This window comes from Phoenix dactylifera, chromosome 1, assembly GCF_009389715.1.
Source record: "Phoenix dactylifera cultivar Barhee BC4 chromosome 1, palm_55x_up_171113_PBpolish2nd_filt_p, whole genome shotgun sequence".
In the NCBI taxonomy this organism is placed as follows: domain Eukaryota; kingdom Viridiplantae; phylum Streptophyta; class Magnoliopsida; order Arecales; family Arecaceae; genus Phoenix; species Phoenix dactylifera.
In genome coordinates this window covers 14,505,493-14,575,943 of record NC_052392.1, presented here as the reverse complement: position 1 = coordinate 14,575,943, position 70,451 = coordinate 14,505,493, and the positions used below count along the sequence as shown (strand labels likewise).

At 43.1% G+C, this 70,451-nt stretch overlaps 5 protein-coding genes across 13 annotated transcripts in view; 1 reads left to right on the top strand and 4 right to left on the bottom strand.

Moving 5' to 3' along the window:
• Positions 1-1,395, top strand: part of LOC103712748 — a 3,914-nt gene extending 2,519 nt beyond the window's left edge. The window contains exons 4-5 of the mRNA XM_026806803.2: positions 1-240; positions 1,155-1,395. The exon at positions 1-240 is cut by the window's left edge and continues 81 nt beyond it. Of these exons, the coding sequence (XP_026662604.2) occupies positions 1-240; positions 1,155-1,187 (273 nt within the window). The 3' untranslated portion in view covers positions 1,188-1,395. The remainder of the gene's footprint in view (positions 241-1,154) is intronic.
• A 438-nt stretch (positions 1,396-1,833) lies between these two features.
• Positions 1,834-5,615, bottom strand: LOC103712772 (putative pentatricopeptide repeat-containing protein At1g68930). The gene has a single exon (XM_008799393.4). The coding sequence runs from the start codon at positions 5,384-5,386 to the stop codon at positions 3,074-3,076; it is 2,313 nt and encodes a 770-aa protein (XP_008797615.3). The 5' UTR covers positions 5,387-5,615; the 3' UTR covers positions 1,834-3,073.
• Positions 5,616-9,472: 3,857 nt separating this feature from the next.
• On the bottom strand, positions 9,473-15,214 carry LOC103712747 (transcription factor bHLH49-like). 4 transcript variants are annotated; one of them, XM_039127497.1, is made up of 8 exons: positions 15,105-15,214; positions 13,100-15,004; positions 12,775-12,984; positions 12,616-12,681; positions 12,467-12,535; positions 12,211-12,282; positions 11,814-12,008; positions 9,519-10,116 (listed from the first exon to the last, which is right to left on the bottom strand). In XM_039127497.1, exons 2-8 carry the CDS (start codon positions 13,850-13,852, stop codon positions 10,000-10,002), a joined length of 1,482 nt encoding a protein of 493 aa, XP_038983425.1. In that variant the 5' UTR covers positions 13,853-15,004; positions 15,105-15,214; the 3' UTR covers positions 9,519-9,999. The 4 variants fall into 4 exon arrangements, with proteins under 4 accessions (XP_038983430.1, XP_008797587.2, XP_038983425.1 ...); XM_039127502.1 differs by lacking the exon at positions 15,105-15,214 and having other exon boundaries at positions 9,473-10,116; positions 11,814-11,942; positions 13,100-15,071; XM_008799365.2 differs by lacking the exon at positions 15,105-15,214 and having other exon boundaries at positions 9,473-10,116; positions 11,814-11,924; positions 13,100-15,071.
• Positions 15,215-38,408: 23,194 nt separating this feature from the next.
• Positions 38,409-49,210, bottom strand: LOC103712745 (transcription initiation factor IIA subunit 2). 3 transcript variants are annotated; one of them, XM_026806802.2, is made up of 5 exons: positions 48,942-49,177; positions 45,201-45,870; positions 43,976-44,107; positions 43,840-43,890; positions 38,409-38,864 (listed from the first exon to the last, which is right to left on the bottom strand). In XM_026806802.2, the coding sequence occupies exons 2-5, from the start codon at positions 45,222-45,224 to the stop codon at positions 38,724-38,726; spliced, it is 348 nt and encodes a 115-aa protein (XP_026662603.1). In that variant the 5' UTR covers positions 45,225-45,870; positions 48,942-49,177; the 3' UTR covers positions 38,409-38,723. The 3 variants fall into 3 exon arrangements, with proteins under 3 accessions (XP_026662603.1, XP_008797584.1, XP_008797583.1); XM_008799362.4 differs by lacking the exons at positions 45,201-45,870; positions 48,942-49,177 and adding an exon at positions 49,189-49,210 and having other exon boundaries at positions 38,524-38,864; XM_008799361.4 differs by lacking the exon at positions 45,201-45,870 and having other exon boundaries at positions 38,524-38,864; positions 48,942-49,174.
• Positions 49,211-64,944: 15,734 nt separating this feature from the next.
• On the bottom strand, positions 64,945-70,034 carry LOC103712744 (E3 ubiquitin-protein ligase CIP8-like). 4 transcript variants are annotated; one of them, XR_005512210.1, is made up of 3 exons: positions 68,776-70,034; positions 67,298-67,425; positions 64,945-66,482 (listed from the first exon to the last, which is right to left on the bottom strand). XR_005512210.1 is itself a non-coding variant. In XM_017844190.3 (2 exons), the coding sequence occupies exons 1-2, from the start codon at positions 69,978-69,980 to the stop codon at positions 66,404-66,406; spliced, it is 1,284 nt and encodes a 427-aa protein (XP_017699679.3). In that variant the 5' UTR covers positions 69,981-70,033; the 3' UTR covers positions 64,945-66,403. The 4 variants fall into 4 exon arrangements, 3 of the variants coding, with proteins under 3 accessions (XP_017699679.3, XP_026662602.2, XP_026662601.2); XM_017844190.3 differs by lacking the exon at positions 67,298-67,425 and having other exon boundaries at positions 68,776-70,033; XM_026806801.2 differs by lacking the exon at positions 67,298-67,425 and having other exon boundaries at positions 64,945-66,467; positions 68,776-70,033.
• Between the last annotated feature and the right edge of the window lie 417 nt (positions 70,035-70,451).

The following is a 70,451-nucleotide window of genomic DNA, read 5'->3' as shown; positions in this document are numbered from 1 at the left end:
GGAAAGCTTCTTAAAAACAAGTTTATAACAGGGTTTCTTTTCAACCCTCGTGCTATTGCAAATTACAAGCGTGCAAAGGCCACAGGATTCCAAAAAAACTACAAAGGGGAAGGTGAAATCATGGGTGGACTGTTTATCATTGGCAGTGGTAAAACTGGCATTGCCTACCAGTTCATTGAAAGGAATTTTGGGGATTGGGCACCTACTGCTGAAGTCATCGATGTATGCAGCCGGTTGCAGGTATTTTTGTCACAAATGATATTTATTTTGTTGAAGTAAATTTACCAACTTGTAGTTAAAATACCACTTTAGAATTGTTTGGTAATTCATTACCTATAAAATCTTGTTGCTCCATAACAGATTTGCATGCTGATTTAATATGAATGTAATAAATATTGAATACTGTGATTAACATAAATCAGTTTGCAATTTAGATCATGCATCCATAGTGTTTGGAGGTGAGAACACTGCAAAAAATTAGTTTGATTTGGAAGATGTATAACTTGTGGTTTCTATTTGTTTGGTAAGTTCTAGGATTAGCACTGATCACTGAAAAAATGGAAAGCTACACCCCTTCCCTTTCTACGTTTCCCTCTAACGAGGGGTTTGCAAGATCATGAGTTCGTTTAAGGCATTGTATGCTAAGAAAATAAAAGAAGAGAAAAGTAAGTCAATGGAAGATAAGAAAAGAAACAAAAACAGGAATCTTATAATGTTTGGGAAAGCAAATTGCAGAATAAAGCTATAGAGAATGCGGATTGAATGTTGTTCTAAGTTATTCTTATCTACTACCCCTTTTGCTATTCTCTCTAAGTCAATAACTCACTGGAGAAGAAAAACTTTAGGTTAAACAGATAATTTTGGCGCCTAAATGTTACCTCTTTCTTTCTCTCAAATTTCCTTTTCTTTGCAAACAATGGATAAGAAAAATTTTGTCTTTCTTCTTCTCTCTCACTTACTTAGCAATGAAACAGAACCAGGTGGATTGAAGAAGGAAATTAATGGTTTCAGTAATTTACACTTTCAGCTCAATATTTTAACGTTCCTTACTCCATATGAGCTTCTTGCTTCAATAACTTATGAGAGCATATTTTGAGTTGCTTGTTTCATTTGCTTATAATTTGGAAATTTAACAGTGCTTTTACTTTGTGCAGAGGGAGCTGCCAAGTCAAGGCGAGTCGCTATAGAGAAACCCATGTAGGGTATGAACCGCTTGTCAAGATTTGGGCATTCATTTGAGGAATTGTTTGCCTTATGTCACTAGAACTCTTTTACAGAGGTCTATAGTTTCTTGAAGCTAGGAAAAATATATTGAATTCGCATTCTTTTATTATAAGATTGGGTTTGTACTATGTGGAACAACTTCAGTTGTTATAGATATATGGAGTTTTCCTATTGTTATTTGCTCTTTATTTTATTTTTCTTCTCTCTCGATAAATACAGAGCCATATAATGAGAGACAATGGATGCCAAAGTTTGCCGCCTCGGTACCAGACCCCGTACCGGTATCACACTAGTACTGTGTCGGTATGGTACGGTACAAAATTTTCCCAGCATACTGAGTCTCAGTACACCTCCTGTTTCAGATATCGGTATCAAATTGGTATGGCACGGTACGTCCCATACCACCCAATTTGGGTCAGTACGGCGAACCATAATGAAAACATTATTGGTTTAAGTCCTCATCCTAAATAAACATGTAAGCTTTAAAGATATATAAACCAAAATAGAGCACAATCAAACAAAATGGAATTAGATAGGTTTGAGACGACTCTCTATCTGCCATAAGCTGAATCTAAACTGAAAGGTAACCACGGAAAGTGGCCAAACAGATTAAAACCATTCAAGTTCAGCCAATACCTGTCATGCTTGAAGTTCAACTTTGTGTTGCAAAACATACATGTCCTAGCATAACCCAGGCAGCTATATTTGCTAGGCCATACCAATTTCAAGATCACTCTCTTTGCCACTGAATTGGCTGTAGAAGAGGCATCTGCACTATAAAGCAGAAGTAAAACATGGCTTGCATTTGCACATAATACAGAAAGCTTTTGTCAAATAACAGTAACAAACATATAGTTGCATTAAGAATCAAAAAGACTAATAAAATAATATGTAATTGAAGATCACATATAACTATTACACTGGCTGAGGTGTCATGCGAAAGCCCATGAAAAATGCAATACAACTAGACGCTACTGTTGCAACCCCCCCCCGCGAAAAAAAAGAAGAAGAAGAAGAAAAAGCAAAACAAACCAAAGTAGTTTTGCTGGACTCCCAAAATTGGCCTATTCCTTGGTTCACATGATAACCCTAGCAAGGTGCTGTTGTAAAATTCCCTGAAGTCGCCACAACTCTAATCATGTTTGCAGAATCATTATATCTGTCTCATTATCATCTTTACTACCAGAGCCATCGGAAGCCAACAAAATCTGGACTACCTTCAGATTATCTCCAATACTGTATATAGAGGTTTCTGAAATATTAGCCCCTTCGAACTCTTGTTCCATTTCTCAAATGGGATCACAAGAAACAGGTCCTATATTTTGGGTCCCAGGTATGGATTCTAGCTGACATATGCTTCAATCTGTGCCAGAAACTATCAATTCCCAATCCTATAAAATAAAAGAACACTTTATCCATGAAGTAATAGAAACTTTTTCATCAAAATTCTTCTGCATAATTCAAACAACCATTGCTATAAATATGTGCTGATGTTTGTTTTATATATTCCATATCATTTTGCAATGGTATGCTTCTGCTGTACTTATAGATTAAAATTTTCCTCTCTTCAAAAATGTTTATTTTGTCATCCAAATATTATGACAAGGTTAAATAAATCAGTTGCTTGAAGCAACTGATGAATGATTAGCTCAGTCATTTACTGATGAATGTGCCTAATCTTTTCATGTATAAATTGTTGGAAATTTACTTCCAACTTGAACAATACTGTCTGCACAGGTTTCTGAACTTTCTAGTTTGTTGCATGAATTGTATCTGACAATCTTGGAACAGATTGATAAATCCTCCTTGATGCGATTCTTTGGGTTTGTCTGGGTTGAAAATTATTTCATCACCAGAAATCTCCACAAGAGCACACTCCATTACTAAACTTGTGGAATCGAACAGCATCTCTCACAAGAATTTCACGGTCAACTATCTTAGAAATGAACTTGGTTGCATTGTGGCAATCTCCACAAACACGGAGGTTTTTAACTACTCTTATCGGCAATTCTTGAGGTATAAAAATCAAACCAAAAGCAATGGCAAGCTTCTCGCTATGATGGTTAAGCATATTCATCTTCTCAGCCTCCCCTACATCATGCAAAACAGAACTCATATCAGGTTTGTATCCTTCCTCAACCATCTTCAAATGGAGCTTCTCTAGCTCAGCGTATATTCTTTCCGAGTAGGGGTGGGACTGGTCGTCAGCTGAAAAAATGTGCACCTTATTCTTGTGCTTGATCCAACTGCAACCAGGCTCCTTCCTCACTCTTCTATCTCTCATTCCCCTCCTTAACCGAGCAACTTCATCCCATTTTCCTCTCGCCGCATACATATTTGATAGCAATACATAGCTTGCAGGGTTCTGTGGATCAAGTTCCAATAGATTTTCTGCTGCCCATTTCCCAAGTTCCATGTTGCCATGGACCCTGCATGAGCTCAGCAGTGTCGCCCACCCAATTGCATCAGGGAGACAAGGCATCTGCTTAATAAAATCCTCAGTCTCTTTCAACCTTCCTGCTCTGCTAAGTAGATCAATCATACAAGTGTAATGATCAGCTATGGGAGTTATTCTATGTTCTTCCACCATAGAATTGAAGTAGCTATATCCTTTCTCCACAAGCCCTGCTCGACTACAAGCAGATAAAACACCAATGAATGTAATGCCATCAGGCTTCACTCCCTCAATCAACATTTTTTCAAACAATTCTATCGTCTCTTTTGCCTTTCCAAACTGAGAATAGCCCGAAACTAATGCAGTCCATGAGACCTGGTCCCTAATCTGCATCTCCTTGAACAGCCGGTGCGAGTCTTCAGTGCTTCCACACTTTCCATATAAGGTAACAATCGCATTAGACACAGTAATAAATGAGATCAACCCTGAGACTAGTGCTCGACAGTGAAACTGCGCACCCTCTTCCAAGCTAGCTAGATTGGCGCAAGAGCTGATCACACTACCAAGGGTAAAATCATCTGGCTCGATACCATTCCTTTGCATTTCACAGAAAATCTTCATGGCTTGCTCACTACATCCATTCTGGCCATAACCCACAAGCATTGCAGTCCATGACACAATGTTTTTGAATGCCATTCTCCTAAAAACTACTTCTGCCAACCTTATGCTCCTGCACTTTGAATACATATCTACAAGAGCACTCCCTACAAAGACGTTGTTGTCATAATATGTCCTAATTATATAGGCATGAACCTGCTTCCCCTGTTCCAGAGCCGAAAGACCACCACACGCAGTCAGAACACTTCCAAAAGTATATTGATCAATACCTACACCCTGTGCTCTCATATCTCTGAAAAAACTAAGGGCTTCCAATTCCAGCCCATTCTGGGTTAGACCGGTGACCATTGTGGTCCATGAAATGGAGTCTCTTTCAGACATCTCTCCAAACAATTGCTTTGAGTCCTCAACCATGCCACACCGAAGCAACCCCGTGATCATGGTGTTATACACTACCAAATTCTTCTCCTCCATCCTCTCAAAAACATGTCTTGCTTCGCCAAGGAGCCCTACTTTAGAATACATGTCAACCAAAGGACTACCCACAAAGACATAGCGTTCAAATCCATACTTTATGATTTGACAATGGACTTGCCGACCCAAGTCAGCGGATGACCGAGCCGATGCAAGAATCAGCATTGTCGAAAACGTGATGCGGTTCGGTGCCGCTTGTCCCTCTCTTAACATAGCTCGGTAGGCCTCAAACGCTTTTTTTGCGGAGCCGTGGCCCGCGAATCCCGATACGAGGGAATTCCATGAGACGCAGTCCCTCTCGGGCATCGAGTCGAACATCTGCTCCATATCATAGAGGCATCCGGACTTGGAGTAGGCCGAGAGGACAGCATTCCAGGAGAAGAGGTTTGGGTGGGGGATTTGGTCGAACACGCGGCGGGCCTGGGCAGGGAGGGCGGCATTGGAGTAGGAGGTGATGAGGGTGTTATAGAGGAAGGTGTCTATGGGGTTTAGGGCTCTGAGGATGACGCAATGGAGCTTCTTGAGGTGGGATTGGTTGTTGGGTTGGGAGCAGAGCTTTAGGAGGGAGGCATAGTGGTTCGAAACAGAGGATGGCATCGCCGGAAGGGGAGGGGTAGAAGAACGGGTAAGGTCCTTGAAAAAAAGGAGCGGTTTTGATGTACGTGTAGGGGGCATATATGGAATTGTGATGTGGGGTTTGGTTCGGATTGAAAATACTTACCGACTTCTTTTTTTTTGAAAGGAAATACTTGCCGACTTCTGAATCTGAGTACTAGCACGATACAAACGAACACCTGTGCTTCAAGATTTCCCGAAGGATCTTATTTTATGGAAGTTCTTGATTCGCGCCAAGCTACGTGTTCACAAGAAGCCAATCATAATACGAGATGTATAGAAGTCATTATTATGGGCCGATACCCATGGATACTACACCTCGGAATTGGCCACAGCAGACATAGCGGACCAATAAATAGAAGCTCGACCAATAGAGGCGGACATGGAGAGTCCTTTAAATTTCAAACTCTCTCCCTCTAGCTGGTAACAGCTCGATCATGATTGTAAATAGTTTTTTTAATTATGCGATGTGCAACGATCTGTATGGATAAGATGCGTGGGCATGATCCTCAGATGAGACGCACAATCTATTACCAAAATAGCTAGCGCATGTTCTCGATGTACTCGGCAACTAGCGCTAGCTCTCGTCTATATAAACTACACTTGAGGAACCCTCTAGATAAGTTTTCTAAGTTCTCCAAATTCTCTAAGTACTCTTTCGATCCTATTATGATATTATTCTGCCACTTTCATAACACCTTCGTTGTTTTTGAAAGCTGTCTGAATTAGGCATCCAAGGGTCTCCATCGGTTCCTCTCTGGTAAGTGATTTTTTTTTTTTTTTTTTTTTTGGTGAAAACGGCAATTCATATAACTCTAAGTTGAGTACATCCAACCAAATCAAAAGAAAGTAAAGAGAACAACGTAGAGGGAGTATCCCCTAACGAAGTCCAAATGACCTCTCCGGAGTGCCGAGCGGCATAAGAGGCGACCCAGTCTGCTGCACTGTTCGCCTCCCGAAAAACATGTGAAGCCTGGAAGAAGCTCGACTCCTGAGCCAATCTCCGAATCTCACGGATGAGAGGATGATCATCTCCGTGTCTGTCCACTCCCCGAATCCACTCTATCACCACAGAGGAGTCTCCCTCAAGGCAGATGTGCTCAGCACGCAGTACCCGCCTCGCATAGGATATCCCCTCCCAGGCTGCCCGCAACTCCGCACCAACTACGGTAAATCCCGGCGCACGGCGGCCACCGGCTGCTATCAAACTGCCGAGGTGGTCCCTGATAACAAAGCCAACTCCTCCTGACACCCCGTCTACCGACCTACTACCATCAAAATTCACTTTGAGATAACCAAGGGGTGGGGGTACCCAAGAAACTAGGGCGAATCTGGGCGCTGTGATAGCAGAAGAAGTACCCCAGGTATCCCTGGCCATCTCAGAAGTGAAAGTGATAGCAGTGGTAGAGACCTCCCTAGCAAGACGCAGGGCCCTGTCCATCACCAGCCGCGGGGGTGACCGTCTACCCTCAAAAATGCCGGCATTCCTATCCAGCCAGATGGAGTGAGCCAAATATGCCCCCCGGATCCCGGCCTCAGCCGTGCTCGGCCGCCGCATAGCCACTCTCAGCCAATGGATCAAATCCTGTGTCGACTCGACTGAATGGGGTAGCACTGTGGGCGATCGGCTCCAAATGCCCCTAGCTCTGGGGCACTGCAAAAGAGCATGATCCATCGTCTCCTCTGTCTCCGTACACTCGTCACAATACTGAGTGATCCTCACCCCTCGCCGTGCCAGTACGCTCCTGGTCGGTAGGCAGCCCCACGCTACCTTCCAGATGAAGAGCGCCACGCGCGGGTGAATCCGCATCCTTCAGATCCATCCTCCCTCTATCTGTCGTGCTGGCTCCCGGCTCAATAATGTGTGAATATCCCTAGCTCGCACCCGCGATCGCCCTGTCGGCATCCAGACTAATCTATCCGCCCCTCCCTGGGCAAAAATAGGTAGGATCAGGATCCTCTCCGCCAACTGCTCCCCGAAAACCTCCCTAATCAGCTCCACCCTCCAGCGGTCCCCCTCCGGCTCCATCAAGTCACTGACCCTGAGACCGGCTACCCTCGATGTATCCGCTGTAATCGGAAGTCTACTCATAGGCTGCTCCGTCACCCACCGGTCCTCCAACACATCAACAGATCGACCATCACCAATGGCCCATCTAATCGCCGGAAGCACCAAACCTGCTCTAGCACAAATCTCCCTCCAGATCGGTGAGTGGCGCCGCCCGGGCCGGGCACCCGGCACTGGATCGCCATACTTGGCCCTCATAAGTGAAGACCACATGCCATCAGGCTCCAACACCACTCTAGCAGCGTGTCGTGCAGCTAGAACCTCCCGCCTCGCCATCAGGATCCTCCAGATCCAACACCACTCTAGCAGTGTAAGTGATTTTCCTTTGTCTATATTGTTTTAGGTTGGATCCGGCGTCAAAATCACAGTTCGCGTCTAGCTTTCTCCATTCTTTTTTATCTTGGAGACATGCAACAACCCCTAAGCTGACCCCTCCGACCCGAACAACAAATAGGCCAACCTCTCCAGCGACCGCATCAACACGGCACCTGGGTCGGGCCAAATCTCAACAGGAACACTATCAAAATGGAGATTTATTAGCAAATGTCTAGCAAGGTAATCAAGTTGAGGGTTTTTGCTATGACAAGGGGAGTAACAACTTAGTCTTCTCTATGTCATCAAAATACAATCTTTTTACATCCTTTGAACAAGAATCTGGTATTATTGTACATTCTCCCTGGAACTCATGAATTGTTTGTCTGGCAGGGAGCCTCATGAAATATAACAATTATTGTCGTAGGTTTACTTCTAGTATATTGTCACATTATCTAGTGCTTCACATCATGTAATATACTCCTCAGGATTTCTAGATACTAAATCACCTAACAAGAGTGCCCCTCATTCAACATGAAACTCATGATGAGTGCCTAAATGATTAATTCTTGACAGTTGGACAAAGATCATGGCATGTCCTTGCTGTTGCACCCATAATGCAGCTTTGGAGCGTTCCATGCTCTCCTGTCAGTCAGCCCATGTTGGCTCAGCAGGCCACTGGTGGTTGGATAGACCTACCATCACCTACAACTTCAGACACCCGTTCTTCATTATTTTTAGATGAGGAGACCATGTTAGAGAGTTGTCTGCTGTGAATCACTAGCATAATACCGTCAGAAAAGGATTGAGGACATAACTAGGATGTAACAGCCCAATCTGAATAAGCTTTCATGCATGATCAAGTCTTCCTCTTGAACGCAACCATCCATTCCTTTTGGTTATGAAGCTAACCACCTCTTTATTGTTTACCTTAAATTGGACAAAGCGTAGCAGTTTCTATTAGGTTTGTATCTCCCACAACCTCAGTTGGATGTGGCCCAAAGGAAAGGCCTATATGAAGCAGTGGGGCATCTCGTGCTTGGAAAGTGTTGCTGGTTCGGTTTCACAGCACTGTTGAAGGCTTCACTAGCCAAGCTAAAGTAATGGCATATGCTGCAAGCTTCAGGCTGAGTTTATTGTTGAAGTAGAACGCCTTCCTTCAGGCTTTGGGACCACTGGTGTCCCAGGCAAACCGCCAGTAGATCTTTGTCGGATCACAGTTCCTCCACCAAAGCCTCTCACGACATCAGCTATATCTTTAACAGGGAGATGTTGCTCACTCCAATTTTGGAAGCAATCAGCCAAAGAACCACAAATTAAGCATCAGACAGGCCCCATTGCAGTATGATCAATTCCCTTTCACCGGTGAGGATTAGATCCGCATCTGATAAGACTTTAGACAAAGGATGCAGGTAAATAAAGATGCTCCTCTGAACAGTAAGTCACTTCCAATTGCTTCTCCTCTATGCTAGCCAAGCATTACATATTGCTTCTCTTAAACCAACCAAAGCTGGTTTTTGGAGAAAGAAAGAGGTAAGCAGAAGGAAATGACATAGAATGTTGCTCCATTGCACAAAGTTCCACGAAATCTATCAAGAAAGATCGTTCCTGAAAATCACCATATCAACAAGCTCTATATATTCCTCTGGCAAATTAGCCATGTCAAAAGAATCTTTAGTTCAGGAAAATTTGGACATAATTTTTTGAGAAGAAAAAGATTAGATATATGAACTAGAGCATTGTACATGGAAGTTTGACTTCAGATATAGGAAAGCCTGAGTGTTTACAAACACATTTACTGGCATGCAGACATTAAAAAAAAATTCATCAGTCGTATTCAAATATAAAAAAGACCCTGATATTCAGGGCCATTTCACCAGATCCGTTCAGGATTTTTGGGCTACATGCGCCAAGCTGTTGATTCCAACATCATCATACAATGGTTATAAGATTTCCAATAAAAAGAAATGAAGCTAGTACATGATATAACCAACTGCAGGGCATGCAGCCATTGCTATACAACAAGGAAACTTTAGGCAATGCTTTGGACTTGGATGCTTAAAGTGGAATCAGCTATTTTCCACTAGAGCTATCGGATGAGCATATGCATCCCCTTTTGCCTCTTAGGTACCATGTTGCAAGGGCATGAGCTTTGTATGAAAAAAGGGTAGCTTGAAATGTATTATATGTAATAACCAAAGCTCGACTTCTGAAAAACTTGGTGACAGAAAAACCCATGAAGCCAGATGAGGAGACTTTATCTTAGCTAAGGAACTCTGATAGAGTCATAGTTTCATATGGGGAAGCCATCACGAGGTTTACCATTCAACTCTTTTGTGCTGAGAGGAGGATTGGTACTATAACTCAATTGCATGACATTGTGGAGCTCATCATCCCACACGCTTGGTATCTGCAGAGATATTAAATAAAATTATGCAGTCTAGATTTGCATAATGTTATCTTGCTAGTGATATAAGAAAGTTTAAAAAAAGGTGAAACTAAGGGCATTATTTGGCATTGTAAATTTGAAATTAAGGTAAAAATATTCTTGACTCCTACATTTTGATGTTTAAAATCATTATCATGCCAGTTTTATTTTATTCTGATCTAAAGATAATATCAGTCTTCCTCTCGAGGAAAAGGTACCATAACTATTAAAATTTCAAATGTTTGAAAGAGTTTTATTTTAAACTTTATTCATATTTTTGACCTAGGGTTGTGAGGCAAAATTCCCACAAGGATATCAATCTATGGCAGTTGTATTCTTGATTGAGATAGTATGAGAACGAAACATCTGGCTTTAGAAAAAATCATCTTCAGTGTACTTGTACATTTACAATTATATGTGGCTATTTATGACTTGTATATAAACTGGATGATATACTAGCCTAAATTATTGCAAGGTGGCTATGCTTTCCAATATTCTCTTCCATGAACTGTAACTTTTTGCTGAATCATTTTAACAGAAAAAGCATTTGTGTACTCATAAATATTACAGTATGACTTGTAGATAACATGAATGATATACTAGCCTACATTATTGCAAAGTGGCTATGCTTTCCCATATTCTTTTCCATGAATTTTTGCTGAATCATTTTAACAGAAAAGGCATTTGTGTACTCATAAATATTACAGTTTGAAAAATGTGGTTAGATAGATGGGAAAAATATGGTTAAAAGACAGTAACAAAGGAATTTCTCCTTGAAAATTCTTTAAGATAGAAGAAAGCAAGTTAAAATATATATAACCTAACAAGGAAGACAATTGGAACTACATTAAGAAAAAGAAACTCCTACTTATCTAAAACAGAGGCACATATGAAAGTGCAAAATAGATTTCTCTAATTTCACTATATGCAAGTGATTACAATGGAACATATGCTCCCTTCGGTTGGAGTCCATGTTTAGGAGCTTGATGTGGGAATTAGATATAGTTTGAATTTATGCATGGGAGGAGAAAAATAGTCATCCTTGTACAGGTCAAGCACGGCAGGCAATCAAAAGAAATTGAAATTTCTTTCCTCCCCATTAAAGATTAATTTATAGTTGCGAATTTTTTTTAACTTGTTTAACATTTATATTAAGAATGGCAATCTAAAAGTGCTTTAATTATACTGCAGCTGGTGTCAGTTGAATCAACATAAAAAAAAATGCTGGTTAGTGGCCAGAGGTGGATATCATACAATAATTTAAAACCCTACTTCAAAAATTTAGTCCAGGGTCAAGAAAAAGGCTACTCTATACCTTTGTTAATTCATCCTCTGGGCAATTACATACTAACTGTAACAGCTCAGGTTAATAATAGTTTCAGTTCAGCTTATTGGTTCTTTGGTGAATGAAGAGAAGACAGAGAATTGGAAATATTCATTTGCTGAAGCCTCTCTTTCTAACTTAAGTTATTGGTGCTCTAAATAGGGAGAAACATCTTCTTGCTTCCCCCAATTTACCCAATTCCTCATGTTTCCATTGTGCAAAATGACTTCTGCATGCCTGTATGCATGGAATATTCTGATCCAAGCAAAATCAAAATCAATTTACTTTCAAGATGCATGAAATATGATGTGATATCATTTCCTCATGCATAAGGTGGATTGTCAAGTAGGAAAACCTGAGGTGTAGGCTCTTTGAATCCATTCATGACAGCCAATTGAGCATTCATCACTCTCCTAACTGCATCTGAAGGGCTTCCCATGCCAGAAATCCCAGCTTGAACCAAACCCTGTTGAGATGGATGCAACTGAGGATGAATCATGTCAGGCGAGAAACCAATCATAGACTGAGAACCACCACGGAATTGAAAAAGCTGTTACACGAAGCAGCAGATTATATCAACCAATTATACCACTATAAATTTTAAGAAAACAAGCATCAAAGAAGCCAGATTTATCTTTTTAACTCAATAAATATGCCATTTTTAACTGTCTTTTGAGCCTATGATCTGAAAAATACATCCTTTCAGATGATTGCTGATCGAACATTAGCAATAAAGGAGATATGATACATACATCTTTAGAAAGAAGCCCTTCTATGTTGAAGTCCACTCGTGGATTCACGGTTGCAAGTTTCATAGATAGAAACTGGGGGAAGAAAAGATATTCGATTAGTTACAATATTTACAAGTGAATTCATTCTAAATGATTAGAAATATATGATATTGAACAACATATGGATGCAAGGCTTTATGTTCACTTAGGTCAAAGAATAAGAGTCTTCCATGTCCAAAAACAAGACTAGAACTATATGGTTATAGAGCAAAAATACCTCAACTTGCCGCTGTAATGATTGAACATAGTTTATGATCTCATCCAGCATGACTGCCTTTCCTGTAACCTACAACATTCCATAACTAAATAAGAACATATAATTGAATTTTGCATATGAACGTCATAAAAACTATTCTTTAGACATACTTTACTGCAACCAGGCACAAGGTCTTGAAGATACTTCATCCTTTCGCTTATTTTTTCCCTTCTTACCTGCAAAAAATATCAGTTCATTCAAACCAAGTAAGCTTCTATATGGAAACAAGACACAAGAAAACTTCCGCAGCCGCATTACTGGAACCTTACTCTTTCTGCAAGACTATGGCTATTAGTTGCCTGGCCACGCCTCGCTCTCACGTGAATATAATCTTCCTTCAGATCTTCTGTGCTATCCTTGGCCAGCTTCCCAGTAGGCTTTGAGTTGCTCTGCTCAAGATTCTGTTTTGTTTCAGTATTATCCTTTGAGTTTTCCATTGACAATTGTGTGCCTCTTTGTACTTGGTCCAATTCCATATCCTACCATGGAAAAATCCACTCAGAAATCTTGTCTATAGTTCCATGCAGAATAGAAGGAAAAGAAAATAGTCACAACAAAACAAGCTCATCGGAAGAAAAAGTTGCTATCATCTACCTGATTGGATCTTTTTCTCTTCTTCGAACCAAGATCACTGGAAGAAGAATTCCCGGCTGCGTTGGCCAATTCAGGGGACTTCTCTTGATCAACTTCAGTAAAATTGGCCTCTCGGCACGCGTTGCTCAAGTCCCCAACCAGGGAGCTCCCCTTGTCTCTTCGGTTCTTCGATGGACTTCCGCTGCTGGATCCATGATCAGCTGGCACAGTGATATCCCTAGGAACTTCAGTCATGTTTAATTCACTCTTAAGGCCCTGAGTTCCAGCGACACCTCTTGAGGCATTAGAGTGCGCAGTCAAAGATTCAGATGAGCCAAAAGGGTTCATCATGCCACCAAAATTAGCACCACTGAAGCACGAAAACCTCGCAGCCCTCTCAACGAAAGCAGAATCAGAAGGAAAATGGGAGAGGCTTGGGGGTAGAACTCCAGGGACGGCTTGCAAGAACATGCCTTTAGAAGACACTGCAACTGGTTTTCCAATTGGTATGCTACTGGAGGCACCTCTGGTGGTCTGAGCATTACTAAAACCCAAGTTCTGTGGGTTGGCAGGGTGGCTCCAGACGCCAGGACCAAAGAAGTCCACCCCAGGAACTGAAGGACACGAGGAGGAAGTCATGGAAACACCTTGGCCCATGGCAATGGCAGGGTTGGCTGGAACAGCACCCATCGACGGTTTGCCGAATCGGCAGTCGGCAGAGACATCCCCACTCCTTTTCTCCATCCCAAACCTATCATTTGGATTCGTTTCCATCTCTCTCTCTCTCTCTCTCTCTCTCTCTGTCCCTTGACAAGAAAATCTTAAAGAGACAGCTACCGAAAATTGGATCTCTTCTTTTGATGTAGAAGAAGAAGAAGAAAAAGAAAATTCAAACTCGATCTGTTTTGCCAAATTTGATCTTGGTGATCCAGAACAATGTCAATCCAACTATAGAGACCCAAATAACTGATAAAGAGAGTTGGAACCAATAAGAAAGACGAGTACTCGACTGGAAACAAGTAATTTCTTAAATAGCAGGGGCGAAGGACTTCAAGATCAATAATTTTCCAATTAAGAAAGCGAGAGAAGAATAACAAGAGTCGGCTAATCTGTCGAGAATAATTCGAAGACAGCTGATAGAACAGAACATATGGATAAAAAGCGCAAGAGCATAGAACCTCTTCCAAAACCTAGTTCACTAAACCCACCAATCTCAGAAGAGAATCCTCAAAATGTCGCAGAGCCCCCAGCTCATATTAGAGGCCATTGTTCCAGATACCGGCAGCTTTATTGATCTCGAGAACAAAACTAAGCAAAAAATGAAAGCTTTTTTTATGATACAAACCCAGCAATAGTAATTCAAGATCCCATTTTACCAGCAAGACAAATCGCATAAACTTTGACAAATAACTTCAAAGATCATCAGTCAAAGCAGGGATCGATTTATGAATGCCAAAAAATTCCAATAACACGAGCGGGCAAACACCAGAAAACGCCAGGAATTGGACATAGAAGGCTTCGAAGGACAAGAAACACAGTTGCAAAGAAGGGTTGAAAAGACAAGGCAATCAGAGAATCCCCTCTGCTCTCAGCAACCTGAGAAGAAGCAAGAGTGCATCGGTTTCAGAGAAGAACAGAGCAGCTCAGTCCAAACCATTCAAAGCCAAAGCCTCACCCACTCCCTTTCTCTACGCCACACTCAAAGCTCTAAAGCCAAAACAAGACCACGCCCAAAGCACACAGTGAAAAGTGGGAAAAGGAAAGGCACCAACTTGAGATTCCTCCCCTCTTTAACTTCCCTGCCCTCCATTGAAGCTTTTTCCATCGAAACAATTGGAAAAAAAAAAAAAATGCGATCTTTCTCCTGTTTGCGCTAAGCTTTTTAAATGTCTTCTTCTGCCCGGAAGCCTCCTTACACGCCTATCTCTGAATGAAGAAAGAGGTATCTTAATAGATGAAAAAGAGATCTAGTGCTGTGCGTGTGTGAGAGAGAGAGGTGGGATAGGAAAGTTTGTATCATTTATACCTCAGCACTGCACAAGAGGAGAGGACCAATTGAATGATGAGCACCGCCCTAAAACTATATAGATTTGGTAAAAAAATCTATGGAAAAAAAAAATAAAGAACAGACTCCAGTGCCCAACCCCCTTTCCTCTTACCACCAATTTATATATTCCAAAAATTGATTCCATCACACTTTTTTACAGTTCATTAGATTCTTTAATCTATGTAACACTGTCTTTAACATTGTTTTTTATTATTTTACTTGACTTATCACAGCCTGGAGCTAGCAGTGGAGCTCTGATATTACCTAGTTCCAGCGCTCCATTTCATTTTATCTGAACTTTTCTAATGAGCTCAGTTACAGTAATTCGCGGAGGACTGTAACTATTTTACCCCTTTCCACTACCACTTGTGTCTACGTTACAGTTTGCAATAACGCTGTAATCTCGCTGCTGCAGCTTCATCAAATCAAATTGCTCATTGTCAAAACGTCCAGTCTAATGTTTGATTCTATATGTAGCAAATACCTAGAATGGCCGTTGTTGCTGGTGGTCCAAACCGAGAACGATTGACACGACGGTGTGAACGGGGTTCCGCCTGAGTTGTCTTGGTTGGTGCTGGTTGCGCTCCACCTTCCGCCAAGGAACCTGCAAACAAGCCTTGCACCACCACCAGGGTGGTGATGGCCCTCCGACGGTCAAGTCAGAGGAGATTGGAGGAGGAGAGATGATAATCACAAGTGGGAGAGAGTGCTCTGGGAGGTATTGCTTACCCCCCCCCCTTCTCCCCCCAGCCGCATATATGCCTGGCTGGGAGGTCTCTCAAGGGGGTTTGTCGTCGTGGGGCACGATAGAATGGCCACTGACATGGCCGTTACGGGGCGTCGTGGAGCAGCGCCGGGTACGGTCATGGCAGGGCGTAGTGGAGCTCCGCTTTGTACGGTCGATACAGGAGATCGTGGGCAGCATCGGGTACAGCCGTTGCAGGGAGTAGTGGAGCAGGAGGCCGCGGCGTGCCTCTGGAGAATAGCCTGTCGTTATCAAAAGATCTCCGATTCGGGGTCGGAATGCTGGATCATAGGGCAGCCGACCCGGGGTCGGGCTGCGGAGCCGAGGAGGTCCGACTCGGGGTCGGAGTGCTGGATCATAGGGCAGCCGACCCGGGGTCGGGCTGCGGAGCCGAGGAGGTCCGACTCGGGGTCAGAGTGCTGGATCATAGGGCAGCTGTAGCTTTCCTGGATACGCGTGCCGATCACGTGGGGCATGGCGGCTCAATTCCCCCATAACAGTAGCCCCCCACTTCCGAGCCTGGAACCAGAAGGGGAACAGGTGAAGGGAGTGATGTTTCGAGATTGCCGCCATCCTTCGGAGAGGCGCGCGCGCTTCAAGCTTCCCGCCTTCTTTATGGCGTATGGCGGTTGCTGCTGACCTGGCAACCTGAGGATTTCGGCGGACATCCTTCCTTAATGGTGTCGATTCGCCTTTGGGGTGCGAGCGACCCTTCGGCGGCCAGGCGTCTTCTGGCGTCATCGAGGTGTCACTTGCCCTTTCGCCTATTTAATCGGGGGCCCTCCCCCGTCCGTCTTCTTCTTTACGGACATTTTCGAGTTTCTCCTTTGCGCTACCGTTGTTGCCGCCGAAACGTTCGCTTGCTTTTCCTTTGACGCTCTCGGAGCCGTTCTTCCTCCTCTTCAAGTGAGTTTCCCACTCTTCTACTTTGAGCTCTTCATACTTTTTCTTTTTGTACTAGTGCACCCCAGTCGTTCCGGCCTTTCCCTCCTTCTTGACCCCGTCCTGACCGTAGATTGGCCATTAGGGATGGGCGAAGTGGGAGCAGATAGCATCAAATCAAAACTGGTCGCCGAGGGCTTAGACGGATTTGTGGCTCGGTACCACCTTCCCGAGGCCTGCAATGTCACGCTCCCAGGGCCTGAGGAGAGGATGTCTCATCCTCCCCGAGGGAAGATCGCCATCAATGAGGGCATCCTCCAAGCCGGGTTCCGCTTTCCCCCTTCAGACCTAGTCTTACAGGTGCTCCGGGGTTTAGGAATGGCACCGACGCAACTGGTGCCGAACTCGTGGCGTGCTCTGACGGTCTTCCAGGTTCTCTGTCGCTTGCATGCGATTCCCGCCACCTTGAACGTTTTCTGGGAGCTCTACGGCCTGAGCGGCCACCCCCAGGACAAAGGGTGGTGGTGCTTCGCAGCGCGGCGAGGGTGCGGCCTTGTCAAGGAGGGTCCTACCTCCATTCACCACTGGAAGGAGCGCTTCTTTTTCGTTGATGCAGACCCCTCCTGGGAAATCAGGGCAATCTGGGGGACGCCGGTGAAGTCCCCAATTGGCCTGTCGAAGTTGTCGAGGGAGGAATCCGAGGGCGTCGCCGCCTTGAAGGGGTTGGTCGCCGAGGGCCAGCTTCCCCCGGTGGGCCGCCTCATTTCTGAGGATACCTTGGTGAACGTCGGTTTGAGCTCGGTCCCCACCGACCGTGAGTCCGCCATCGTTTCTTTAGCTCTTTTCTTCTCTTTCGTTCCTTTTTCCTTTCGGTTTCTCAGTCCCTGACCATCCCGTCCTTCTTGCAGAGGTCGACGACGTCATGCGGTCGGTGAAGTCGAAGGCTGTTGGTAGGGCGTCCCTGCTGGAAGCAGTCCGGAGGAGGAAACGAGCTCTTCCGAGCGGGGCCCCACCGGCGAAGAAGTCCCGTAAGGAGATACCTCCGATGCCGACCGACGAGTCCGGGCCCACCGGTCAGGGAGATGTCGTGGGCACCGACCGGCAGCTGACGCTGTACCAGCCCTCCGGTGGTAAGGTTGCCGCTACTCCGGAGGTGCCACCTGAGCCTGCTCAAGACGGACGGGTCGGACGTGATCGGTCCCCGACCCGGCCTTCGACTCGGTCGGCTCCTGATGACTCGAGGAGGGACGCGCCGAGGCCCCGGCCGAGCGGGACCCTATCAATTCCTGGGGCGACCCCCGCCCCGAGCGCGATCAGTCGGACTCTTCCCCAGGCGATGGATAAGGGTAAGGCTGCAGAACCACCATCCGGCTCCGGGGAGAAATCGGGGTCTGCCTTCACTACCGATGGCGCCCGAAATCTCATCGAAACAGTGTTGCTGGAGAAGGACCGTCGGCGGGTCCGGGAGTTGGATGTCTCTGACGTTGGGGCCGCCAGCTGCGTCTGTCTCATGTCGGTGAGTGTTCTTCTGGCCGTCTTTCACCATTTATTGGCTCTGTTGTTCTCCGCCTGACTCCCTTATCTTTCCTATTTCTTAGCTCGCCCAGTACATGATCCGTCTGGAGGAGTGCTACAAGGAACAGGCGGGGCTTTTGGCGAAGGCCGAGGACCGGCTGAAAGCAATGGAAGAGGGAGGCCGGGCTGCGGCAGGCAGGACGACCGGGGACCTCGAGGCGAGGCTCCGGGAGGCCGAAGAGCGGGCACTCGGCTTCGCCGCCCTGGAGGAGCAACTGTCAGAGGCTCGGGAGCAACTCAAAGCTGCCTCGGGCCTCGAAAGCAGGGTCAAGAAGGCGGAGGAACGGGCTGAAAAGCAGTCCCGGAAGATCGCGGACTATCGAGAGCGGTGGGAGAAGGCCCAGCGGTCTGCCGACAACGCCTGCGACCGAATCCGCTCTTTTGAAGCCAAACTAGGCGAACTGGAGTCGGCCCTGGAGAAGTCATGCACGGACGTCCAAGAGCTCCGTTCGCGCCTGAAGGAAGCCGAGGCCGCTCGGGTTGCTACCGAGGCGAAGCATAAAGAGGCTCAGGCTGATCTGCTGAGGGTCTCCTCTGAGGCCGAAGGCCGGATTGTGGCGAAGGTCTTGGAGGCCAAGGCTCAGATTATGGAGCGAGCTGAGGCGGAGCTGGCCGAGAAGAGGGCGGAAATCGGGCGTCAGGCGGTAGAGGCTTATCGCCAGTCCGCCGAGTTCGCCCATGATATGTCGGAGGCAGTGCGGACCTATCGCCAGTCTGACGAGTTTGTCCATGACGCGTCGGACGCGGGGGCCGAAGCCTTCACCTTGGGCTTCGAGGAGGGCCTGGCAAGGGTGTCGGCTAAGTATCCCGAAGTTGACCTGAGCGAGATCTCCCTCCTGGACTCCTCTCCGGCGCCATCGCCTGCTGGTTCTCCTGCTGCTTCCCTACCTCCCGCGGACGAGCCCGGCGTTCCCGACCCGGGAGTTCCTCCAAGCTGACCTCTTGTACCTTCCATTGTCTTTTTTATTTTTGTATGTCGGCGTTTTGCCCAATTGTATGGGCCTCGGCCCTGAAAATTAATGCACGTTGAATATTTCTTCATCTCGCCCTCGTCCTCTTTTTTTTTTTAGCTCTTGGTTGCTTCTTGCTGACTTTTGATTCCCGAAGTTCTTCCGGCGCTAGGCCAGGCATCCGAGGGTTAAACCTCAGGAAACTCTTCCGGCGCTAAGCCAGGCATCCGAGGGTTAGGCCTCAGGAAATTCTTCCGGCGCTAAGCCAGGCATCCGAGGGTTAGGCCTCAGGAAATTCTTCCGGCGCTAAGCCAGGCATCCGAGGGTTAGGCCTCAGGAAACTCTTCCGGCGCTAAGCCAGGCATCCGAGGGTTAGGCCTCAGGAAACTCTTCCGGCGCTGAGCCAGGCATCCGAGGGTTAGGCCTCAGGAAACTCTTCCGGCGCTAGGCCAGGCATCCGAGGGTTAGGCCTCAGGAAACTCTTCCGGCGCTAGGCCAGGCATCCGAGGGTTAGGCCTCAGGAAACTCTTCCAGCGCTAAGCCAGGCATCCGAGGGTTAGGCCTCAGGAAATTCTTCCGGCGCTAAGCCAGGCATCCGAGGGTTAGGCCTCAGGAAACTCTTCCGGCGCTGAGCCAGGCATCCGAGGGTTAGGCCTCAGGCAACTCTTCCGGCGCTAGGCCAGGCATCCGAGGGTTAGTCCTCAGGGAATTCTTCCGGCGCTAGGCCAGGCATCCGAGGGTTAGTCCTCAGGGAATTCTTCCGGCGCTAAGCCAGGCATCCGAGGGTTAGGCCTCAGGAAATTCTTCCGCTCGCTGGTCGACCAAGGCTGGCGCAAGCCGAAGCGACCGGTCGGGGCTTCCGGCTAGTCTGCTCCCGGGATGATCATCGGGTTAGCCAGGCATCCGAGGCCCGAGCCTCGGGAGATTCCACTCGTTGGTCGGCCAAGGCTGGCGCAAGCCGAGGCGACCGGTCGGGGCTTCCGGCTAGTCTGCTCCCGGGATGATCATCGGGTTAGCCAGGCATCTGAGGGTTGTCAAGCCTCAGGGAAATTCCGCTCGTTGGTCGGCCAAGGCTGGCGCAAGCCGAGGCGACCGGTCGGGGCTTCCGGCTAGTCTGCTCCCGGGATGATCATCGGGTTAGCCAGGCATCTGAGGGTTGTCAAGCCTCAGGGAAATTCCGCTCGTTGGTCGGCCAAGGCTGGCGCAAGCCGAGGCGACCGGTCGGGGCTTCCGGCTAGTCTGCTCCCGGGATGATCATCGGGTTAGCCAGGCATCTGAGGGTTATCAAGCCTCAGGGAAATTCCACTCGTTGGTCGGCCTAGGCTGGCGCAAGCCGAGGCGACCGGTCGGGGCTTCCGGCTAGTCTGCTCCCGGGATGATCATCGGGTTAGCCAGGCATCTGAGGGTTGTCAAGCCTCAGGGAAATTCCACTCGTTGGTCGGCCTAGGCTGGCGCAAGCCGAGGCGACCGGTCGGGGCTTCCGGCTAGTCTGCTCCCGGGATGATCATCGGGTTAGCCAGGCATCCGAGGGCCGAGCCTCGGGAGATTCCACTCGTTGGTCGGCCTAGGCTGGCGCAAGCCGAGGCGACCGGTCGGGGCTTCCGGCTAGTCTGCTCCCGGGATGATCATCGGGTTAGCCAGGCATCTGAGGGTTGTCAAGCCTCAGGGAAATTCCACTCGTTGGTCGGCCTAGGCTGGCGCAAGCCGAGGCGACCGGTCGGGGCTTCCGGCTAGTCTGCTCCCGGGATGATCATCGGGTTAGCCAGGCATCCGAGGGCCGAGCCTCGGGAGATTCCACTCGTTGGTCGGCCTAGGCTGGCGCAAGCCGAGGCGACCGGTCGGGGCTTCCGGCTAGTCTGCTCCCGGGATGATCATCGGGTTAGCCAGGCATCCGAGGGCCGAGCCTCGGGAGATTCCACTCGTTGGTCGGCCTAGGCTGGCGCAAGCCGAGGCGACCGGTCGGGGCTTCCGGCTAGTCTGCTCCCGGGATGATCATCGGGTTAGCCAGGCATCCGAGGGCCGAGCCTCGGGAGATTCCACTCGTTGGTGGGCCTAGGCTGGCGCAAGCCGAGGCGACCGGTCGGGGCTTCCGGCTAGTCTGCTCCCGGGATGATCATCGGGTTAGCCAGGCATCCGAGGGCCGAGCCTCGGGAGATTCCACTCGTTGGTCGGCCTAGGCTGGCGCAAGCCGAGGCGACCGGTCGGGGCTTCCGGCTAGTCTGCTCCCGGGATGATCATCGGGTTAGCCAGGCATCCGAGGGCCGAGCCTCGGGAGATTCCACTCGTTGGTCGGCCTAGGCTGGCGCAAGCCGAGGCGACCGGTCGGGGCTTCCGGCTAGTCTGCTCCCGGGATGATCATCGGGTTAGCCAGGCATCCGAGGGCCGAGCCTCGGGAGATTCCACTCGTTGGTCGGCCTAGGCTGGCGCAAGCCGAGGCGACCGGTCGGGGCTTCCGGCTAGTCTGCTCCCGGGATGATCATCGGGTTAGCCAGGCATCCGAGGGCCGAGCCTCGGGAGATTCCACTCGTTGGTCGGCCTAGGCTGGCGCAAGCCGAGGCGACCGGTCGGGGCTTCCGGCTAGTCTGCTCCCGGGATGATCATCGGGTTAGCCAGGCATCCGAGGGCCGAGCCTCGGGACATTCCACTCGTTGGTCGGCCACTTGTCGCTCGCCGCCCATCGGGGTTTCTCTGTGCCCAGCCGCGACCGTGTTTCTCCTCTCCTCCAAGCGTTGCCTGGGGGGAACACGAGAAGGGTATTAAACGCTAATTAATGCGTTACCTGGGAAATCGGATCGCCAGTTGCTGCTGGTGAGGAGTGTTAGTTGAGCGGCCGCGATACGCGGGTTCTTCGAGGAGGATGCGGCCTGGGCGCGAGCGGAGACACGTGGACCTAGGGGTATACGTCACCCGGATCGTCCTGCACAAAGAATGCGATTTAAGGAGAATGACGCTTAGGAAATCGCGGGGAGATACGCCTCGGGAGCCGGAACGGCTCCGGATTCAGTGCGCCTGCATTTATTGGAGCCACCCGTATCGGAACTACCAGGGGGCCGCAGCTTGGCTATAAATACAGGTGCAGGTACGATGGAATTTGCTAAGCCGGAGCTGCAGGTTGCCATGGATCGCGGACCTCCTCCTTGGCATATGACTGAGAGACTCCTGTCGAAGGAAAGGGGAGGCGCTCCCCTTACAACTTCAGCCAACTAGCCGTTTCATCTGGGATCAACAAGGAGGGTCTCCCCGGCGGAACTCCGCTCTAGGCGTTTCATCCGGGATCACATCTCCCCTCCTTGAAGTTCAGCCTCCCGGTTGAGCTCTGCGCCGGACGCTCAATCCGGGACCGCGCCTCCATATACTCTTCCCCCTCGAATCCCTTCTCTTTCCTACCACTGGGGAAGATGGGAATATCCTTTGGAGGCGGCGTTCCCCTGGGGGCAGCGGGAGCTTCTTCTGCGGCGGCTCCTCCTCTTTTTGGTGAGGTGCTGGATGGCGCCTCCGGTTAGAAGCACCCACTTCTGGTGGGACTGCAGCCGCCCTGGGTTGAGGGTTTGGGTCCCCACCTCTTCTTTACTTTCTTTACTCCCTAATTCCCCTCTGGGAATTCCTTGTAATCACACGAGCACGCCACTGTAACCAGAAATTATTGAAATGAAAAGTATTGCACCTTTTTAAATTGTCTTTCTGGCCTTGTTGTTCTACTGGTAATACATCCGCAGGTTAGCGGAATTCCAGCCCCTTGGAATTTCTCGGCCATCTAGGGCTTCCAACTGGTAGGAGCCAGGTCGGTTTACCCAACGAACTTTATACGGGCCTTCCCAATTTGGCGCTAGCTTCCCACCTTCCGTAGGTTGAGATGCCTTAGCTCGCCTCAGCACCAGATCTCCAATTCTGAAAAGCTTCGGTCGGACTTTGGAGTTGTAATACCGGGCCACCCTCTGCTGATACATTGCCATCCGTACCTGAGCCATTTCCCTTGCCTCTTCCAAGAGATCCAAGTTCCCTCGGAGTTGCTCTGAATTGGCCTCGGGTCGGTGCGCGGCCACCCGAGGCGAGGGGAGTCCGAGCTCCACGGGGGCAACGGCTTCCGTGCCATAGGTTAGGCTGAAAGGCGTCTCTCCAGTAGGAGTCCGTTGTGTGGTCCGATACGCCCAAAGGACATTCTCGAGTTCCTCGACCCAAGCTTGCCCCGTCCGGCCGATCCGCGCTTTGATACCTTGGAGGATTGTCCGATTTGTGACCTCGGCCTCGCCGTTGGTTTGGGGATGCGACACGGATGTGAACCGATGCTCGATCCCGAATTCCTCGCAGAAGTCCCGGAAGTGCTTGTTATCAAACTGTCGACCGTTATCCGAGATGAGGACCCGAGGTACTCCAAATCGGACAATGATGTTCTTCTTCACGAACTTCCGGACTTGTGCCTCCGTGATGGTGGCCAGTGGCTCTGCCTCCACCCACTTGGTGAAGTAGTCGATGGCGACAATCAAAAATTTCCGCTGGGCCGAAGCGACGGGGAATGGTCCGAGGATATCCATTCCCCATTGTGCGAAGGGCCAGGGCGCGGTGATTGGCGCCAAGGGGACAGAGGGGACTCTCTGGACGTTGGCGTGGCGCTGGCAGGCGTCGCATTTCCGCACGTGGTCCTTCGAGTCCTCCATCAAGGTCGGCCAATAGTAGCCTTGCCTCATGATCTTATGCGCCAAGGACCTAGCCCCCAAGTGCGATCCGCAGATGCCTTCGTGGACTTCGCCGAGGGCGTAGGCCGCTTCCGCGGGGCGGAGGCACCTTAAGAGGGGGGCGGTAAACGAGGTCCGATACAGCCTCCCTTCATAAAGTACGTAGTGGGCGGACTTCTTTACAAGCCGCCGGGCCTGATCTTCGTCTTCAGGGAGGATTCCTTCGGCGAGGTAGGCGACGAGCGGGTCCATCCAAGACGGCTCCGGATCAATTGCCATCACCGCTCCAGCCCCGTCAATGCTCGGGGCATCCAGGGTCTCCAGGTAGATTGCCCTCGACAAGTTGTGCGCGTCTGCGTCCACTAGGCGGGACAACCTGTCGGCCCTGGCATTTTCGCTCCTCGGGACCTGCTGAATGTCAACACTGCCGAGGTCGGGAATGAGTGTTTGCACCTTCCGGAAGCCTCGCTTCAGGGCTGAGAGAGCCACCTCCTGGCTCAAATTCCGGACCTCCAGTGTTGCCTTGTTGAAGCGGGTGAGATAATCCCGCAGGCTCTCTCCCTCGTTCTGCCGGACATCGAAGAGGGAGTCGGAGACCAGTCTTCGCCGGCTACTGACGGCGAAATGGCTGATGAAGAGACGGGTGAACTGGTGGAAGGACTGGATGGAATTAGCCTCCAGGCCGGCGAACCACGCCCTTGCCGGGCCGCGGAGGGTCGCCGGGAAGGCCTTGCAGAGGAGAGGATCCGATGCTCCATGGAGGAGCATAAGAGTCCTGAAACTCTCCACGTGGTCCCGTGGGTCCGCCGCCCCGTCGTAGGGTTCGATCGCCGGCATTTTGAACCCCGGCGGGTTTAGGGTTCGCAGGATCCTTGAGGCAAGCGCCGGCTGGGAGGAGATTTCCAAGTCGGCGAAGGGATCTTTGGAGTGGCCCTTCAGGACCTGGAGCTGTCTGTGGAGATCGTCCACCCGCCGGTCCAGGGAGCGCGACCGGTGGGTGGGAGACAAGGAGCGGCGCGAGGGGGACCGACTGGAGTGCGGGCCCCTCGAGGACTGGGGTGTCTGAGAACGCGCCCGGGTCCGCCTCTCGTACCCCGCGCAGCTCCGATGAGAAGGTCCTGGCAGAATGGACCGCACTCGAGAATCCTCCCCGCGCCGGCGCTCCTCTCCATGGGAGAGGAAGGAGCGCGGGTTGTGAGGAAGAGGCGAGTGCTCGGGGAGCAGCGGCTCCTGAGCCCGCTGCGGCACCCGAGAGATCACACCCTGCAGATTCTGCACTGCCTCCGCGAGGGTGCGAACCTGCTGGGCTAGCTGGTCGAACTGAGCAGGTTCGACCGTCTGAATGGGAGGAGAAGCGGTGGAATGCTGCTGAGAGTGTGTTGGGGACGCAGCAGCCTCCCGGCCAGAGGCGCGAGAGGCTCCGCGACCGGAAGCATTGGAAGCTCCGCGACCACCTCGCCGTGCCATTACGACCGTTCTGAGATTCGGTGCCCTCCTTCTAGCGCCAACTGTTGCTGGTGGTCCAAACCGAGAACGATTGACACGACGGTGTGAACGGGGTTCCGCCTGAGTTGTCTTGGTTGGTGCTGGTTGCGCTCCACCTTCCGCCAAGGAACCTGCAAACAAGCCTTGCACCACCACCAGGGTGGTGATGGCCCTCCGACGGTCAAGTCAGAGGAGATTGGAGGAGGAGAGATGATAATCACAAGTGGGAGAGAGTGCTCTGGGAGGTATTGCTTACCCCCCCTTCTCCCCCCAGCCGCATATATGCCTGGCTGGGAGGTCTCTCAGGGGGGTTTGTCGTCGTGGGGCACGATAGAATGGCCACTGACATGGCCGTTACGGGGCGTCGTGGAGCAGCGCCGGGTACGGTCATGGCAGGGCGTAGTGGAGCTCCGCTTTGTACGGTCGATACAGGAGATCGTGGGCAGCATCGGGTACAGCCGTTGCAGGGAGTAGTGGAGCAGGAGGCCGCGGCGTGCCTCTGGAGAATAGCCTGTCGTTATCAAAAGATCTCCGATTCGGGGTCGGAATGCTGGATCATAGGGCAGCCGACCCGGGGTCGGGCTGCGGAGCCGAGGAGGTCCGACTCGGGGTCGGAGTGCTGGATCATAGGGCAGCCGACCCGGGGTCGGGCTGCGGAGCCGAGGAGGTCCGACTCGGGGTCGGAGTGCTGGATCATAGGGCAGCTGTAGCTTTCCTGGATACGCGTGCCGATCACGTGGGGCATGGCGGCTCAATTCCCCCATAACAGCCGTTATTTGCACAGGAGTTTGTTTATGGGTTCAAAATTGAGTTTTTTTTTTCATAAATATTCTTTTAAAAATTTAAATTAGCATAAATATCCTCTTGAAATTTATATTTATTTCTGTATCTTCATAAAATACTATTTTTGTACAAATATTCCTAATATAACGGCTCTTCTAAGTTCTAACACCATTAATAAAACTATATTTATTTTAATTAAAAATAAAATAAATATAAAAATTGTTTGTTTGTCCTTCATCGCGATCGCCTTATATTTTTTTTTTTGTACATCTATCCATTAAAAACATTTTAATTATTTTAATTCGAAACCGTTAATTTTTTAACAGTGTTAGATGACATAGGCACATATGCAAAAATAAGAATAAAAAAAATTAGAATAGCAAAACAAGTGATATATATATATATATATATATATATATATATATATATATATATATATGTAAATATCAATTTTGGAAGGATATTCGTGCAGAAAAATTTTCAAAATTTTAAGGCGATTTATAAGTAAGCCATAGTCTAATGGTGCTTTAGATTAGAATGTCTCGATTTTTAACGGTCATGATTGACTGGACTTAGAGACGTTCGAGTACTGTGCAAGTTTCTCCACAGTAACCTTTTTCTTTCTTTAATGGGTGGTTGGGTTGGACCAGATGTGGGAGATCTAAAAAGGATATCTCGGGAGATTTTGGCCGAATCGGTGCGAGATTCTAATGAGATATGGGGACCCGGCGTGAGTCCCCACACCGGAATCATCAGTGTGGAGTCCCATAGGAGGGGTCCAGTGATCAGACGGCTGCAGTTGCGTGATGCCTCAGATCCACCGACCGCCCTGCTCTGCTTTTTGGGAGTTCCGGTGGACCACCGAACCCCAGGAGGACATCGGCGATGGGGACGCCGTATCCGTTAATTTTGTATGGAAGGAGATTTGCCCTTCGCTAGGGAGAAAGTTACGGTGTAAGCTCATGGACTTGGACTGTACATGTGGACGATCGAACGGTTGGGAATCGACGTGGATGCCAGAAATTCTGATAACAGATTGCCATGAAGGTTATTAATCGTTAATGCCCCTGTTGTGGGAGGGAGGGGGCCTTGAATTTAGTCCCACATCGGCTAGAGCGGAAAGGTTCCGTGCCTTATAATGAGGAGGGCGAAGCCTTTTTCTCACGACGGCCCTTTTGTGGGACAAAACCGTGAGGGCAATCCCCCCGTCAGCGCTGGACGCGCGGGCCGGAAACGTCTCCCTCTGTCAGCGCTGGACGCGCGGACCGGAGCGCCCAAAGCGGACAATACCTCGTGGGGGACGCGGTCTCTTTCTGCTCGGCTCGGTTGGGACTAAGGCTGTTGCCGGGGTGAAAATCCCGCAACAGATGGCGCTAGAAGGAGGGCCAACCTCCTCTCTCCATTGACTACCCTCCAGGACTGTGGGGGCCCGTTGGGGTAAAACCTGGCCGGAACCTTCCCGCTGGGGGGGCTATGTTGTGGGGGGGGGAGGGGGCCTTGAATTTAGTCCCACATCGGCTAGAGCGGAAAGGTTCCGTGCCTTATAATGAGGAGGGCGAAGCCTTTTCCTCACGAGGGCCCTTTTGTGGGACAAAACCGTGAGGGCAATCCCCCCGTCAGCGCTGGACGCGCGGGCCGGAAACGTCTCCCTCCGTCAACGCTGGACGCGCGGACCGGAGCGCCCAAAGCGGACAATACCTCGTGGGGGACGCGGTCTCTTTCTGCTCGGCTCGGTTGGGACTAAGGCTGTTGCCGGGATGAAAATCCCGCAACAGATGGCGCTAGAAGGAGGGCCAGCCTCCTCTCTCCATTGACTACCCTCCAGAACTGTGGGGGCCCGTTGGGGTAAAACCTGGCCGGAACCTTCCCGCTGGGGGGGCTATGTTGTGGGGGGGGAGGGGGCCTTGAATTTAGTCCCACATCGGCTAGAGCGGAAAGGTTCCGTGCCTTATAATGAGGAGGGCGAAGCCTTTTCCTCACGAGGGCCCTTTTGTGGGACAAAACCGTGAGGGCAATCCCCCCGTCAGCGCTGGACGCGCGGGCCGGAAACGTCTCCCTCCGTCAGCGCTGGACGCGCGGACCGGAGCGCCCAAAGTGGACAATACCTCGTGGGGGACGCGGTCTCTTTCTGCTCGGCTCGGTTGGGACTAAGGCTGTTGCCGGGGTGAAAATCCCGCAACAGCCCCGATCATGAATCCTCCACAAACCGTTACTTGCGGTTGTTACAGGAATAACGGTCAAAAGTCATAACTTTTGAGCTTTATTTAAATCTATCCATATAAATAAATAAATAACAATTAATATTGAAAGGAATAACGGCATTCTTTGCTCACGTCATTGTTCCTGCAAAAAAAAAAAAAAAAAGTCTAGCCAGATACTTAAATTTTAAAAAATATTATATTATTTGGATGAATCATGAAAATGTAAAATAAAAAGCATTACTTATATTTAATGAGAGTCATGATAATAGAATAATAATTAGATAATCGTTGTTGCTTGTTTTTTTTTTTCCGCTATGGACCGTTGTTTTAAATATTTATACAAATTAAATAGATTTGATTAGAATTAACTAATATAGATCCAATGGCAGTTAAGGTTGACTTAAGTCAACGTTAAGACCCCACTAGAGCACAAAGAATCAGATTGATTTAATTGGATGCTCGTCAAGCAAATTCGATTGGAAGCTCTAGGGCTATGAAAGCTTGACACTAGATTGAGTTGGCTATGAATTTGATTGCTCTAACCAATAAATTAAAACCAATATGCTCCAACTAGGTCCTATTAGACTAATCCAATCATTATATATCGATTAGCTCGGGGTTAAGTTTAAGGTGAGGTACTATGCTCCTTACACGACGTTCTATTGATCGGTGAGATCTAGGCTGGTCTAATCCGACAAACATATACCTGGTTTAAAACGGTAAGATTAGAATGAATCTATGCGAACAAGTTAGGGTCAAGTAATGATTCGTTGCCACCAAAGATAATCAAATTTACGATTCATTGTGCCCTATTTATCAATTCTTGGTGGAGGGGTTCACATGGTCTCTCTTTATCATGAAAACTCCATAGAACCATAAATTGATTTGTCTAAATCAATAATTATGGTCTCTATATAGGATGTAACTCTCACATGTTATAAATGTGTCCCCAAATTACATGCGTTTTTCGCCATAGTTTTGCTCATGAAAATTTGTTTCAAATTATCTTCCATCCTACTCTGAGAAACCAAACACGTCCTATCTAAGATATATTACACAAAAAGCTAAGGGCTCGTTTGGTTCGCAGAAAAAGGAGGGGGGAAAGTGTGGTCAACGGGAAAGTAATGAAATGCCTCTTGTTTGGTTGGAGTTTTCAAAGGAGAGAGATGGGAAAGTTGTATTCCCATGGGAATATGATTCCCACATTTCATGGGAAAGTCTTTCCCATGAGAAACATGGGAAAGTTACTTTCCCATGAGGTGGGAATCACTTCTTTTTTATTTTTTCCCAAAAAGACCCTTCAGCATTAAAGAAGCATTAAAGAGGCATTAAAGACCTAATTTTTATTAAGGGCATAATAGGAATTATACATAACTTTCCTAGGAAAGTGGATGGTCAACCAAACATAAGCACTTTGGAAATTTGTCATTTTCCCATGGTTAACCAAACATGCCAAAAGTACTTTCCTAGGTATCCTCTTTCTAGGAATCTGATTCCCAGGAATCATATTCCTAAGAGGGAAAATACTTTCCGCGAACCAAACGAGCCCTAATTGCAGCAGTCAATAGCCAGCGAAAGTAGGCCGCTGTTTGTTTGTAACGCGTAATGCTACAAACTCCTCCGGACAAAACCAGGGTGCGACTCACCCACTTCATACAACCATACTTCATACCTACACTACTTGGGTTGGCAGCTAAAATTGCACATACCTACCAAGAGAATAGAGATACTCCTCTCTCTCACACACATTAATACATGCCATTATTAGACATCATAGGGACTTGAGCCATGCATAACTCCAAACATTAGAATATTGAGGTTCCCCTCACGCCCCCCTTTACTAAATGAACCTCAATTAGGCCATTCGTACCATAATAAAATAGAACATATGGGAGTAAAAAAAATAAAAAAATGATTTGCGTTAATTGAGTGGGTTTCACTAGGCACTTGCTTAGGATCTTTTTCTTCTCTCTCTCTCTCCCCCCCTGCTTTCCTTTGCGTCCGCAAAATTCCTTTACAACATCGAAAAATGCCCCCTGCTCCTCCAACTCTCCAAGGGGAGGGTGGGGTTCCAAATTCCGATGTAGAAGACAACGCGGCACGACGTACTTCTAAAGTTAAAAAAAGGAGGACAGATTCCTTGGCACCCATCTCAGCCAATTTGATTAATTCATGCCCCAATTGCATCCTTCCACGTGTCCCTGTGCTTGCTATCCCATGGGGCCTACATGTTCCAAAGACAGGCAATGGTCATGCCACATAGAATTTGGTAGCCAAAGTAACAATTACTAAAGAATGGTTATAAGGATGCATGTGCTTGGTTGGCATGGCACTCCTTTTGTGAAAGTAGGGACTAAACAAGCAACAACTCATCTAAAGCAACCAAGGTTGGAAGGTGGGGAATTGAGATAATTATCAAGCCTGCGTTTGTATACTTATTAGTTTTCCATTTAAAATTGCAACAACTGAGGTGGGGACCTCTTTGTCTCACACTCATTTGAAGCAGAAGCACCACTTCTGCAAGGTAGCATTTGTGCATTTTCAAAAATTTAACTGATTTTTTGTTGAAAATTTAGCTCCATAAACTCCTTCCTTTAGAATTTACTTCTTAACAAATTAAATCTTTGAGAGATTTACTTGTTTAATCTAAAAGTGGAGTTATCAATTGACGATGCATTTGGACCGGTAATGTAAGACAATTAAAATATATAAATAAATCTACCTCATTCTATCAACTTAAGTTTTTAGAAATAATAGTAATTTCAATATGGTATCAGAGCAGAGATTCTGAGTTCGAACCTTATCTCCACACTCTTTAACCTCATTATTAAAATTTCGCATGTTGGGTTCACCGAAAGTATAAGAAAATATAAAATATATAAATAAATCTATCTCATCCTATGATCAGCTTAAGCTTTTAGGACGTGGTTATTTCAACGGATAAATTAGAGTATGACTAGTAATTTGATCAGGTTTGGATTTGATCTAGCTGGAAGGTTCGGAACTACTACTACGAGTTGTTTGTGGGTCTCAGAGCTGAGCTCGAATCTTCGATCGAATTGGATTGGCCTCTCTAGATCCCAACAATAAATAATTGATCAGAAAATTAACCCAGCTGCCATCATAGAAACTTTTCTCTTTTTGATCCCTGGTGCGTGCACTGAAGGGAAGTTTGACTTTGGACCTATATTAACAGTACCCATTATATTTCTCTATAAGTAAATTCCTAGTAAAATCATCGATGGTTCTAATAGAATTAAACTTGACCTGATTGGACACAATTGCAATCCTATTAGCCCAACAAGCTTAGCTTCAAAATATAAGATCTAGCCTCTTCGAGTCAAACTACTTCTTTTTTTTTTCCCTTATTTTTCCAAAAATAGAACTAGGATTAAATCTTCACTCAGTAGCAGACCGGCAAGATTTTTGATCCAAGGCCGGGTTAAGTTACGGTATAGCTCGTTAAGCGACCAGGCGACCAGCCATATATTGCAAACTAACGGTGGACCATTTTTTTTGTTTTTTTGGATCTACCAAAAGAAAAGACCAAGGACATCTATTGGATCCACATATGTGGTCCTCCAAACAACGTTGAACCATTCTTAATGCAGTCTTTATAAAGCATTATTTAGTTGCATATAGTAGGATCAGATATAAATCGGATACTAATATATTCATATTTATATTTCTTTTGACGAATACGGATATAAATATTAGTGAGATGCAAAATTTCATATTTATATTTATTTTGAACGAATATAGATACAAATTAGATATTAAAAGTACAAATATAAATACAGATATAAGTCAGATAATTAAAATTTATAACCATACAACTAAAGATAAAACTAAATAAAAAATAAATCAAACTAATAACAAATTAGTACCATCATTTATTTTTTATAAAATTTCATAATTACTATATAAAATTAAATAGAATTATAAATATAACCGGACATTTGAATATGGATCAGATAGTTATCTATTCATATCTATATCCGTATCCAAATAGATTCAGATATGAAAATGGATCTAGATAGATATTTGGAAACATAATTTTTACATGCATGAATTAAATCTCTCTTTCTATCCTCGATCCTACAAAGAACATATACTAGGGACGCTAGTTTTAAAATTAAAATTTATCCTTGTCACGTGAAGAGAGGGGATTAGTGCAATTCACGGGACTGATACGATTCAGGATAGTGTTATGATATAAATAACTAATCCTTTTAATGCCACATGGCATACCAGATCTACCGAGTTTTTTTATTTATTTATTGCTATAGATTATATTTTAACAAGAACAGGCCTCGTAGCATTTTTAAACATCTAAGCAGATGCTGCTACAGAAAAGTCCAAACACTATGCATTTCGATGGTTTAAATATCAGTCTCCAATGTGCGTTTGGGATATTCTGCTCCTCCGCGTCGACGAAGGTCCACCGCTTAATCATTGGCATCGAGCTAAGAAAATGGTACAGCTTTCACGGGCTGTACGCATTTACATATTGTACCGTTATGCATCCCCAATTAGAGAGGGAGAGAGAGTGTGTGTGTTTCTTGGCTGCGATCATTTTTTTTGACTGAAATTTCTTATGGGAGTCTGATGTTTGTCTCGAAAAGTTGATAGGCAATTTGACAATTAGGTCCGTGCTTTAGTCAATCCGGGAACAGCTATTTCTTAGTAATGGATCCCCACGCCTATTTGTAAGTTAGATGGAGGTCAATATCACTTAACTAGCACCTAATTTTTAAAGCATTTGGTTGTCATAAAATGAGCTTAAAGTGTGTTCCTCATGAATGTGGATGTCAGCTTTGTTTTGCAGGAGTAGTGTTTGTCTAGCTCTTGCAACATCGATGCATAACATGATCAAGATGGGACTCCATGATTACTCCCATGCACTGGTAAGATGGTTTTTTTGCAATTGCATTTGGATCTGGAGAAAAAGCCACTTGAATTGTCTCTAATTTTAGATCCACAAGACATTCAACAAATGCAATTTGGGAAGTTCTTGCAAGGCTGAAAACAGTTTGAATGTCCATCTCAATGTGCATGCGCCGTAGCTGCTTATTTGGGAAGGCAGCTAGAGTCCTGAAAAGAAAGAAAAAAAAATTTAGCTAGCATATGTAGCCTTCATTCAATTACAACTACAAGTAGGTTTGCAACTTCTAGTGGATTTGCTTAAACTTTGTTCACATAGCATATGGTCTAAGGCTGCACTACTTTTCAAATACCTGCTCCCATTTGTTGAGTGGCGCAACCAATACTTGGTATCCTATAAATTTGTCTGCCAATGCATCTTCTACTTGGTCGGGTAGGGGTCGAACAATATCGAGCCAGTGCTCGATTAAGAGAAATTTTCACAGGATTTACCATAGGTCTCCCGACTTACCTAAACCCAATCTACATTACAACAAAAACTCGCAATTAGAATCTTCTTAAGATAAATTCTAGACCAGCCCATCATGTTCTGAACAAAACCGATCCGACCGAGATTGCGTTTAGGCTAAAAATTATGAAGTCAATTGTTGGGTTGATTTCTTTTGTGGTTCTATTGCATTTCGAGTCTGGATCCTCCATATTTTTTGGTAGTAATTGAATCCTCCCTTTTTGCTGCAAAGGTCCAGTTCAATTGAGCACCTGACAGTCTTCAATTGGACCATGAATTGGAGTGGATCCTAACTCTAGCTTATAATCTTGCCCTCGTACTACAGAAATCAAAATCTTACCTATTTTCCTAGCATGTCATCAAGAGAGACATGGGCTGGGAAGCTCCATTAATTCCCCAAAATCATGATGTGGTATGCCATGGCGTTCGTTGCTGCTATAATGCTGCCCATCTGAATAATGACAGGAGTAATGCAACGCTGATTTAGAAAAATCACTCAAAAAAGTTCCTCAGGTGTCTTGCACCAATCACTTTGCTTTATCTAACAGCAATGGACAATACATCACACCTGCTGAGTGACTTTTTCTCTCAGGAAAGCCAAGAAACGAAATTTTTTCATGTCACCTAATCATCAAAACAAGTTACCACTACATCTGTCCATCACAAAACTGGAATTCTAAGTTAAACGACATCAACGGTCCTATAAATAACAACATTAGGTTCATCATGATTCAATACAACTAAAAGGTCACACTAAAGCTACAATCTAAGAACGAGATTATCAGTTAGTCCGCTGTCAAGAACTAGAAGTTACGCCAGGGAAATTTAGTCATCATAAAACAAATCTTTGAGGTGCACAACAAAAGCAGCAACCACTGCTTAGCTCAGAGAGTGCAACAGAGAACTGTGGAATATGCTGTCATGAGGGTGATACGTGGATAAAGCCAAGCTCATTGGTTTTGTTTTATTAAAGTTTTGCATCACTGATTTGATGGTTAATAATCCTTCCAAACTTCTTTATACTCATCAATGATAACCTCCCGACCTTAATTTGCCATATGAAGCATCCAAATCTGATTATAACTTTCAAAGACCAAAGGCATATTAGTTAGTCTCTTGCTAATTTACATCAGAGAAGGATTCCTCATGACTTCAATGTACGAACGGATAAGAAAGGTATTGCCAATTATCTTGGTGGATTCATTTTAAGGAAAGTCACCATCAAGCTTTTCTTGAAAAAGATTGGTCCTCCCTTCAAAAGGGAAACGAGCACGTCTTCTCTTCGTGCACATTTAACACACGGCCTCATTTTCGAACAGTGGTTAGTTGTGTCCATCAAAGAAGCCATGCTCCAAAGAGGGTCCTCATTGTCCTTCTCTAGCTAAAGCTTGGAAGACTTGTGGCTGCTTTCGCCACCATTTTCAATCAACCAAGCTATCATCGCCACAAGGATAGGAGGGTTGATAGAGCAATATGGTTTGCTAAAAATCATATTGCCATATGCTACAAGTGATTGATGAAGAGACTTCGGCCACGTCTCTTGCACTCGAGCCTTGCATTGCCAAGAAATCGAACCATGGAGCCCTCACTTTCCAATTGAAGAGGGACTTCTAACTTGTGATCTATTGGTGTTCCTTATCTTGCTTGCTTACGTAGATTGAGAGTTGAAAATGTTAATGGAGTTAGATCTTAGAAGCTTAGGCTCGAAGGAAGGAATGGACTTATCCAAAGACAGCTAGTCCACAGCTTTAATGATTCATGTCGTAGGATGTTGACCTCTGAAAGTTTGCGGGCAATATGAAGGGTTACCAAATCATAGTTGCAGGCAGCTGGCACTTTCAGCTCCGTTCTTAAGGATTCCATCATACGTGTAGTAAAATCCAAATGAACCATGGATTTACCACTCGTAGATTTAAGCAACTAGAGATTTTCTGTTTTTTTTTTCTTGAAAAAAAAGAAACTGAAAAGAGAACTTATTCAGAGAGACAAATCGATTGCAAGGACTTGGCCATCTTGGGGATAGAATCCAACTCATTTCACTCAGAGAAGCGAAGACGTCCTTGCTTGGTCTTTTACATGCTCTCAGCCAAAACGGTATAAAAGCATTGGACTCGTGCCACATTACAAACCCCCCTTTTCTTTCTCATCTTTCTTGTGGCCGGTGCCCTTGCATTCTTGAGACTGATCTGAGACTCGGGCTATATTGTCGCCAATTAGGACTTGATACAATTGACTAGAATGAAGAGCTTTTGATCAAAATGCGTCCATTATTGAATGCCCTTCCAATCATGGAGAAGCTGGAAAGAGAATCCACCGTGGATATGTTTGGTCGGAGGAGAGTTGGATTTTGCAATAGAAATGGGAATTAGTGATTCCCATTCTAACCATTTGATTGGAAGGAGTCTCATTTCTATTCTGATTCCAAGAAGGAATGAAAATATGCTCTAATCTTCCAAAATTCAATTCATATTCTCTCTTAGTATTCAAATTCCATTCCAATTTCAGTTATGAACCAAACGTAGAGGGATATGGCCATTCCGATTCTCATTTCAATCCATTCTGATTCCGATTTTAATTTTCTTCACGTTCCAATTTCGATTCCGATCATAAACCAACAAATTATCAGGGTTTGTAATGTACAGATTGGTTTATAGCACATGGTTGATTAGAAAATTTTACGAAGATTTTTAAAACTATTTGGTGCAAAGCAAACAAAGCCGTGTGTTTGTTAAACTCTGATTTACCCTTTAAGTTGCATTACAGTGGTCCACAAGTAATGCTAAAGGTCACACAAAGGGGGAGGCTAATCTTTTCTAGTACGAGTCGGAGTAAGGTTGAAATGGGATCAGATACGGATCGAATATTAACATATCCATATTTATTTTGTTTGATGAAGATAGATACGGATACGGATGATAGTCGAACGCAAAAATTTATATCCATATTTGTTTTAAATAGATACATACATAAATCGGATACTAAAAATATGGATATAAATACAGATAACTAACTTTTATGACCACAAAATCAAAAATATTACTAAATGAATAATAAATCAGACTAATAGCATATTAATATGACCATTTATTTATCTTAAAAGTTCATGAGTGTCATATAAAATTAAATAAGATTACAAATGGAATCAGATATTCGGATATAGATCAAATAGTTGTTTATCCATATCTCTATCCATTTTTTTTTACGAATATGGATACGAATACAAATATTAGCTAGATGCTCAAACGGATATTATCCAATCTTCTTTCACTCCAAAGTTGGAGGATAGTCCATTTAACTAACAATGCGGAAGACCAGGCTCCTGCAATCCCCATTATTTTTCTTGAGAAAAGAGGAAAAGAATGTTCCCGTAAGCCTGACCCGGTGACCCAACCGGATAATATGAATCAGGGAATCAGAATTTGGTTTCTAACTCGCTACACCCCTATTCTTTTTTTTTTTTTTTACTGTTACTTTCAGTCTTCGTATTGGAGCGGTAAAATAGTACTCGGTTAAGGATCAGATCAACTTCGTAGCCCTTTGATTCGAAGAACTGAAAACTCTGAACAGGTAGGGGTCTGGATCCGTACATAAACTTTATTGTAGCCTTGGATCCAATTAAACATTATTGGTTTAATTCCAGCCCTTAATCCTGTGTATATAAATAAGTTAACGTTATTGCGCTAGATTTCATGCATTAAGATTTTTTTTTTTTTTTTGAGAAAAAATACATGAAGCACTTAATTCTGGCGTTTCCCTACATATAGCTCGTCCGTGCTTTTCTCCATGGCACCGCGTCTGACTCCGCGTGGGAAAAAAGGGCTGGACCATAAACTTCCGTGTTCAGGGAGTAGCGCCAACCAAGCTAATCTTTCTCTAGACTGGTTCCTTTCAGGTTAGACGCCGGCCCCTTATTTAGATACTGGGGCAAGGCAAAATATATACATATACATACATTATAAATCTGTAGTTATCTAATAGACAGATTCATCATGAATTTTTTTCTAACTTGAAATCATGGGGAAAAAAGGTCAAGATATAAGCGTAGACTTAAAAAAACAGATAGAAATCATGTTTGGATCCCGCATGCTAATCAATTTGGATTCTAGTTTTGTGTAGATTCACAATGCTTGTCAGCCCCCAGTGTCGGCTTAGGGAAAAGATTGAACTTTGTAAATGGCGAATAAAGGAAGAAAAGGACCGAATCTTTGGCCTTTTTATGGCTCAGCGAAAGGTCTGATCAAGGCCTAACATACCTAGACACTAGATCATGCTTGGCTTGGCCCGGCCAAACCCTAAGCAATGCCTATTCATGCAAGGCCCTATGATCCATTAACGTTACCTTAGGTTTGGGTCAGGCATTTGGACCACAATCTAAAGCCCGACAAGAATTAGGTCAGTTCTACCAGACATCTACGAACTCCATAACTAGCCTTACCAATTGACTGGTCATATTTATGTCCATCAATTAAACTCTGCCATGGTATGTTGTTTTGACCTATTGATAAACCAACAAACAAAACTAAATAGAAAACAAAATGCTGAAAACTATTTCTGAAGAGAACCAAATAACCAAAAAAAAGGGGCAAAATAGTTCAGATTTCATCTTAATTAATTTGTGTTATTCATTAGATCACCAATAGAGAACTAGGTTAAGGTCCAACAGGTACAACTAGGTTAACCATTGCCATTTGCCATGGATATTTCCAACCGAGTGGAGTCAATGGATGCCTAGATAGGCCCCCCAACACTATGTGTAATAATGCAAAAGATGCATTCACAGTGCAATTACTTAAATTCCTGCGAATATCTATGTCAAGAGCATGTAAAAAACATACCCTAGTATATTGGTTCAGCTGCAGGATTGGTACTTGCAAATCCAAAAGTAAGAGTGCAAGATAACATGTAGGGGCACTCATTGAGTAAGCAACTTGGAGTCGCAAGCTACAATCTTCACTCTCCCGACTTGTTCAGGACATTCGTCATTCTTGAATGTTGCACGCTGTAAGATGAAGGTCCAGACATTGTCACAAAACCTGTAGGTGTGCAGGTGTCCCTGTAGAAAAATATTAGACATACAATGAGATGGGTCGCACATCATAGCACAAGAAGCATCAAAACCAGGGAATATGAAAAGATGGCAATGTGAAAGATGATATGAAGAGAAGAGTAATAGAAACAATCAAGAATAGATTTCCAAACCAATGGGTATGATTTTCTTAAAGATTGCACATACATGGAGGCTTGGGGTGATAAAAAATAGAAGTGGTAAAATTCCCAATAATTCCAGATTCAGATTGCCCTATTTTGCTTTTTTTTTTTTCAATAGAATCCAGCAACTGTACAGCCCCGATATGCATGAACTGAGCCAGGCCTATGTCACATATTTGGGAATTCTTAAACTTGACAGAGATCTCGCACTACAATAAAGATAGGATTTGTGTCAATCAGGCAGCCAGCTATAGACCAGGAATATGCAAGAAATATATGCAGACTTGCACTGGGACCAATAACCCACATTCAAGAAACAATTTATCTGTGACTTCTAAAAACTTAGGTTCAATAATTGCATAATTTTGCACATTATAGACCAAGGCGACAGGCATCTCGTGAGAGATGTTCCCCTTCCTCAACAAGTGGTCTTACTCAAACGTACATAGCACTCACAGGATTGAAGCACATAGTTATGACAATCTACTGTAGCGATCTTGAACCGCGTTGTACTCTAACTTCACACTTCAGAAATTGAGAGTGAACTGTCATCTCATTAGACCAATCCCCTTTGGACAAACAAGAATGCAGAGCCCCATGGACAAAAAAGAGAACAAACCATGTAAATCAAACAATGCCTCTAATGTGTTGAAGTTCAAACTACAATGTAAAATTTGGCAACTACCATCAAGTACGAGAAATATACATCAACTTCAGTGAAGAAAGCAACTAGGCATTTCTTCCGATTAAGCATAATGCATTGCCATATGAAAAGCCTCGCATTCTACCTTAAAGACTTAAAATTTATAGCACCAGAAAGATTGCACTTATTATCGATTATTAAAAGATCAAAACTCCTTTCATTTTTAGCAGTCCTAGTAAAAACAACCCCTTTAGAATGACCAGAGCTGAAACTGTGAACAATTCTTTGATAAAACCAGTGCTCATTATTAAACAATATAGATGGAGCACAAGTACAAGATCCTACCCCCATTCCCAACAATCTGTTAAACATGCATCTAATCAGATTGGCATGCATATTATTTGCAGCCTATGGCAATTGACATAACATACACTCATCTCAGTTCATAAATAGACAATGACAACATCTGAAGATAGACCAGAGATCTAAGTGAAGTCCTGGTACTTGGTTATCAATTGCACGGACGAGTGGAGAACTAAACAAAACAATCAGAATGCCTATTCAAATTTAGTTATATTTATTCATATAAGAGAAGATCTCAAATCACTATGTCCAATATATAATCAAGCCTAAGTATAAACTACACATTGTAGTCTTTCTGTAAATGACATGGCTGCTGATCCCATTGATAACGTCCCATCTTTCATTGAAGCTAAGAATGCGGACTAGAGTAATATGAACAACTGTGAGATGTGCCAACACCTACCAATCTAACTCATCAGCTTCCATGGAGCTCATAAAGTAATGGGAGAAGGGCGGTAATATCTACCCAAGAACTAGATTTGAGAAACAGAACCTTCTACCTGTAAAGACTCTTTATACAAGCTTTCACAAACTGAGCTTTTCCAAAGGCATTGCTCTAAAAGTGGCTGTCCCTAGCAAGTTTGGCACATCCTTTCAAGGCTTTATATAGTTCCAAGTGTTCTCCTTATGTATGTATCCTACTCCACATCATGTAAGGACTTCTAATTTTACTGACAAAGAAAATGTAGAAAGATCTCATGTATTTAACAGCAAAGCAAATAACGACTTCATAAATTCACCTATGAAGAAATTACCCTAGCATTATGACTTGAAATGAACTTCGACTCCCATTCTAATCTAGCAATTTTATAAAACCAATTTATCTTTCAGCGTTGTACCTCAATCTGCCAGGAAATATTCAAAGTGATCCTGAATGAATTACAATGAAGCAGAACTTCCCACCTAATGTACAAGTAGTGTCAAAGACAGTACAACTCAACAATATGTTGGACTTGGGAGACTTGAGTGTCATCATCACACTTCCAGTGGTATTATAATTTCCCAATATCAATGTTCAGTATCCTCTCTCTATCGCTCAATTATTCTAATCTAATTATCCATTTCTGCAAATTTCACTCTAAGTCATCATTCTTATGGATTGCCTGCTTCTCCAAGATTTCAACCAATCTCGCCAATTCATTATGCTAATAGTTTCAAGAATTGCATGCTCCAAGTGGACACTAGCCCTACATAAGTTCAACATCTAGCATTCTAACCCGTTACTTCTAGCCTAGGCCAAGATTTCTACACCCTCAGTTGTGCCAGAACAACTACAAGATCTTGTGATACAAGCCAGCAAATTGACTGCATCTCATCCTTAAATATTGCATAAATGAGAATGGAATGTAACTCCTTTACAGTATACCTACGCAATAATTATACCATGTTTGCTATCACGGTCACTCAATAGTCAACAGCAGATACCACAGCATAGGAGGGCTCTGCATCATGTCTCCAGCCTGGTGCATTAGCAAGAAGATTCGGTGGCATGATATGCTGTACCGGTCGGTACCGGACGATGGGTATGGATACTGGTACTGATGGGTACGGGTACCGGTATGCCAGTGTCGGTATGCCTGGCGAACCGCATACCATACCGTACCGACACTCGGTACGCCTATACTAGTGCGGCACCAATACGGGGTCCGGTACCGATACGGCGAACCTTGTTTGGTGGTGATCAAACCTTAAAGGAAAATAATGACGGAAAACAAAGAAGAATAAAGAGAAGAGAAATTGGAATGAGAAAGGAGATACAAGGATTTGCAACTTGGATCTTTTTCTCATGGGCTAACTAGAGACTTGGCTGGTAAAACACTGTACAAGAGTGTGCAGATGAGACTAGATGTGTCCATAAGGTCAAATGTGACTTCCACATGGATATCCACCCATGTGCTTCACTCAAGTGAGACATGACATATGACAATGTATGTGATGTGGAAAACCACCATATCATGGGCCAGCTTTCACCTTAGGTAAAGTAGTCTACATAAAACAATAAAAACAATGTTATAAGAGACCGTCGCTTTGGCTGCCTAAACACACACTTAGGTGAAGCCACCAAGGCATTTGCCTTAATTGTTTCGCGCAGTATTTGACTATGGAAGATGAGATAGCTTTATGAATCATGCTAAGGGAATACTTCGATATATTGTTTCTTTTTTGTTATGCTATATTTCATTCTTTGGATCATAATATTTTTCTAGACTTCTCCTTATATACTGTTATTTTTTAAATTTATTTTCAGGGGTTTCTTTGACTTCTAGCCTCCCATCCAAGCACCTGGTAAGTGCCAAGAATAAAGGCAGCTCCCAGCTGCCCATTTGCTGTCTACAATTTTTAAAATTATTGAAGAAAAGAAAAACACAAACAAGAGAACATATTGATGATGGCTTAGTTAGTGAATGGCCAAATGGGAAAGCGGCACAATCTGGAAAGACGGATGATAGGAGTAGAGAGATGAAGTTATCAACAAAATTATACTCCTCATTTACATTGCATCTTTCCAAAGGTGTTTCATCCTCATTCATTATTTGAATTGAAATCTTTCAAACATTTGATCCTAAAGAATATATTGGTTCTAATGTTGTGGTGGTCCGATCATCTCTGTTCTTCATGCTCTCAATACCATTGCAGACATGAAAAGGCCAAGACATGAAGTTACTAACAGGAACTATGATGAGTTTATTACTGGCTTACCAAAAATATGTGGTTCAGTGATTGGAGCCCCAATTGGTTCATAAATTACTGTAGATTCTTTACTAAATAGAGATTTGAGAACATTGCGATGAATGCTTGCAATAGGTTTTCTAGAGAGAGCAATAGTGGGAAGATGGATGGGGAAAGAGAAGTTCCATGGCTGTGGTTCTTTAATTCTGAGGCTTTACTTTTCCTATAATACGTTTCGAATCAACTAAAGCATATTTTGTCAAAAATTTGATAACAAAGATGTGCTTTAGTACTTAAAAAAATGTTTGAGCAACATCTTCGAGGTCCCTCAGTTCAACTAGATCCATGATCCACAACATAAGGCACATATTACCAGTGATATTTTTCATATCACAGAGAAATTGTATTGCTGCTAGATAAATGTATCATTCAAATAGAATACAAGGTTAATGCTATGCTAATAAAAGTGGAACACAGGATGCCAATCTACTAATATAGAAGGCTACAATGAACCTTGCAAGAGATTTTCCTTCTGTGCAGCTTTACTTTGATGCCACCATCCTTGGGAGCTTTTTTTTGGTTACTTAATGACTAATGCGACCCTTTTATCTTCTTTATTCTAAAGCTTCAATATGGTGTCCATTTCACAATTAAAAAAGTAAAAGAAAAAAGGGTTACTGCCCTTTTAGTGTTCAGCAATTATTCCTTCACTAAAAAATACGCAAAGTGATGCATGCAAGTTTAATCTTCAATGGAATCTGTTCATGCACAAATGAAGCTTAAAAATTATGTTCCAATCGATGTTTGGAAGGAAGTGACAGCAATAAGAAATAAGAATTTTCTAATCAGCATAAAAAAATACTGGAAACCACTCTAACAGAATAAAATAAGTTAAAAAATGATGTTTATGAGGAAAATTGCTGTTGTCAATTAGATTAGAAATCAACAGATTACAATATTGTTATGGTTCATGTTGTTGTAGGTTCTCTCAGAGTCATTAGGCCATTCTGTTTTCTTAAAACAAAACTTAAAGATTAGTTGTTCAATCAGTATCAGATCAAGCATCGACTGTAGAACAAAGGGGCTGGAACCCAAATGCAGTGCAACATATACACCATATAAGACAAATACTGCAGATCCTTACCTTGATAGAAACCTTGCTCTTCACTTGGGTTTCCAAGGCCTCCGTCATTGACTAGAAGAATTTGAGAAAAGAAACTACATAATCAGGAATCAAATTTTTCAGGGAAAATAATAGACTTAAAATGTACAAATCTAACCTTATCAAACTGCACCAGTACTTGGATAGCAAGCTCTGGGCTTAAAGTCCCATTAGAGACCATCTCATCTAGGGTCTCTGTCAAGCACATGCCAATCGAGGACCTCCGGTATAACTCAAACGTTGCCATTACCTATTTTATATTCCAATGCTCAAAAAATTAGGAAAAAAGAAAAGAAATCCCAAAAATTTCACCAAAAAAAGATAAACATAATTAAGAAAAAGTCATCAAAATTTTAAAAAAAGTGTAGGATGATATTTTTTTTTAATAATATTCTGTTTCATGATTACTACATCAACATAGTTTGATGGCTTAGTTTGGTTATATCCATAATTCGAAGGTTCCAAATAATTTTTTCAGCAGATGGAAAGCAATACCAACTGGTTGGCAGCAATGAGACAAAACCATATCTACAGCTAGAAAAATGAAACAAAAGGTACAATATCTGCTTAAGTTATGTTATCCAAAAAAGCTAATTAGAATAGTTACAAAAGTTCTGCTTCCAGCTGTGTGCTTCGAGATCAGTTTCGCAGTGTGAAGACTATTATGGAGGTGCTAATCACACACACCATTGAACCTTATCAACCATGATTCATTCTTTATTATTTGAAATCCTCCCATGCAGATGCAGCCTGAGAGGATTTGTAGAAACCTAAGAAATAAAAATACGACACAAGGTTCAGAATCTTACATTGGGCTTCAGTTTCAGCTGAGCCACAAATGAGTTTCAAGTTTGATATGTACAGTTTTAGTAAATTCCATTTTGAGTTTTGGAGCTTAAGCTAAGAAAAAGGTTTAAAAAGAAAAATAAGAAAATAAAGAAAAAAAATAAGTCAACAATAGATATCATATGCTACATTAGAGAATGCTCTACTGTTGGAACCTTTAAGTTCATTATGTGTAGCTTTAGAAATCTGAAAGCTTTAAAAAGTAAAGATCATTTAAAAAAACAGATAGGATTAAAAAAATTATATTGGTCAATAAAATATATTAAACACCTTTTTTTGAATGAAAGTGAGAAGAAACTTACACAACTTATTAAAAGAGAGAGATTACAGGAGATATTACATACCATTTTAAAACCATTTGTTATTTGCTAAGAAATTTATACACCAGATTCCAAGTTATGCTGTCATACTTCATAAAATTCAAGCAAAGGTTTACATGAACTTGCTTAACTTTGAAATGCTGATATAACTAAATAGCTGAATCAGATCAACTTCACCTGAAATTCGTTGCAACCAAACATCCATATGCATTCTAATCAACCAAAAACTTGAAAACCAAGCAAGTTTTCATCAGTTTTGATCCGAGTCGATTTATTTCATCTGAAAAGTTAACAGTTCCAGCCAAAGCTTCCAACTTGGTGGTAATGGAGTTTTTCACATACCATGAACAATCAATTCTTTCATAAGAATTCTCGGCACAAAGGCTTTACTACCACTTCACCGAACATCATTTAGATTATCATAATCCTCTTCTTATTGAACACTTCATTGACTCTAGAATTCAATAACTTCTTCAGAATGTTACATACATTGTGATGCTTTCCTCAACAAACTCGGTGTATGATCCCACTGTATATCTTTCTGATCATCCTCCTTAAGCCCTGCTATGTATATGATTGGATATGATGCAGATATTGTCAGTTTGCAGGTTGATTCATGGTTTTTGGCAACCAACTAGGTAGTGTTTGAGTGAGAAATTATAAAAGCCTTGTGATAAAATGATGATACTTTTGGCATGTCATTCAACCAGGCTTGTGAGCTTCTTGATCATACTTCCACCACATTAGCTGAGATTTAGTTTAGCCAGCAGGTTGATAGGGCCTACTGGAGATGGGAGTTTCTTCCTTGCAACTAGCAACGTAATATACAATGTCTTTGCGATCATACCTTGAGATAAAAATTGTGTTAGAAAGTCGAAACTTAGTCCAGGGATAGAAATAGGAACCATAGTGCAGCTCTATTTAGCAAGTCTTACTTAAAGAGCAATACAATTAAAGACTATGCTTGTTAAAGTAGATTGCAGCTAGGAAATTCTCATACATACCACAATGTTACATGCTCATAGGGACAATACTCTACCACAAACTCCAGGTATTTCTCAGAGCCACTTTTATTTCACCCTATATTATGTTACTGCAATTCATTACCTATTTTATGAAATATCCCAATGATCCATGCAAACCACTCTATCACAAGAGCACAAACATATGTTGCACCCTCACCTTTATAGTGCTCCATCAAATATATGCTATAAGCCGAACATTAAGATAAGTTAGATGAAATTTTATGATACATCCGAGATCCACCTATTTGTAGCTTTCTATAGCCAATATTTACTAAGCACTCACACAAAAGCTCCAAAGCATTCAAAGCTGTAGCTAAGGATTCTGTTGGCCCAATTGGCAATTGACCTCATCAAGTATAGTACAGCACCACCTAAATGTCATGTAGATCGCTATAATCACCTTGTTATCACAAAAGACCTTTCCTTTCTTAATCCCAGCCTCTTATCTATTTAATCTTCATATAAGGCCCACAACCTGTGCCCACCCTTTCAATTTCATGTGAATAATTCATGCATTATCTAGAATAAAAGAAAAATTACATAAAATTGCATAGCCAAAGGAACAAATGAAAATGGAAGAAACAGAAAATACCGATCAAAAGTTCAGAAAAGAAATTAGTCAATCTAAAAAACCCTCCCATTTGTCACAAGCCTCCTACCCAGGAAGCATATTCACCGAACATGAGATCCCAACCTCCTTCAAATTTCAATGTCCAGACTCCAGACTCTGATATACCATGCCAACTTTACTACTTAGTGGACAAGCATCTTACGATGCCAGTCATCCATGCATGTGTAGGGCAAAACCCTAGCAAGAAACCATTGTATATTGACAAGAAATAGTCGCAAAATAATTGAAGTAGTATTTACCCACAAGAAACAGTATAAGATAGAAAAGAAAATCGAATAAGGAAATCGAAATAATACTATGTAAGTTGAGAAACTAGCTAGTGCTTTTGGATTTCATCTCCAAATATGTTCAAAAGTTTGCTAAAAGAAAACTTATTTGATAATCATAGTAACACATAAATGATGAAGGAGCCACTTGCTTATCTTCTCTGATAAGGAATAGACTGAACTAATGATTTCTCCAATAAAATGGAAAGCTCCTTTCTTGATGGAATTTAAATAATTTCTTGTCAGAATAACTATTAATTGCCAATAAAGTAATGACCTTTGAAAGTGGACTAGAAAGTCCTTTCTAGATGATGCATATAGAATCTAAATCCTTAAGGAGCTGTGAGATGACCCTTTTAGTTGTTTTATAGAACACACAAGGGTAGCCAACCGATGCAAAAGAATCAGAAGAGCAACAAAATCCAACTTACCAACCTAACTCAATTCACACTCAGAATAACTCCTTTATCAGAAAAAAAAAGCCATCCCAAAAGTAACAGGACTGTTGATAGACTTGCTATGACAATCTAAAATCTGCACATTGACCTACTTAGAGCACTCCTAATACTGAGAACATCAACTTCCATATATGGTAAATGACTTGAGCCAAATAATCCATTACTCATTGACAAGTTCATAGCAAGGATAACAGGATAATCATGTATTTTGCATCAAATTGCCAGTCAGTCAGGTGACGCCTGCATATGATTTGAACACTCAAAATCCCCAAAATTCCTGAAAAAATGGACGGTAACTTATTCCAAATGCTAATAACTAGATATTTAGGCAACAAGCAAATAATGTTGCAAAATCGTATCCGGACTCAAATCAAGTAAAATCCAGCTGTCAAATTTAGATACTTCCAAATAAAATTATTGATGCTTTTTTATTAAACACTCACATTATAAGGAAATCAACTCCAATGAGAAAGCAAATAGGTAGACTGTATACAATCACAAACTATGCCACTATTTCAATGTTGTCAAATGGTAGACATAAGGAAAAATTGATGATAATTACTCCTATTTACCAGTTACTAATTAAGTGTCACTATTACAGGATCTAAGCCTCACACAATTTTGTGGTACGTAACTGCAAAAGGGCCATCTTAATTTCTCAGAAGCATCAATGTTCTCTTGGATGATCTTAGCCCTTTGTTTACATCCTATATAAGATTTAGCTACCACTGATAGTCGTAGGAACATAGCTTTCCCATTTAACTGAAGATCCAATCAAATAAATGAACAAATGAGATCAGGCCAAAAAAATAGAGATATATCTATAAAACATGAATATTGAATTACCAATAGATAATGAATAATGAAATCAAGAGGAGAGAACAATCATGTGCATGTGCAAGCTGGTGCAACTTATGATCTACTGAAAGGAATAATGACAAAGACCTCTAAAAAAAATCTAAAGTAGTAGTTAAATATATTTTTAGCTTCATCTTGTTGATTTAGCAAGCATATGGCATGTGGTATGTGGAAACAATATGGAGTCCTTTGAAGTTTGTGTGGATGGTAGAGGCCCACATATGAGCAGAGCAGAGAATAAGCTCAAGAAGCCATAAACCAAAAGCACATTGCTTATCACTATCAACGACTTCCAACCCTCCCCCAAGCAACAGAAATTGTGATCCCAAGAAAGCGGAAAAAAGGAAAAAAGAAGACGATAACCAAGTCCCGAATTTATGGCTAGGTTACACGATCAACCCAAAACACACAATTCTATGGATACGCATTCGCGAATGCGAAATCTAGTTTGGCGTTTCAAATCCTACCCAGCCTCAAAGACAAAAGAACTACAAATCAAATCATAATCAAGAACATAGGAACAAAAAAATCAACGAATTCCAGAAAAATTTGCCAATTTGGGGCATAGAAATCGAAGAGATCAATCAAAAAGCGAACGAAAGCAGGAAAAGAAAAAAGATCGTGCGAAAGAGTATCTTGATTCAGACAAACTACGATAAAGTATAGGAAAACCGGATCACCTCCGATCGAAAGATCTCGGGCTCGAGGAAGATCGCCGGAACCCAAGGTCCCTGGGGTCGAGACGTGAAGTTGGCGAGACGGGGAGCGGAATCTGAAGAGCTAAGGTGGGTGGCAGAGAAGAGGCATTCCCTCTCTCTCTCTCGCTAGTTTTTTTTTTTTTTTTAAGGACGGGCGGACGGATCATACAAACCCAGTATGATATGAATGAGACAGAAAATAAAATGTTACGTGAGAGGAAGAACTGACGAAGTCGTCCCTAGATTCTCTCTTGAGTGCTCCGCCGCATAGAAAGCGATCCAATTTACTAAATTATTTGTCCGGACTATAAAAGAAGTGCACACCTTTAAGCTGCTCTAAATATTGACCAAAAGCCGGTGTAAGACCGCTGCTCCATCCAGCCCTAGATCCAACTGACCACGATGGCCAAGTCACCCTCAACTACAATATCGTTGCCCTCAGGATCCGCCTAGCATAAATAATGCCTGCCCAGGCTGCTTTTAATTACACACCAGAAATCGAGATATCAAAGATCGTAGATTCGCCTGCTGCCAGCAACGTCAAGTTTGGATGTCGGATCACAAAGTCGGCCCCTCCTCTACTGCCTCTGTGGACAACTACCATCAAAGTTGAACTTGAGAAAACTCGGAGATGGGGACTCCCATATAAAGGTAAGTAACCAGATCACTGCAGGAGCAAAGTAGGAGTCCCAGGTGTCCCAAGCTGTCGCCATCACTCCAACGAAGGTAGGATGAAAAATCTTTGCCACCTAAGTCATGGCTCTCTTGAACACAAGCCTAGCCGATTGTCTAACGCCCTCAAAGATATGGGCATTCCTGGTCAACTAGATGTGGTAGGCGATATAAAAGGCCCTAATGAACCACTGTCTAGACCACACACTGCTGATACTGCCCCGTAGAGACTCGAGGAAGGTCAAGGCTGGCGTAGATGAATGGAGGAAGTTCGTGGGCTGGCCAGTGAGTCTGCACACATGAAGGGCTCTCACAACGAAAAAAAACATGATCCACAGTCTCAACCACATCATCACAAAAAGGGTAGGCTGAAGGGATGGTCATCCCTTGGTCCCTCAATACCCCCTAGTGGGAAGGCATCCCCAAGCTATCTTCCAAATGAAAAGGCTAACCCCAGGGTGAACACCAAGCCTTTAGATCCACGCCCCATCCAACCTCTGGGGCGTGTCTCCCCTACACAGGTCATAGAGGTCCTTCACTTTTACCTTGGAACTACAAGAGGACCTCCAGACTCTCATGTCAGGGCTACAATGGGAAGGAATCGCAATAGAGAACACCTTCTTAGCCAGTTGATCACCGAAGAGATAGGCCATCGGCTCCATATTCCACCTCCCCTCCTCAGGTTGAAGCAGATCACAGACTCTCAGACTAGTCATCGCATCCGTGCAAACCATAGTTGGCCACCTCCTTAAGGGAAGGTCAGAGAGCTAGGCATCATCCATCACATCCACCGGCCATCACCAATCAACCATCTAATGTAGGAGGAGAGCTCCAGTGCATGGGCCCAAACCTCTCTCCATATGAACGAGCAACTCCTACTAGCCCATCTGTTAGCATCGAGGGTCTACGAGCCATACTTGGCCCTCATTACCGAGCTTCAGAGGCTCTCTAGCTCAAACAGGAATCTTGCAATATGTCAAGCAATCATGGTCTCTCTCCTAACAAGCACTGAATATCCAAACCTCTATCACAGAGGGGCTGGTAGACCGAACTCCAAGCCACCAAGTGCACCCCACCCTAACCATTGTGAGATCCCCACATGAAGCTTCTGAACATCCACTCAAGTTGTGCCAGTAGGGTCTTCAGCAGTATGGTGTTAGAGAGGAGGTAAACAGACATGAAACTGAGGATGGATCTGACCAAAGTCACTCTACCTATCATCGATAGGGATCTGGCTTGCCACCCCTCTAGGCGCTCCTGCACCCTCTACACGACTATCGCACAATCGGCCCTCTAGAGCCTAAACCTAGTTAGCGGCATACCAGGGTAGTTTCAGGCTCATTCTACTTTGCAACCCCTAAGCATCCCTTGATTGGCAGTTTCAACTAGGGTCTGGTTTTTGGACTGAATGCGATGGCTGACTTTATGAGGTTCACCTTCTTAACTGAAGCAGCATAGTAATCCTTGAGGATCCTCCTAAAGTCATGGCATTCTAAATAGAGGCTCGACCTAACAACAGGCAATCATCTACAAAAAGCAAGTGTGAAATTGGCTGGGCCCCTAGGCCAGGTACATAGGGGGCCAAGGCCTGGTCCAAGGTCACCACCAGCAACGCTCGAGAGAGGGCATCAGCACAGATATAAAGAGGTAGGAGGAGAGAGGATACCCTTGGCTCAGACCAACAGTGGAATTAAAAAAATCCATCGGCGTGCCGTTAATCAGGATAGCACAAGAAGGCGAGCACACACAGCTAACGACCCAACTAATCCATACACCATGGAAGCCAAAGTCCTCTAAGGAGGGTCGAAAAAAGTTCCAACTCATGCGGTCATATGCTCTCTCTCCATATCAAGCTTGAGAGCCATAAGACTTCGGCGGACCAGCATCCTCATCAAGTCAAACATAAACGCCTAGATAATCAAAACATTATCTTAGATGTTGTGCCCCTCAATAAATGCCCCCTGCTCCGGGCTGATCATATGGCAGAGGATCAGCTTCATCCTACAGACCAAGATCTTGGCAATAGCCTTATAAAGAGTAGAGCACAGTCTGATCGATCTATGACCAGGCTCAGAAGTGTTTCGTCCTTTTAGGACCAAAGTGATGAAGGTCCTCTTCCAAGCCTCCACCTTCCTCCCAATACTGAAAAGTATTGAATGACAGCCACCTCCTAATGATGAATAATGCCTCAGAATCCTTTGAAGAAGAAGGGAGGGGACCCATCAGGATCGGAAGCTTTATCCTTCACCATAGACCAAAAAGCTCCGCACACCTCCTCCAACGATACCTTCCTAACCAGAGAGGCATTCTCGGTAGCTGGAACCAACTCATCATGTGGTAGGAAGGTAGCCATCCATCTAGCTCCGAAGAAGTGAAATATCTTCTGCCTAATCTCCTCATCCTCGTCAATCCACTAACCGTTACTGTCCCATAGAGATTAAATCTGGTTTCTTTGCCTCCTGATGATCATGCACTGGTGGAAGAATCTAGTGTTTCTATCCCCCTTTTTGATCCATTGCACTCTCGATTTTTACTGCCACAAAATCTCCTACTGCTGAAGTAAGGAGTGGTGCATGGACACGCACCCTTTCGAAGCTCAGCCAACTCGATCAACAAAAGCTCACCATTCTGATCCTCCCTCGCCTGGAATGCGGCGATAGTAGCTTCAATGTCATCCACCCTCCTGGATACATTGCCAACCTCCCACTGATTCCACCTCTAAAGTCTACTCTTGAAGAGCTCCAATCTGCATGTCACCCCTGTATATAGCATCATCCCGCACCGAGATCCTCCACACACCACGAATAATATCCCAAGACTGGGGGTAAGAGGGCCAAAACTTCTCAAACTGGAAGGAGCTCCAAGAATCAAGGTTGGTCTCCATACTAATAAGCAGTGGACAATGGTTAGAAGTAATTCGTGGAGGTGGTGAACCTGGTAGTTGGGGAACTGTTGAATCCATCTAGCTATGGCAAAAGCCCAAATCAATTAGACCATTCATTCCAATGAACTCTCGAAACTCCATGAACTCAATCTTATCAGTTTAGGGCCTAGCTCCCCTTTTCTTCTAAGGACCATCAATGTAGTTGAAGTTGTCCGCCACTATCGGGGGGATGCCTTGCTCAATTAGGTTAGAGACCTCCTTCTAGAGCACACGACACTGTCTATAGTCAGTACTCGCATAAACTCCAAATAAGAGCCAAGGATTATCTATAAATTCAGAAATCGTGATAGCAACATGTTGGGTACAATTGTGGAACACATCCACCCTAACATCCCTCCTCCAAGCTACAACAATACCCCCCGCAAGACCTTGGGATTCAATGCCATAGAAGGCCCGAGAATGCTGGGAAGTGGTGCCAAACCCGAGTTAGGCTCCTGCAGATAGACGCGTCTCTAACAAAATGCACAACTCAGGGGCAAGCAACTGCACAAGTCTCCTGAAAGTAGTGAAGAAGGAGGGCTTTCCAACCCCCTAGCAATTCCACAACAAAATCTTCATTGATTAGTGGTGGGAGGCGACCTCCTAGCTTCATCCCTCATCCCGGCCATGACAACACGGGCCCGTTCAAAGTGGGCTGAGCTGCTACCATCCTCTGCACTGACTGTCTCTCCACCCAAAATCTCTCTGACCCAGTGGACCACAGTTTCATAGGAGGATTCATCCACACTGGGCCTCCACTAGGGATCACTGCTATTTTCTCCCTTTTCACCCGATGTACCAATAGTGGCACCACCCACCAGTAGATCTACTTGGGGTGCATCAGGCCCTTCCAACTCGAAAGTTTTCCAATTGGACCGACAGAGGGACCACAAGGGATGATGAGTCCTGGCCCGAGGTAGAATAACAAGACAATGCTGGGCTGCGAACCTCCTTCACCTCTAAGGAAGCAACAAGTGCCCTCAACTCCATAGACAAGGAGGGTTGACTTTGGTCGGGCACCGACGTGATAGCATCGGGCTGAAGGGAGAAGAGCATCATCGAGGACCAGAAATCATCGCCTCATCCTGCAAATTCCCATCCTCCTTGAGTTCTGGAGGAGGAGTTGGAGGGCCAGATGCCCTCGGCTTAGACATCGGAGAGGATCGATCGTGGTCAGCTTGAAGGACCATCGTCGATGACACAAGGGAGGGCGTTCACAGATGGGAATCAAAAGTCGACATCTTCATCGCCACGGGAGACACACCTGTTGTGGTCCAAATCTGGCCCGAGGGTGACCACGCCAGAGGAGTCGAGGGAGCCACTGAGGCGTCAGAGAAGAGGGCAAGATCTGCCACCCGCACGCCGGAGTACCTGTTAGAAGTATGCCCTAGAAGCCAATGTGGCTGACGTATATTTATAATCTAGGGCACAAATTTGTAATTTGACTCTTATCAATAAATAAGATTGGGCAATTTGTTTTTCATTCATATTTGTATGTGTCCATGAATCGTCCAAGAAATTAATAGATGATGACACATATTCTCAAGAAGTTGAGAATTTGAGGCATGTACTATTAGGTATTAATTTCTAAATGCTTCTAATCGATTGATCCATCACGAGGGACGGTGATCGATCCGATAAGATTAGTGCACAGATCACTTAGTTAGATGGATGAGTCTTGAGTCCACAGTGTAGAGACACTGGAGTGATTATGCAAGTACTTGTTAGAGAACAAGATACTGAGCGTGACCAAAGAAAGTAGTCACATGGATGTCTATCCACTCGTCAATGACTACTTATACTGCAGTTGTGTGACTGGTCCTTTGACCTGCGATGCCTCAGCTATTCACTATGAGGTTGCTGTAGTTTGACGAGCATGTGAACTTGGACCCTAGCCATTCGGATCCTTGTAGTGTGGATTGGCTGCAATAAGTTCATTTTGGAATAAGGTTGCATCTAGAAGGGATCTATCGACCTTGATATATTAGGAGTGATCCTATATGATTTATGAGACTGAGTTCGATAAATTTCTGACCAGATATTTTGGAAAAAGAGTTTTCCATATCTCGAATTGAAAGTCGAATAAATTAGACATATGACAGACGATGGGGTTTGACGAGTTATCCATAACCTCCGTCATGTCAGGATCCATGATAGAGGGACTGTATCATACGCTAATTGCACCTAGAGGTTCAGATATTCTATTCTGCTTGGTTGCCACCATATACTGCTAGGTGTCACTAGTGGATTGTAAGACTCGAAGGCATTTACTTGGTGATCAATGAACCTTGAGAATAGAACTGAAATTGTTTCAGTCCACTGAATGATATTGAGATAGAGATCTCAATATATCTCACTACCAGTCAGAGTAGAACCTACGAGGTCATACACATAGAGGATTTAATTAGTCAGACTATCATAATTATGATTTGGAATCACAATAGAAGCCAATCATCAATATGATTGGTGATTGAATTAACCCACTAAGTGTTAGTGAGTTAATGGAAGAAGAATTAAGTGGAATTGAATGCAATTGGATTGCAATTGGGCTGATTTAATGAGCCAAATCAAATTGGGTTCGACCCAAATTGATTGGGTTCATGATTGGGTCTATTTGATTAAACCAGGATTTGTGCGGATTTTAAAGTCCACATGTCGTCGTAGGATGAATATGACTTAAGTCGTGTTCACACTATGCGGACTTTAAAGTCCACATGGCGTCGTAGGATGCATGCTCTCAAATTAATTATCCTAATGTGATTAGGAGTTAGCCTAAGTCCTAATTTGATTAGGAATTAGGCTTATCTAGGAAATTAATCAAGACCTAATGTGATTAGGAAATTGATTAAATGGACACATGTCATGTATCTATTTGATGGCGCCATGAGCACAAGGATTGGACACTTGGCATTAATCCAAGGGTGAGTTATTATCCCATACTCCTAATAAGATTAGGAGAAGCCCTAAACCCAATCTATAAAAGGGTAGCAAGGGAGACATCATGGAGCAATTCTCTCCTCTTTCTCTCCACGTCTCCCTTTCTCTTTTCTTCTCCCTTCCCACGGTAGCAAGAGGCTTCTCCTCTTCCTCCCATGGTAGCAAGGGATATCTTCCTCTTCCTTCTCCAAAGTGTTGAAAGAAAGAAGAAGAAGTAAGGGAAGAGAAGAGATCAACTCGCCAAGGAAGAAAGGGTTCTTCCTTCACGCCTCAAGCCCTCTCTTCTTCCTTCATTCTCCACGGCAGCAAGGGGACTCGTCTTCCTCTTCATCCACGGGAGCTAGGCAAGGAAGATCCATACTTAAAGCTTCATCCCTCATCTTCCTCCATTGCAAGCAAGGTTGAAGAAGAAAAGGTTCTTCTTCAAAGAGGTATGTTGTTAATTTTTCTTCCAATATCATGATAGTCATGAGAAGTCTTTGCAAGAGGCTAGCACTCTGGTAAGACCCTATCTCAGATGATTAGATCCTCGTGTGGATACCTGTAGAGGCCGGACACATGTGCGGCTTAACGAGGAACCTAAAAAGATCATTAGGCTGCGGTGTTCTAGTTAATGCAGTGGAAAGTACAATTTCTAGCATTCCAAGCTTGTTTGCACATCTATCTATTAAAAATATTTGTCATTTTAATCGTTAATTTTTAACGGCATTAGATGGTATGAGTATATATGCAAAAACAAGGATAAAAAAAAGGTAACATAGCAAAACAAGTATTTTACGAGGGTATACATGTAAATATCAATTTTGGGAGGGTATTCATGCAAAATTCGATATTTAGGAGGGTATTAATGCAAAAAATCTTAATTTTTTATTAGCCTGGACTGATCCTCCTCCTAACACGTTAAGCTTTTGGGCTGTAAACACATGAAAACTAGTATAAAAACCTAGCCCATTGTGTATTACAACTTTTTATTGGTCATATGAACCCCTCTTTGGGAGATACCAAAGTCAAGAAAAATCTGGTAGGGTTGAGTAGGACCCGAGCCATTTGTAAGCCTCTCTTTCTGAAGTAGGAACCAATTCTGACGTGGACATCATAAGTTGGTGGGAGAAATTGCCATAGTATCATATTGACTAATAAAAAGGATGTTTCTATCTTCCAACAGCTTAAGCTTTTGAGCTGTAGATCCGTGACACTTCCTAGACCGAACCTGAGTTTGGATCCTCTACAATGCTTGTTTTGCACCATAGAGGACTGTATATATCTGGATAGCCACCACATCACCTATTTTAGAGACGGAAAAGTGTCTTGTTCGTTTTTCTTTGCTACCTAGCATTATTCATAGTCGCTCCAGTGCTCTTGTTGGAGGTTAGCCAACAAACCAAATTTTAGGAAAAACTGTCAGTTCAGCATTCGCATCGATATGGTCGAAAATATGCATCTCATTTTAAAATGTACTGTGATGCTAATGTTACGATTTTCAAACCAAGACAAAACAAAATATTGCCGACTCACAGCTAAAGAATTAAAAGGAAAGAAACTTTAACATGTATTTCCTCCGGAACCGCCCTTGCTTTATATCTGCTCCAAACAAAGCACCAATCAAGCTTTTACGTGTACCACAAATGAACCTGCTGATCAGTTAAGAAACCAGCAATTCCTTAGCACGTTGCATTTGAACAGTGTATCTGCGATATCGACATTCTTAAAATTCGAAAACTGATGATATGATGTGGTACACAAAAACCCATAAAACATGTAAGAAAATATCAAAAATATAAATAAATGTACATCATTCTATCAACTTAAGCTTTTGGGACAAACGGTGATTTTAACAGGATATCAGAGCAGAGATCCTGAGTTTAAACCCTATCTGGTCCACATGTGAGAAGAAGTGTAAAAAAATATAAAATAAACAAATAAATCTACTTCATCCTATCAGCTTAAGTTTTTGAAACAAGTGGTGATTTTAACAAAGCAGATCAGCTGATCCATCAAAATTACAAAAATGTCAGTCTGTCCATTTGGAGCCTGACATCTACCTAGCTCTCGAGAGAGAGGCCGACACTAGTCAGTGTTGATGCGCGTTCAGCACTTCTTTGTGGAAAGACCCAGATTGTGATACAGTCGAGCGAGCTGTCACATAACCATGCACAAATCTAAATATATATGTATGTATCTGAGGTTATCAATCTGCTTGTTGAAATTACTCTGTGATTAGTTTTCAAGTTATCGATTTGCTTCTTGAATAGCTCCAACAAGAAATCCTTGCAGATAAACTTGATAGCCTCCAAATGATCATTGAACCTTGGGCAATCCATTGTGTATCTGACCATAAACAAGAGAACATGACAGGATGTGAGCCTAAATATCAACTACAGGATGCATCCTCTCTCCAGGAATAGCAAACATATGATATGAAGCCAAGTGTATATTTAAAATGAAGAAATTTAAAACATGACCAAGCCAAAGGGCATGCACAGATTCATGGTCATTGAATCTTGGAGAACCTACATTATCTTGATTGTGAGAAAATGTGGGAGTGGATTTGGGTATAATACTACGAAAATTGAGCTCCCAAAAAAGTTTAGTTAAGGAAGCAGCTAGAAAGCAGGGTGATATTCCGAAGAGTGAGAAAAGAGATAGAAGGAGAGAGTGAGAGTTATCATTCTTAGTAAGGAGCGTGAGAAAGCCTTTTTGCATGGCTCAATATTTTAATTAAATATTTTTTCTCTCTCTAAATTAGTTTTCTTCTAGTATCTTTTTTCTGTTTTTTGTTTGGTGTTTGTTCTAGATCTTGAGCTGGCACGGTTGATCTACTTCACGTAGCATACCGTTCTGCATGGTATCAGAGCGAGGTTGGAGAGTAGTTGAGCAATTTGCAACTTCGATAAAATTTATTCGGAGTGCAAATTTTTAGAGTGGCGACTTGATTGTTGGTGGTTCGTGTGTTGATAGCTTAGTGTAGTTGAAGAGCTTCTAGTAATTCACTGTGCAGTGGTGCAACTGTGTGAACTCTTGTTTTAGTGATTCGAGATGTAAATCACCATGTGTTGAGTGATTGTTGCTCCCTTATATGATTTTGATGAGCCCAAAATACTTGAGTATATTTTATATTATACTAATGAATTCAAGTGAGTGTTTCAGGGAATATACTGCAATATACATTAGAATGACTTAGAAAGTGGTTCAGGATTAGAAAGATCAATTATTATAATGTTTGGATCCATTTTTATCTTGCCCTGAACTCGAGTCGACTCCAAGGTTTCGTGAGTCGACTCTGGCACAAAAGATTGTATCTGGCACGACCTCGAGTCGACATCCAGGTTGGGCGAGTTGACTCCGGATAGATTGGCTAAAAGCAGAATTATCGAGTTTAGAGCGCGAGTCGACTCCACCTGAGATTGAATCGACCCCAGAGAAAAGACAGAAGATCTATTTTTCAACCTAACTGATATCGAGTCGACTCCGACTGTTACCGAGTCAACTCCAATAAAAAGACAGAAGATCTATTTTTCAACCTAATTGATACCGAGTCGACTCCTACAAAAAGACAGAAGATCTATTTTTCTACGTAACTGATATCGAGTCGACACATAAAAATCGCGAGCTGATGCCAACTTTTGGCGAGCTGACTCCAGACGACACGAGTCGACTCTGATGAGAAAAGACAGAAAGACTAGTTTCTGGCACACTGAGATCGAGTCGACACTTAAAGATCGCGAGCCACCTTTAACTTTTGGCGAGCCGACACTAGATGACGCGAGTCGACTCCAACAAGAAAAGGCAGAACGATTAGTTTCTGGCACTCTGAGATCAAGCCGACACTTAAAAGACGTGAGTCGTCTCCAGAATATCACAAGCCGACTCTTGGAGGATAGTCGGGTAAGTACTTTTAAAAGATAAAGTGGGGAAGTCGTCACCCGAAGAAAATGAGTCGACTCCAGCTACAGTCGAGTCGTCTCCAAGTCGCGCGAGTCGACTCCAATCTCAATGGTCATATTGTCAGGTTGCACAGTTGAGTCAGAACGACTCTTTCACCTTTTATAATGGTTAGTTTTCAAAAAGGAGGCCTCTGAAAAGTGTTTAAAAAGAGAAAGGAGACAAGAACAAAGTATCTATTGAAGAGCATTCAAGTTTATATCCACCAAAAAGGATTGGAGCCTTTCTCAAAGCAAATAGAGGAGTAATTGCCCCAACATCAAATTCAGGAGTACTCTCCTCATTCAAGGCTCGGTTAACTGATCCTCAACCACCAGCATATTCAAGAGAGGATCCAGAAGAGAAGAAGCCATATCCTACTTCAACATAAAATCTATTTGAAAGCTTTTTCTCTTTAATATTATTTTTATTGTGCTGTAATTATATAATTTTTATGTTCTGTTAGTATACTTGATTCAATCAGGGGATTGAATTAAGGGGAACAAGGTTGGTTGGTGAACCAGTGTAAAACCAGCAAGATAGGTTGTGGTTGGTGAACCAAGAAAAACCAACTGGGTTAGATTGTAATCCAGGGTAAAATAATTAGTTTGGTTGTAGTCGGTGATCCTGTGAAAACCGACTGAGTTCGTTGTGATCTTGTGAAAACAACAAGTTAAGTTGTGAGCTTGTAAAACAACTGACTATAATCAGAAAGATTAGAGTAGAATTTCCAAAAGAATTTGGGAAGTGGACGTAGGAGCAGGGTTGGCTCCAAACCACTATAAAACTTATTATGTTTGTGTTGTGGTTCCTTGAGTATCACATTTCCATTGCTTTCTTTATAGCTAAGATTTATTTCTTAGATTAAAATCAAGAAAGCTTTCATAATCTCATTTGATATTCAGAAAAGAAACTAAAGTTATTATTCAAAACCTAATTCACCCCCCCCCCCCGGTTGTCTATTGGGCAACACCATGGTTGATGCTACTATCTTCTTTCTTAATCGATTCAATAAACCTGACCTCACCAACATCAATATGGCTTTTGCTACTACCACTTCTCTCTATACGTTGAACAACACCTGTTATCTAATTTGAAAGGCTATTGTCAAGTCTTATTTGATAAGAAAAGATTTATGGGATATTTCGGATGAGTCAAAGATGATGCCAACAGCAGATACTCTCAATGGTGAGGTTACGAGAAGCAAGTAGAATCTAAAATCTAGGAAGATAATGTTGATTATCCAATTTTTAGTTGATAAAGAAAATTATCTCTATATCCAAGATATACAAGAGCCAAAGAAAGCGTGGGATATTTTTGTGGTTGTCCGCCCAAGTTCTAACAAGGTGAGACATCTAAAAGTTGCTTGAAGAGCGAATTTTAGTCCATGCTTCCCTAAAAATTCGAAAGAAGATCAGAACAGGTTTAAAGATAAAAATTTGAATAGGGGGAACTTGATCAATTAAATACTGGTTCAGGTTTTGAAGACTCAAAGCATAGCAAAATTGATTAGCTTGAGGGTCAATCAGATCCAGAAGAAAATCTGGAAGAGGAGGAGCTTGATCACTTGGATGCTATATTAAGTTCAAAAAAGATCATGATTGAAGTTGCTCGGGAAGAGTCAAAGGATGCAATAATTAATCCGTCTATAGAGATCCTTACTAAGGAATCAAATAATGTAGAAGAGTTTTGTGTCCGGCTATCCAAAATTGAATATTTCTTATGAAGATTTAGTCAACAATGAGGTTGAAAAGCTGACTAATCTTGAAGTAGTTTCGGAGATCAAGTAGAAAGAAGATATGTTTGGTGGAGATGATTCATGTCAAGCCTTTGTACTCGATAAGGGTTTTAGTATACTAATTGATTTTGAAGCTACTTCAAAGTTCGAGGTATTAGAAGACTCGATGTACAAGAATTTGATTTTATATGTAAAAGCCAATTGCATGCAGATACTCAAAGCTACTCAAGTGGATGTATGTGAATATAGCCAAAGCTTTACTATTGATTTTACAGGTGTGCAGGTAATGACCAATGTTTTGGTAAGCAATGATTATAACTAGCAACTTGATACTCGTTTGGAGAAGTTTGATGCCCAAATCTCGACATTGTGACTATAGAGTCAATGCTAAGGAAAAGTATTGCAGAACATCGTCGATTTTGATATATGCATCAAAAATAACGAGCTAACAAAGGAGTTAGTATTCGAGCCCTTGAAGGAGTTCTACCATTCAATTATTGGTTTGACAAGTTGTTACATGTTGTTAATGCGATAATAATGACAAAGGTTGTTGTAGCATTTCACAACATAGACAAGTTCAATATTATTAGACTAGACTTTGCAATGAGTGAGAGTGTTGAGATTCATTGCTAAATCCTAATCGTTGGTCATTAGTTTTAATAACTTTAGGATTCTATTTCTAATTTTATTCTACTTAGTTATTCCTTCTAAAATAGTCATCTAATATTATTTTTTAGTTGGTGTTGGTTTTTGAATTTGAGTAGGAATCAAACCTCCCACCCATTGATGCTCTTGTTGGGAATTGTATCATAAATGTCAGTCGTCAGCATGTTGATGATTGAATTTTGCAAATGAATTAACAAATCAATAAAGTATTTTTTGGCATTATTCATCATTTTACATCTTCAAATAAACTCTTATATGATGAAGTCCTTAGGACTTATTAATGATAAAGAAGGATTTATCTTCGAGTCCCTAAACCAGTTCGCGACCAAATGATATGTTGTTATAAGGACAACAACATTATCGAGATTAGGTCATTGTGTGATATATACGTTGGTTGTCCTCTTAATTAAGGAGTGTGGAGACACTGGTATGCCACACAGGTGAAGTGTAGGAGTACATTTCACTGAATGTGACCAATTTCGAAACACTCTACTGTCGAGACATGTTCCGAGTGGATATGGGTATAAGTATCCCTCAGACCTAAGATCACCATAGTGATTAGCAAGCAACTCACTGTACTTTAGTACCGGACTACCTGAATTTCTAATTCAGTGACGGAAGGTCACTGGGTGTAGTCAAGTACTTGCGTAGTCAGTTGTGAGTTAAGATGGAATTAACCCCTCCTGGAAACAGGAGATAATGTCTTGTGATTAATTCAGCAAAACCTTGGCCAAGGTAATCCCAGTGAGGAGTCACGGGATATCTAAAGTTAATCACATAATGGATGTACTAATTATAGGGTTGACAGTGAGCTCTAAGTCATCCTGGCATTAGGAGTCAAAGAGATGAATTATACAGTAATTATAGTCCAGGGTTCTAGAATATTTGCTTCGCATATATTCGGCCTATCCGAATGTCGGGTACCATTGCTAGATGGTTACATCGATTAGTGTAGGAAGTCGTCCTATACTACTGGCTTAGGTTCGAACCTATGAGGTCACGCGCATAGAAGTTTTCTGATTGATCAAGAAGGCTGATGAATGATTAAGAATCATTCAGAGGTAATTTGGTCAATTTGATTGGCAAATTATCTTATAAAATAATTAAAGTAATTATTGAAGGATTAATTAGTAATTAAATTACTAATAAACTCAATTTGATTGAGTAATTGAGCTAAGGATGAGCCAAATTGAATTGGATTCAACTTTGGGCTCAATCAGGATTTTGACCTGATTGGATTAGGTCAGAACAAAAAAGACTTAAGTTGATCAAATTAATTTTAAATTAATTTGTTCTTAATTGGGGATTGGTCTAATTGGATTAGGTCCAACACAAAGTAATTAATTCAATTTGATTGAGTTTGATGAGCCAAAATTGAATTGGATTCAATTTGAGCTCAATCAGAGTTTGACCTAATTAGATCGGGTTCAATTAAAATGCTTTGTTTTAATGCACGTTTGACCTAATTCGATTAGGTACAACCCAAGAAAATTAGGCTCAGATGATGTGGCAATTAGTGGTGACATGAAATTGGATTTCATGAATTTTGAATAAATTCAAAATTATACATAGCGCATGGAACCCTAGCATGACACATAGCGACATTGTTTGATGTTTGAATTTGAATTCAAACATTAAGCAATATATTCAATGATTTCATACGTCAAATAACTTTCCAAGGTGGCGTGTGAACCTCTGAATCATTTAATTCAAATTTCAAATGAAATATGTGCGACAAGAAGAGGAGAAATTCTGCCACATGGATTTCTAATTCCTCCCCCGTTGCGCATGTGTTTAAAGTTTGGATTTAAATCAAATTTGGTTGAGATCTAATTTGGATTGTTCCTATTCCATTGATGCGCCAACTAAAGGAGGATTTCAGGAGCTAATTTTCGAATTTTGAATGAAATTCGAATGCCATTAAAGGGGGTCAAAGATAGGCGCCGGCAACACAATTCTTTTGCAGCCTTCTTCCTCACACGCCTCCTCCTCCTTTTCTTCTCCATTTTAGCTAGGGTTTTTAGGGTGAATATCTAAAAGATTCAAGATCAGATCTGAGTCCTCTACTTTCCCTACAAACCTTATCTCCATCTGCTTCAAGACGATTGATCAAGAGTTGATTGAATTTCGGCGAGCAGATTTCAGCCTTCAAGTATTCTGCAGCTGCTAGCACTGTTGCGGAAGAAGATTCTTCAGGGCTTCGCATGTACTTCTCGTAGAGGTCATTCGTGTGCGTGGCTGCGAAGTCAAGGATCAGATCCACAACTTTCACCCATCATAAAAGGTATTAATCTAGCGTTAATCATTTATTATGGTGTCAAGGTCTAGGTCCGATTTTCCAAGGTTTTACCCTCTTTTGGGGCTCCTCACGGAGATATCTCCAGAATCCATTCGATGGATATGCGGAGATTAATTGGAATAGAGTTCTTAAGTTTCAGATTTGATAGTTAATCATGCATAAAAGTTTTAGTATAATTGTTTAAACGATTCCGACATAATCCTATGTGTTCTTAAGGCGCTGATTTCTAGATTTGATATTGTAAGCATGCATGAATTAATTTGTTTGATTCATTTTTCCGCTGCGTTTTTGAAACTTAAAAAAAACTATGTATGGCTTGATCTCCGGGTACGTAGGCAATCTGATCAGGTTCAGCCATGGATTTTAAAAAAAAAATTCAGCATGCTAAACACCGAAGAATCTAGGATCCACTTTCACTATTTAAGGGGAACATTGTTGTCTCCTTTAGTAGTATGAAAAAGAGAAAGAAGAAGAGAGCGAGCTTTTTATGGCTCAATTTTTTAATTAAATAATTTTTTCTTTCCTAATTATTTTTTTCAGTATTTTTTTTTCTGTTTTTTGTTTGGTGTTTGTTCCCGCACTTCTGCTCCAAGTAACCCACTGTTCTACAATTCTAACATGATGCCACGGCTAAAATTTTGCACTAAAACGTAATGAAGAGTAGATATACCCGCAAGAGATATATCATAAATAAGTGCAATTCATCTCCGCTCTGATATTAATTTTCACAAAAAGAACCCAATTCTTTATAAATTACCAAGAAACAAAATGAAAAGCGCCACAGCTTAAAAGGCTACACCCTAAAACTCAAGAAGATTACAAATACGCAGAAGAACTTATTAAAAGAAGTGAGATTTATCTTCGCAAGTTTTAACTTCCCACATGATTGGAAGAAAAGAAGTCGATTTTTATAGAAATTGATCGATTTTTTGAGAAAAAAAAATCTAGAGGAGAGGCAAGTGAGCTGATGGCCGACCTAGAAGCCGATGGCCTTGATCCAGCGAGCGCCGAGCTCAGGCTTGGAGAAGTAGAAGCGGTCGCAGTAAGCCAACATCTCCATGATCAAGCCGTCTACGCATCTCTAAGCCACCTCCCTTCCCATCTCCGCCGCCGCCGATTCTTCTCCCTCTCCCGGCTACCGCTCCGGGTCCCCCGACCCTTCGTTAAGCAAGCGGACGACGACGTCGGGGAGCATTCAAACTTGTCTAACATAAAAATGTTAGATGGTTGAGGTCCAGCTCTTGTCTTACGTTCAAACTCTTTATAATATACTCATAAAAAGGTTAGATGGTTGGGTGCCACGACCTGTTTAGCATTCAAACTCTTTATAATATAGAAAGTAATAATCTTTTTCCAAGTAGATATCACCGCGAGATGGAAAAAATTTACAAGCAACTGAGATCCAACTCAAAGAAAAGTAGTGCTTTCCAACGATTCCTAAATAATATGACTGTTAAGCCAATTTCAGAGAAGAGGTGGATAACACAGTCCGCTGCTTGCAGAAGAATCCAAAATTAATACACTTTTAAAAGAAAGGGTTTGCCTCCAGCAGATGTTAAAGTCATCAGCTTTTTTTCTTGAGAAAGATAAAGCAAGGGTAGATGCATCAACCTAAAAGCAAGTCCGCTTCAACAACAACAATAAAAAGAGATCAAAAGTAATTGAAACCTCTAAAATCACTTCAACTTTAAGCAATACATCACTGACATCTTCCTGTACTTAGGATTAGACTTCTCCGGTGGATCATTAATTAATTCACTGTTACTGGATCACCAAAATTATATACCATTTGAGAGTGAATCCTCTCTAAGTGGAAACTTGCCTATATAGCAGATCAGGTGCAGAATGCATTTTCCTGAATATCAGGAAGCCTGAAGTAAATACAAGAATCTGTTCCGATAAAGCAAGACTCCTCTCGTCAAAATGATGTGCCTCACTGCCAATTATCTTGCATATTTGCTAAAAGTCAAAGGTCATGCTTCCGGTATTTCAATATTTGGGAGTGTCCCCATGCACATTCACACACAAGTTCACCAAACAAATTTTGATTCAGCAATACTTAATGTACTCTCAAGAGAAGAAACATTATAAGCATTAGAAGTGTGCATATATACAAATATTGAGACATGCAGAGCTACACAACATGTGAAGCAAGGCAAGAGACATACCTGCTAGAGAGAGAGAGAGAGAGAGAGAGAGAGAGAGAGAGAGCCACCCGCACTATAATTACCTGGGCCCAAATATAGAAGGATGCATAACCCAAGACTCGAACACAAATCCTTTGATTGCTAAAGAGAGGGGTCACCAGTTTTAAGAAGAGGAAAGAACCTGTCCGCTAATCCCATCCTACCTCTGCGAGAGAGAAGCCTGAAAAATTGATTTTTCTGGCATAACTAAGGAAAAGTAACAAAGAAATAAGTAAAATAAAGGCAGATAAAGAAGAGGAAAGGGGGGGAAATCCTTTTCTTTTAATCTCATTCCACATATAAAAGTTGACCACCAGTGGCCTTCGCATCAAAATTTTAAGTCTTTTAATGGTTTAAAGATGGAAAAAATGTGGTATAGATCTAAATTTATTAAAACATAACAAAAATTATTGGTTTTTCAACTTTACTTATCTATAGTTATCTTTTATCCTTTCTTTTTTTCCTCTTTGGTTTTGGCTAGTTGAGATGGATCCAAGGCTTTGTCTTCAGGGCACTTCATACCCTTCTATTTGAAAATCTTCCGGATCAAAACCCTGAAGAAACCATATCTACAAAAGAAATCTAAGACATCAACCCTAAAATCAAATAAAGGGTTCTGTGAGAGATCCATTGGAAGATTGCTCTGCAACAACAATGAATTCACAGTCCTTTGAAAAGACACAATTCTACTGGATGGTTCATCTCCTATCAACTGCGATCATGCTCAACAGAGAAAGAGACATCTTAAAAGAGAACTTGATATTTCAAACAACAATTCTCCCTTTCATAACAAGGAAACCACGGTATCATAATAGAATGATTGTTAAGTATGACTGAATAGCAAACTGGAGGAAGGCTCTTCCATCGCAATCCCCTGACCCAATTTCCAAGCAATTTGTGTAAAAATAAGTGGATAGATAATGAGAAGTAAATTAATGCAAGTAAGCCACAAATATGTTTTGAAAAGTAAAATTGAGAAGAAAAGGCAGGCACGACCTTTGCAGGAAGCTTGAAATATCCAGAAGCATTGAAAGAAAGACAATCTGATTTAATGCTTCAAATATGACAATCCATAGTCAAAAAAATTGACAGGCAGTGATTTGAGCAGTGATGATTTCCACAACCTAAAACAAAACATTCAGGTCCTCATAACAGCATGGTTTTCTTTCATTGTTCTCGGAGTCTAGTATTGATATGGATAAAATCAAATATATTCAAATAGTGTGCCCACCAAAAATATGTTTAATAGTAGCTCTCTCTATAGCAGCAATTGGTTTTACAACTGAGAAAAAGAATTGCTTTGCAATCTTCTTACTATTCCCCATGGTGGATAGCACGCCTTAAGTTTTTCTTCATCAATGCTACCTTCTATTTACATACACATGATATTGCAGGTTTCATGGATTTTCGATGCACTCTGCATAGATGACTGCATCACATGCTATTGGAGTGACTGTCCATTTCAGCTGCATGCAGTTTTTATACAATGTTATGCGGAACCTCAAGATTAACTTGACATAAAGTAATACAAAGGATTCAAGGTTCTCTCTCTCTCGTTTTAAATCATAATTATAATGTTTACAACACCAGACCAAGTCCCCAAACCCCCAACCTCGCTCCCCCACCCCCCAACCCCTGGGGTTTCCCTGGAAAAGAAAGCGAAAAAAGGAAAAAGAAAAACTATGGGCTTCTCACACCAACCAATAGTTCTTCCATTCATATAGATTGAGAATAGTCTTGCGCCTTCTAGTGTCAAGAGTACAAGATGGAGTCAGATAACTCAAAAATATCACTCAAAAAGTCAACTCTGCTGTTGTGATGTATACTCATTGCCCCCCTTTAAATTGACATCATGAAGCGTGCCATTTAATTAACCAAAGTCATTGGTGCAAGACACCTGGCGGACTGTTTTTGAGTATTTTTTCTGAGTTACTGTAACATTGCTCTTAATGAAGTGCTATAACATTAGTTCTCGATTGATCTAAGCGAGCCTGGTTGCAACAGATTTAAATACCTTTTTTGTTGCAACACAAGCTGATAAACAAGCACCAGATTAACACCTTCTTATTAAGAACAGATTAAAAATGAATTTCTTCAGAAATACAAATCAGCCTTAACAAGGGATATTCTCACAAACAATTGTCATGGTTGGATGGATAACAAGTACATAGAAAGAGCCAATCAACCCAAAGCAACAGGAAATATGATAGCACTAATAATGATTTACATTTAGTCAGAAAAGATTTGTATACAAAACTACAAACCATTTAACATCTTCATCAACCAATTTTCAAATGACCCGACTTAAAATCTTAAGAAGAAAATAATAGAGGTTCAATGTTTTCCCTATTACATGAATACAACAGCATCAGGAAATTACCTCGATCATCATCATCACCACCATCATCATCAAGAAGGGAAGAAGTTGTTTTGCATACAAGTCCTAAGATTCAGGGAACATTTCAAAACCATACCTGGCCCTCGACGACGACTCCATCGATCCAGCACAAGTGGCCCTTCGAGCCCTCTGATTCTCGTACTCAGGATCATCGGTCGGCAGCTCATAGCGGCACACAGGGCAGGTGTTCCGAATCCCAAGCCACGGCACAATGCAGCCCCCATGGTAGTGATGCGAGCAGGGCAGCCGCTTCGCTGTTTCTCCCAGAGAAATCTCATCTTTGCAAACCGCGCAAAAGATGATATCGTTGGCCACATCTTCTTTGGTAACGACAACCGACGGAAGGTTCTCGACCACCGATTGGGCCGCCGGAGGGCTACCCTTGATCGAGCTGTTCTGTTCGGTGAATTGCCCGAACAAGATCTCATACTCCGAGGGGTCGACGACATCGTCGCGCTCATCCCCGAGATAAGACTCGGCATCCTCCAGTTCCATCAACGAGTTTCCACCGATGGTGTTGACGGCCAAAAGGACCTCCCAGTTAAGGTTCCTCGCCTCTTGTTCATCGATCTCGACGTCCAATAACTCCTCCTCTCTTTGAGTGGATCCCGATAACTCCTCGTCGTCGCCAACCATCATGCTAAGAACCTCCCTCTCGTCGAGGCGGCCATCGACCTCCTCCCACTCGAAATCCTCATCCAGGTCCCCCCTCCGGTCGTCCTCGATGCGGAGGCAGTCCCAACAAAGGGGGGACGGCAGATCGTCCGATCGGTAGCCGCCGGCATCGGAATTCGAGCCTCCGGCGGCAATCTGCTCGTCCTCCGAGTCCGAATCGGATCCGGGTCCGACGATTCGCAGGCCCTCCCCACCGCGGGAGGGAGCGTCGTGAGGGTGCTCGGACCTCCCGTGGCGGTCGACGAAGAAATCTGCGCCGCCCCGGATTTCTTGGTCGTCGTCGAACCCTAACCCCGGGCCCAGGCCAAGGTAATCCGAGCCCATGTCCTCGGCCCCATCAAGAACGCGGAAGTCGGCGGGGTCTAAGATTTCGGCGCGGCTGCGGGGCGAGGGGTAGGAGGATGGGGAAGAGAAGGCGGGGAGTATGAGGCCGGGGGAATCGAAGGTAGGCGAAGGAGGGGAGAGTGGGAGATCGAAGGAGAAGAAGGGGGGGAGGTCGAGGGTTTCGGGGTTGTAGTCTTCTATGTCGACGTCTTCGTCTTCGTCGCCTTCGCCTTCTAAGACTTCCTCGAAGGGGAGGAGGAAGAGCTCGGCGACCTTCGCCATGGAGGGCCCGAGAGAAAGGGGGATTTGCGATTCAGTTTCAGATTTTTGGCTTTTCTCCAGGATACTGAAGGCTGAAGGACGGTGCGCGTGCGAATGCAAGTGTGCGACCATTTTGAATCCAAAATTTTTTTACATAGATATCCTTTTACTTACTGAATTTTGCATGAATATTTTTTCAAAATTAATATTTGATATATTTTTTGTAAAACTCTATTATTGTACAAATGCCTGTAATATAACGATTATTCTAACGGTGCTAAGAAAAATTATATTTATATTAATTAAAAATAAAATAAAATTTTAAAATTACATTATTGTTTCTGGTCTTCTTCCACCTGCTATCGGGATTTCGATCTATTTGCATATCTATCTATTAAGAATATTTTAATCATTTTAATTTGAAACCGTTAATTACAATTAATTGTCAAAATTATAATATCCTCCACTTGATGCGTTGCAACAGAAAAGAGC

Coding starts and splice junctions, on each gene's coding strand:
- LOC103712772 (XM_008799393.4), bottom strand. CDS start 5,386: ATGCCCCCTACACGTACATCAAAACCGCTCCTTTTTTTCAAGGACCTT.
- LOC103712747 (XM_039127497.1), bottom strand. CDS start 13,852: ATGGAAACGAATCCAAATGATAGGTTTGGGATGGAGAAAAGGAGTGGG. Junction 12,536..12,615: donor TTGTGCCTGGTTGCAGTAAA/GTATGTCTAAAG, acceptor GGAATGTTGTAG/GTTACAGGAAAGGCAGTCAT. Junction 12,009..12,210: donor AAGGGCTTCTTTCTAAAGAT/GTATGTATCATA, acceptor TTCGTGTAACAG/CTTTTTCAATTCCGTGGTGG.
- LOC103712745 (XM_026806802.2), bottom strand. CDS start 45,224: ATGTTTGGTTGCAACGAATTTCAG. Junction 43,891..43,975: donor TACTGGTGCAGTTTGATAAG/GTTAGATTTGTA, acceptor AAATTCTTCTAG/TCAATGACGGAGGCCTTGGA. Junction 38,865..43,839: donor AGAGCAAGGTTTCTATCAAG/GTAAGGATCTGC, acceptor ATTTTTCTACAG/GGACACCTGCACACCTACAG.
- LOC103712744 (XM_017844190.3), bottom strand. CDS start 69,980: ATGGCGAAGGTCGCCGAGCTCTTCCTCCTCCCCTTCGAGGAAGTCTTA. Junction 66,483..68,775: donor GAGTCGTCGTCGAGGGCCAG/GTATGGTTTTGA, acceptor TCAATTTTTCAG/GCTTCTCTCTCGCAGAGGTA.